The sequence below is a fragment of the Balaenoptera acutorostrata genome, chromosome 13 (genome assembly GCF_949987535.1).
Source record: "Balaenoptera acutorostrata chromosome 13, mBalAcu1.1, whole genome shotgun sequence".
Lineage (NCBI taxonomy): Eukaryota > Metazoa > Chordata > Mammalia > Artiodactyla > Balaenopteridae > Balaenoptera > Balaenoptera acutorostrata.
The window spans coordinates 25,100,224-25,172,312 of NC_080076.1; the positions used below are offsets into that span (position 1 = coordinate 25,100,224).

The 72,089-nt window shown below is 44.4% G+C and overlaps 1 protein-coding gene across 1 annotated transcript; it reads right to left on the reverse strand.

The window, feature by feature from the left end:
* Positions 1-18,397: 18,397 nt before the first annotated feature.
* Positions 18,398-42,588, reverse strand: LIPG (lipase G, endothelial type). Its single transcript, XM_007197226.2, has 10 exons — positions 42,170-42,588; positions 39,051-39,232; positions 37,210-37,389; positions 35,764-35,875; positions 29,624-29,845; positions 27,303-27,545; positions 26,507-26,627; positions 25,331-25,549; positions 22,528-22,632; positions 18,398-20,467 (listed from the first exon to the last, which is right to left on the reverse strand). Exons 1-10 carry the CDS (start codon positions 42,279-42,281, stop codon positions 20,446-20,448), a joined length of 1,518 nt encoding a protein of 505 aa, XP_007197288.2. The 5' UTR covers positions 42,282-42,588; the 3' UTR covers positions 18,398-20,445.
* Between the last annotated feature and the right edge of the window lie 29,501 nt (positions 42,589-72,089).

Here is a 72,089-nt window from a genome sequence, read left to right on the forward strand (position 1 = left end):
AGTTTCTCCATTCAGCTTCACTTGGCCTCCTGCTTTCAAGGGACGAAAAGTCTTCTTTCCCTCTCTCTCTCATGTGTCATCCGTGTCCCTGCCACACTGAGGAGGCAGAAGCCTGCCGGGTGTTTTCTCCTCCTCCCAAAGTCAGGGTGATGTGTGAAGGGGAAGCCCTTCTGAGTGACAGACGTGACTTTGACCATAAGCCAACAGGCATAAGAGGTCAGTGATTATTGCCTTCCTGTTTTCTCCATATCTCACCTCTGGGCCCCACGGGCTGACCCTGAGTCTCTGTCTCCACTCCTTGAAGTTCTTGCATCAGTTGCAAGCTGATTAGGAAATTCTCATCTGTCTTCACTTGGGTTCCCTGGGAGACAGACTGTCTGAGATGGAGGTTTGAGGGCAGGACTTCTACTGGGCAGGGGAGAGGTGAGCTATGATGTCACAAAGGCCCTGGCTGATCCCACCAGGAGCTGTGCAGCTCCTACAGTCCTCCAGAGTTGTCCTGTCTTCAGGCAAGGAGGTCACTAGTTGTGCACTGCCTCTGGGGAGGGGCTGTGACCATAAGACCCTTTGTTGACTGAGGGTAATTCCTGGAGACAGACTCAGACGAGAGCCCTCAACTGCTGACGCTCCCAGCAGCCAGGGGGGTGAGTGCCTCAGTTCTGAAGGGGGCTTCTCATTGGCCCTCCACACATCCACTACACCATCTGAGTGGTATCTTGGCATTTTTTAACGTTCAAAATTTTGTTTAAAAATAAAAATGCCATTGTAAATAAGTAATTGTGTGTTTGCTTAAAGTTGTTCTATCCAAAAAATAAGTTTTGGGAGTTCCCTGGTGGTCTAGTGGTTGGGATTCAGCGCTTTCACTGCTGTGGCCTGAGTGCAAGCCCTGGCTGAGGAATTGAGATCGCATACGCTGTGTGGGGTGGCCAAAATGATAAAAAAAAAAAAAAAAAAAAAGAAGTTTTGTATATTTGGAAAGAGCAAGCTATAGCTCCCTGAAGAAATAATTTTGTTAGCAGAAAACTAAGCTATAAAATACCCAATTTCATGTAAAAAGCATTACAGTTCAAATGAAGAACTGATGAAGATAGGTTGAAAGATCCAACATCAAGAATTCAATTATCCTCAGACACATCTGTAAATACAATGCAATTCCTACCAGAATCTCAGCAGATTGTTGCAGAAATTGACATTCATATGAAAATACAAATGACCTAGAATGGCTAAAACAATTTCAGAAAGAATCAAAATTGGAAAACTATCAGTGCCCAAGTTCAGGACATCATAAAGCCACAGTAATCAAGGAAGAGTGTTATTGACATCAAAATAGACAAATAGATCAATGAAACAGAGAGTTTATAAATAAAGCCACACATATATAGTAAAAAATGGATTTTTGACAAAGGTGCTAAGGCAATTCTGTGGAGAAAGGATAGTCTTTTCAACAAATGCTGAAGGAACAATTAAACGTCTGTGTGAAAAAGAAACGTTGATCAATAACACACAATGTACCAAAAAAATTAATTTAAAATGTCCATAGACCTAAATATAAAACCTAAAATTATAAGACTTCCAGAGAAGACATAAGAGAACATCTTTGTAACCTTGGGTTAGGTAAATATTTCTTACAGATGATACTAAAACCAACATCCATAAAAAACAAATTGATGAATTGTATTTCATCAAAATTTTAAACATCTGCTCTTCCAAAGACACTGTTAGGAGAATGAAAAGACAAACCATAGACTGGAAGAAAATATTTGCAGATCATATATCTGGTTACTTATATCCAGAATACATAAAGAACCCACAAAACTCAGTAATAAGAAAACAAACAACCTCTCCCAAAATGGAGAAAAGATTTGAACAGATACTTCACCAAAGAAGATATATGATATATGAATGGCAAGTGACCATATAAAAAGATGCTCAACATCATTAGTCATTAAGTCAATGCAAATTAAAACACAATGAAATACCACCACACACCTGTTAGAATGACTAAAAATCAAAAGACTGACCATAATAAGCATTGATGAGGACTTAGAACAGCTGGAATTCTCATACATTTCTGACGGGAATGCAAAATGCTACAACTCCTTTGAAAAAAGGTTTGGCAGTTTCTTAAAAAGCTGAACATGCATCTGTCATATTATCCAGCCATTTTACTCCTAGATATAAACCCAAGAAAAATGGAAGCAGATGTCCTTCCAAAGATAGGTACACAAATGTTCATGGCAGCTTTATTTGCAAGACAACTCCAAGTCCATCAACAGGTGCGTGGATACAGGGATGGTGGTACATCCACACAATGAGGTGCTACTCAGCAATAAAAAGGAAGGGACTATTAATCCATGCAGAAACATGGATGAATCTCAAAATAATTATGCTGTGTGAGAGAAGGCGAACAAAAAAGAGAACATACTCTACCTACGTTCCGCTTACAAAATATTCTAAACTAACCTAGAGGGACAGAAAGCAGATCAGTGATTAGCTGAAGAGAGGGCAGTGGGAAGGATTACAAAGGGGCATGAGGAAACTCTTGGAGGTGATTGCCGTGTTCACTATCTTGATTGTGGTGATAAGGTCACAGTTTCATGATGGCTTCACGTATCAGAACATCAAATTATATGATTTATATATGTGCCAAGTATTGTGTGTCCATTAAACCTCAATGTGTAAAACTGTTTAACGAAGAAGAGGAGGAGGGCAAGGGGGAGGAGGAGGAGGAGGGGAAGGAGATGTACTAATTGTTGACTAAAAAAAAAATACACAAGCTAAAAGTTGAGAATGATGTTTTATTTGGTGGACTTTCTGAGGACTTAAGCCCAGCAGACAGCCTCTCTGGTAGCTCAGGACTGCTCCAAAGAGGCAAGGGAGGAGCCAGGATATATAGGAGTTATGCAACAAAACCCAGGCAGTCAGAACATCAAAAGATTACTGTTAATTAAAGAAAACCAGACATCTCAAGTTAATGAATTTAGTGCTTCTCCAGGTATGAGAAGATGCAAGAGTCTGGGCTCATTGAAATCATTCCTTCAATATATACCTTAACTATCTAGGGCCAGTATCCTGTTCTTTCCCATCCTGAGTCCCCTCAGGGTGCACCACTGGGGGTGACTGCAGTGGCTGAGGGCTTGACAGTGGGCAGCTCCATTCTGTCTCTATCCTGAGTTCCCTCCGGACTCTCCACAGGGGCAGCAGTAGTGGCTGCTGGCTTGATGGCCGCAGCATCCTTTGTTTGCTGATCTAGCAGGCAACTTTCTTTTTCTTTTATTCTTCTAATTCATCTTTAATTCTTCAGTTTAAAATCAATGTGAATTTTTAAACTTTTATTGAAATATAGCTGATTTACAATGTTGTGTTTAATTTCTGCTGTACAGCAAAGTGACTCAGTTATACATACATATTCTTTTCCTTTATGGTTTATCACAGGATATTAAATATAGTTCCCTGTGCTATACAGTAGGACCTTGTTGTTTATCCATCCTATATATATATACTAGTTCAGGCAACATTTTTTTTTTTTTTTTTTTTAGAATAATTCTTTTTTTTTTTTTTTTTTTTTTAAATTTTTATTTATTTATTTATTTATTTGGCTGTGTTGGGTCTTTGTTTCTGTGTGAGGGCTTTCTCTAGTTGCGGCAAGTGGGGGCCACTCTTCATCGCGGTGCGCGGGCCTCTCACTGTTGCGGCCTCTCTTGTTGAGGAGCACAGGCTCCAGACGCGCAGGCTCAGTAGTTGTGGCTCACGGGCCCAGTTGCTCCGCGGCATGTGGGATCCTCCCAGACCAGGGCTCGAACCCGTGTCCCCTGCATTGGCAGGCAGACTCTCAACCACTGCGCCACCAGGGAAGCCCCAACATTTTTCATTTACATAATGAAGAAGCTTGCCTTGAGGGAGGCAGACAGAGCAGCAGTGCAGTTGGCTCACCAGGGAAACGAACTTCAGGGTCTGTGAAGTCACATTGCTGAGGGTTTCTTTTTGATTGGCCAAAAAGAAGCCTGTGTAGAGAGTTTGGGGCAGCCTAATCAGAAAGAAGGAAGATGTGTGTGTCTTAAAAAAGGACACAGGACCCACAGTAGGACTGATATCTCCAACAGAATACAGAAAATGAGTTGAGGTCATGATGGAATATGCTCCTTCGCAGTGACCGGTTGAGGCTGTGGCTTCACAACAATCCCACTGAAGTTGTCCTGGGATAACGACCAGGGCAGAAGCAAAAATATGTTTACTTTTAAAGTGTACTCTTAGTTTCTCCATTCCGGGGAGATAATCCCACCCTCTGCTCCCGGCCTCAACGCTTTCAAGTTTGTATGTGACATCTGACTATGATCACCCACTTCCTGTGAAATGATAAACAAAGTTGAGTGTGAATACCTCTGGGCTGAGATAATTAGTGCTGGTCCAGAAAACTCTGCTCCTTGCTGCTACAGCTGACCTCTGGACCTAAACCCTCGCCTGCTTAGACCTGTCCTAGCTTCCAGACTCTTCCCACTGTTACCAACCAGAGTTTTTGGCCTTCCCCAACCAATAGAGGGGAAGACAATTTCTTGTCTCTAGAGGCCAGACAAGAAATTTAGGCGAGGCTTTATTGGGGCCCCTGCTGCAGCGGGGGGAGTGAGAACAAACAACAGGTTCCATTGCTTGCTCCCTCCCCGCTCCCCGAGGGGGGCGAGCTTGTTCTTTATAGGGGGTGAAGGTAGGGATGTGTCCAGGGGTTGGGCCGGAGGCGTAGCTTAGGTGGTTTGCCCACCCCTTAGGTGGTGGTGTGCACAGGGGGCATGCTCAGTACCCTGCTTTTGCTCCCAACACCCTGTTTTTGCTCCAGGCTCTTTGAAAGTGGCAGTTGGGTTTTTTGGTCTCTTTGTATATTTTGGGTCCAGAATTTGCCCCACCTGCTCATGCACGCAGTTATTTTTAGTCCCATATAGTTTCTTTATGTTTCATTGCTCAAGGAGAGGTGTGTCCCGGTGCAAGCACTGCAGCACTGCAGCAAATGGTCCCAGGTCCCAGCCTGTCTCACCACCACAATACATACATGCGCTGATATTACATAAGGAAAGTCAAAGTTACACTGTATTGCTAACCACAGACGTTTAGGAAAACAAATGACTTGAACCCTAGTTTATAGTTGTTTTACTCTTATTCCTTTTATTTGCTTATTAAGCTTTTTTTTTTTTAGGAAAAACCACTCCCAATTTATAGATAAACCCACAGTTAGAAAAGACAGATTTGACACCTCTCTCCCCCTCTCAAGGCAATTACTGCTGCCATGGAAATCATTGGGTAGGAGGTGGATGGAAAAACAAACGCTGGTGCTTAGAGAATCTGCAGCATCAGGAGTGGAGGAATGAAATCAACTGTGGAAACCCAGCAATATTTTAGGGGACTTGATTAGAGGAAAGATTCCCAAAGAGGACTAGCCTATTTGTAAGGCGACCACCCTGACCCAGTGATTTCCTACCCTAACAGGAAATCTTCCTTTTGATGTGCTTGGCTGCCTCAAGGCAAAGATTAATTTGGATTAACAAGCATCTTCTTTTAACAATGTTTATAACTCTGAACTGGTTAGAGGTCTACTAGCCATTGATACATGAGCAGGACTGAGTTCATTTCAAAGCTTCCAACGGATCCCTTGCAGATGTCAGCTACTCTGAATAAACAAGAGCCTGGGTTGAAGGTGTAGAAAGTCAAGTAAGTTTGGAGAATGGAGTGCTTGAGGGGTATGGGAGGGGAAGTGCTCAGAGCAACAAGAGAACATATAATAAGAGCCAGGAAAGGAGGCACCAGAGGAAAAAAGTGGGCAGAAAAGGAACGTGGACCTGACAGCAATAGAGAAACCACTAAGTAAACGATGACGTCCACCCATTGTATGGAAATGTCTGCAGTCATTTAAAAAAATGATCATTAAGCTCTATTGCAACAAGAAAAATACTCCTGTTGTAATATGCAGTGAAGAAAGCAAGAGACATAAGATAGAAACTTCAGACTAACAAATACGAACGTCATCTAGTCCAATATTTTAACTAGGGTTGGCCTTGAGAGAGAGTTGGTCTTCTTTTCCTTCTCTTCCTTCTCACATCCTGATTCCCAAGACTCAGAACCCAAGTGAGTTCCATTACTGTCCTATTTCAGCTACGTGGTGCATGTGGTCCAGCAAATACTGGGAATATAACTACGGTTTATAGCATTGCTCCTACAGAGGAAAGCTGGAACATTCTCAACATTCAATTTAAAAATGAATGTTTATTCATAAATTGGAGACTGCCTATACCTCTTATAGCATTTTGCTAATTTACATTGTTCTTTTAATAACGACTCTCTTCTTTTAAACAAGGCAGAGTTGACCAGATTGTCTGCTTTGTCTCACCACCCCATCTACTCCTGGAGGGGACCCCATCCCCAGCCCCCTCCAGGGCCCTCCCATTCCCCTCTAGCAACCATGGCACCCGTGTTCAGCCTCTGCATGAACTGCGCTGCAAATCCAAGAGCCTTTCTAAGAAATCTGCCTTGAGAAAAGAAACCATTGAAACAGTTTGTACAGTAAATTAGGACTTGCCCTGCTCATGCCTAAAATCATTCCAGATCATTGACAGGAAAACAAGCAAGGAAAGGGCTGTGTCAAAGAATTTAGTTTCTATTTTAATTATTTCAATTTATTTTATTTTGGACCTCAGCTTCAAGGATTTCAGTTATCCATTCTCCTCAGTTCACGTCCTTCCATCATCATGAAAATCTCTCTTGTTTTATTTTTCCCCACCCTCCACTTCATCCCAACTTTCATTTCCTTCCTCACACCCTGGGCACCTACACATTCGATACATAAGCTTACAAAATATATAGTGTTATTCTGAGTGTCTGCATTTTCATTTATATAACATTTTTGTACTATAAACATCATTTTATTGCTTACTTTTTTTTTTTTTTTTTTTTGGCTGTGCTGTGCAGCTTGTGGGATTTTAGTTCCCTGACCAGGGATTGAACCCCAGGCCCTATGGCAGTGAGAATGTGGAGCCCTACCCACTGGACCACCAGGGAATTCCCCATATCTGCCATCTGTCTATTAATTTTGTCTGATTCTTATAGTAGAAGATTAAGGACACAGAATTTGGAACCAGACTAACTGGTCAAACACTGATTCTGCCACTTACTAGCTGTGTAACCCCAGGCAAGACTATAATACATTGCTTTTCAGTATTTGTTAGATTCGGTAGCTGTGTTAGTCTTCTAGAGCTGTCATAACAAGATACCAGAGACTGGGGGGGCTTAAACAACAACAACTTATTTTCTCACAATTCTGGAGTCTAAAAGTTCAAGATCAACGTGGCAGGTTTGGTGTCTCCTGATGTCTCTTTCCTTGGCTTGTAGATGACCACCGTCTCTCTGTGTCCTCACATGGTCTTTTCTCTGTGTGCAAGCAACCCTGATGTCTTTTTGTCCGACTTTGCTCTTCTTATAAGGACACTAGTCATATTCAATTAGGGTCCACACATATGACCTCAGACTCCCCAGGAAAACCTCTGTGACTAGGAAGTTTTCTGAGTATATGAGGTAAAGGAGAATCTTTTATTAGCTTGTCAGTTTCTTTAATATTTGTTGATTTACTCAAATTGTCTACTTCTTTTTGTTCCAATTATGACATTTTATATTTTCTCAGGTTTTACCCAGATTTCAACTTTATTTTTCTTAACATCTATTAGCTTTATACTTTTCTTTTATATTTATACCTTTCATTCAAATGGAATTAATCTTTGTAAATGATGTAAGATAGGGATCTAATCTTATGTTTCCCCTTTAATGAGCCTACTTTCCCAGGCATCATCTATCTAACCATCCATTCCCTGCCCAATGATTAATAGAGCTTGCTTTATCATATATAAATTTCCACATTTACATTAGAAGAATTTTCTTTTTATTTTGTCTTGGTCCTTTCCCAATTCAAATGTTTACAAAACAGAGAAAGTTTTTTTGTTTGTTTGTTTTTTAGTTTTTAAAATTATTAATTTTTAATGAAGTTTTTTTTTCCACTAAGAGAATTTTTTTATTCAAACAGAAAGTCACAAAAATTATAATCATACTCATCAGTTCACTCAGTCCCATGTAATTAATTCTTTTTTTCATCTTAATCTTTTGTTAGCACTTTTATGAATTCATCAGTTTTCCATTAGAGTTCTGAAAATGCTTATTCATTCAGTTCAGCAGTATAGTCAGTTACCAGAAACCTGTACTTGTCAGAGTCTTTTCCATGAATTCCTTGAAGATGAAACCCTTTTATAGCAACATTTTTGCAAAAGCATCAGAGTACACCCAGAACTGTCTGTAAATGACAAAAGACTTAAAAATGACCACGGTTAAAGATTTCATGAAAGTTCATAATAATGCAATTGACAAGGAAATTTAGTTATTTCTGAGATATACATTTTAAATAATAACTAGAATTATGACTTATAACATTATACCAGAACATATAAGATTTTTAGGAATTTCATATAATGTCTGAAACATTCATATTAACATATTTCCATAGAAATAACCCAAAGAAAGTTTAGTATTAGTCTTTTTTTGAATTTCTGAATTTTATTTTATTTATAAAATATATACGGCAGGTTCTTATTAGTCATCAATTTTATACACATCAATGTATACATGTCAATCCCAATCGCCCAGTTCAGCACACCACCATCCCCAAACCCCTGCGGCTTCCCCCCCACTTGGTGTCCACACGTTTGTTCTCTACATCTGTGTCTCAACTTCTGCCCTTCAAACTGGTTCATCTGTACCATTTTTCTAGGTTCTACATACATGTGTTAATATATGATATTTGTTTTTCTCTTTCTGACTTACTTCACTCTGTATGACAGACTCTAGATCCATCCACGTCTCAACAAATGACTCAATTTCGTTCCTTTTTATGGCTGAGTAATATTCCATTGTATATATGTACCACATCTTCTTTATCCATTTGTCTGTCGATGGGCATTTAGGTTACTTCCATGACCTGGCTATTGTAAAGAGTGCTGCAATGAACATTGGGGTGCATGTGTCTTTTTGAAATATGGTTTTCTCTGGGTTTTTGCCCAGTAGTGGGATTGCTGGATCATAGGGTAATTCTATTTTTAGTTTTTTAAGGAACCTCCATACTGTTCTCCATAGTGGCTGTATCAATTTACATTCCCACCAACAGTGCAAGAGGGTTCCCTTTTCTCCACACCCTCTCCAGCATTTGTTGTTTGTAGATTTTCTGATGATGCCCCTTCTAACTGGTGTGAGGTGATACCTCACTGCAGTTTTGATTTGCATTCCTCTAATAATTAGTGATGTTGAGCAGCTTTTCATGTGCCTCTTGGCCATCTGTATGTCTTCTTTGGAGAAATGTCTATTTAGGTCTTCTGCCCATTTTTGGATTGGGTTGTTTGTTTTTTTTTTTGGATTGAGCTGCATGAGCTGTTTATATATTTTGGCGATTAATCCTTTGTCTGTTGATTCATTTGCAAATATTTTCTCCCATTCTGAGGGTTGTCTTTTCATCTTGTTTATGGTTTTCTTGACTGTGCAAAAGCTTTGAAGTTTCATTAGGTCCCATTTGTTTATTTTTGTTTTTATTTCCATTACTCTAGGAGGTGGATCAAAAAAGATCTTGCTGTGATTTATGTCAAAGAGTGTTCTTCCTATGTTTTCCTCTAAGAGTTTTATAGTGTCCGGTCTTATATTTAGGTCTTGAATCCATTTTATTTACTTATTTTATTTATTTTATTTATGAGTTTATTTTTGTGTATGGTGTTAGGGAGTGTTCTAATTTCATTCTTTTCCATGTAGCTGTCCAGTTTTCGCAGAACCACTTATTGAAGAGACTGTCTTTTCTCCATTGTATATCTTTGCCTCCTTTGTGATAGATTAGTTGACCATAGGTGCGTGGGTTTATCTCTGGGCTTTCTATCTTGTTCCATTGATCTATGTTTCTGTTTGTGTGCCAGTACCATATTGTCTTGATTACTGTAGCTTTGTAGTATAGTCTGAAGTCAGGGAGTCTGATTCCTCCAGCTCCATTTTTTTCCCTCAAGACTGCTTTGGCTATTCGGGGTCTTTTGTGTCTCCATACAAATTTTAAGATTTTTTGTTCTAGTTCCGTAAAAAATGCCATTGGTAATTTAATAGGGATTGCACTGAATCTGTAGATTGCTTAGGGTAGTATACTCATTTTCACAATATTGATTCTTCCAATGCAAGAACATGGTATACCTCTCCATCTGTTGGTATCATCTTTAATTTCTTTCATCAGTGTCTTATAGTTTTCTGCATACAGGTCTTTTGTCTCCCTAGGTAGGTTTATGCCTAGGTATTTTATTCTCTTTGTTGCAATGGTAAATGGGAGTGTTTCCTTAATTTCTCTTTCAAATTTTTCATCATTAGTGTATAGGAATGCAAGAGATTTCTGTGCATTAATTTTGTATCCTGCCACTTTACCAAATTCATTGCTTAGCTCTAGTAGTTTTCTGGTGACATTTTTAGGATTCTCTATGTATAGTATCATGCCATCTGCAAACAGTGACAGTTTTACTTCTTCTTTTCCAATTTGTATTCCTTTTATTTCTTTTTCTTCTCTGATTGCCATGGCTTGGACTTCCAAAACTATGTTGAATAATAGTGGTGAGAGTGGAGATCCTTGTCTTGTTCCTGATCTTAGAGGAAATGCTTTCACTTTTTCACCATTGAGAATGATGTTTGCTGTGGGTTTGTCATATACGGCCTTTATTATGTTGAGGTAGGTTCTCTCTATGCCCACTTTCTGGAGAGTTTTTATCATAAATGGGTGTTGAATTTTGTCAAAAGCTTTTACTGCATCAGTTGAGATGATCATATGGGTTTTATTCTTCAATTTGTTAATATGGTGTATCACATTGACTAATTTTTGTATATTGAAGAATCCTTGCATCCCTGGGATAAATCCCACTTGATCATGGTGTATGACCCTTTTAATGTGTTGTTGGATTCTGTTTGCTAGTATTTTGCTGAGGATTTTTGCATCTATATTCATCAGTGATGTTGGTCTGTAATATTCTTTTTTTGTAGTATCTTTGTCTGGTTTTGGTAACAGGGTGATGGTGACCTCATAGAATGAGTTTGGGAGGGTTCCTTCCTCTGCAATTTTTTGGAAGAGTTTGAGAAGGAAGGGTGTCAGGTCTTCTCTAAATGTTTGATAGAGTTCACCTGTGAAGCCATCTGGTCCCGGACTTTTGTTTGTTGGAAGATCTGTAATCACAGTTTCAATTTCATTACTTGTGATTGGTCTGTTCATATTTTCTATTTCTTCTTGGTTCAGTCTTGGAAGGTTATACCTTTCTAAGAATTTGTCCATTTCTTCCAGGTTGTCCATTTTATTAGCATGGAGTTGCTTGTAGTAGTCTCTTAGGATGCTTTGTATTTCTGTGGTGTCTGTTTAACGTCTCCTTTTTCATTTCTAATTTTATTGATTTGAGTCCTCTCCCTCTTTATCTTTTTTTTTTCCATTTCAGAATATTTATTGCATTTTTCTTTGCTCAAAGAGAGTTCTGTACTATCTTTTGTTAAATTTTTTATATCCAGTAGTAATCTTTATTAGCTAACTGACATTTTCACAAAATTTTTATTTAAAAAATGAAAGCATCCGGGCTTCCCTGGTGGCGCAGTGGTTGAGAATCTGCCTGCTAATGCAGGGGACACGGGTTCGAGCCCTGGCCTGGGAAGATCCCACATGCCGCAGAGCGGCTGGGCCCGTGAGCCACAACTGCTGAGCCTGCGCGTCTGGAGCCTGTGCTCCACAACGAGAGAGGCCCGCGCATCGCGATGAAGAGTGGCCCCCGCTTGCCACAACTGGAGAAAGCCCTCGCACAGAAACGAAGACCCAACACAGCCAAAATCAATCAATCAATCAATCAATCAAACATACGCATCTGATTCAAGATCCTCATTAAAAAAAAAAAAAAAAAATGAAAGCATCCAATGTCCTTCAGAGGGGAGCCTATACTTTTAGATCTCATATAGTAATATTTCTCTAAAGAATCTGACTGCTTAGAATTTGCCAATTAGAAGACTAAGTGCTGTTTAAATCTCAGACTGAGAAAATGTCAAGAACATATCCCTTCCACATTGAAATGTTCCTTTAAAATTTGGAGTCCGACATATAGAAGTATACATCTTTTTTTTTTTTAATTAATTAATTTATTTACTTTTGGCTGTGTTGGGTCTTTGTTTCTGTGCGAGGGCTTTCTCTAGTTGCGGCGAGCGGGGGCCACTCTTCATCGCGGTGCACTGGCCTTTCACTGTCGCAGCCTCTCCCGTTGCAGAGCACAAGCTTCAGACGCTCAGGCTAAGTAGTTGTGGCTCATGGGCCTAGCTGCCCCGCGGCACGTGGGATCTTCCCAGACCAGGGCCTGAACCCGTGTTCCCTGCATTGGCAGGCAGATTCTCAACCATTGTGCCACCAGGGAAGCCCAGAAGTATACATATCTTTAATGTAAAAAGTTCCTGCTACTCAAGGTTAAAGACTGCAGTGTTCGGGAGAGTGACAGTATTTGCCCTTCAATTTGATAGACCTTAAGCACATTGTATTTCTACAGAATGCCATCTTTTTTTTTCTCACACACACACACTGTATTTTATTTTTACAAGAGATAAAGAGACTGACACCAAGCATTGTAAATGGATGACTACAACAAAAGCAACAATGATTGCAATTACCAAACACGAAACACACTCATACTATGTCATAATATTGACATTCAGTCCAGTAATCCTCCACTGTAACAGCTCCTTTACTTTGCAGTGAAAATTGATTTGTATATTCTTTGCCTCTGTCCCTCTTTATCTTGATGAGTATGGCTAATGGTTTTTTTTGTTTATCTTTATTTTGTTTATCTTCTCAAAGAACTAGCTTTTAGTTTTATTGATCTTTGCTATTGTTTTCTTTGTTTCTATTTCATTTATTTCTGCTCTGATCTTTATGATTTCTTTCCTTCTGCTAACTTTGGGCTTTGTTTGTTCTTCTTTCTCTAGTTCCTTTAGGTGTAAGGTTAGATTGTTTATTTGAGATTTTTCTTGTTTCTTGAGGTAGGCTTGTATAGCTATAAACTTCCCTCTTAGAACCGCTTTTGCTGCATCCCATAGGTTTTGGATCATCGTGTTTTCATTGTCATTTGTCTCTAGGTATTTTTTTATTTCCTCTTTGATTTCTTCAGTGATCTCTTTGTTATTTAGTAGCCTCCATCTGTTTGCATTTTTTACAGTTTTTTTTCCTGTAATTGATATCTAGTCTCATAGAGTTGTGGTTGGAAAAGATACCTGATATGATTTCAATTTTCATAAATTTACTGAAGCTTGATTTGTGACCCGAGATATGATCTATCCTGGAGAATGTTCCATGAACACTTGAGAAAAACGTGTATTCTGTTGTTTTTGGATGGCGTGTCCTATAAATATCAGTTAAGTCTATCTGGTCTAATGTGTATTTTAAAGCTTTTGTTTCCTTATTTATTTTCATTTTGGATGATCTGTCCTTTGGTGAAAGTGGGGTGTTAAATTCCCCTACTATTATTGTGTTACTGTCAGTTTTCCCTTTTATGGCTGTTAGCATTTGCCTTATGTATTGAGGTGCTCCTATGTTGGGTGCATATATACTTATAATTGTTATATCTTCTTCTTGGATTGATCCCTTGATCATTATGTAGTGTCCTTCCTTGTCTCTTGTAACATTCTTTATTTTAAAATCTATTTTATCTGATATGAGTATTGTTATTCCAGCTCTCTTTTGATTTCCATTTGCATGGAATATCTTTTTCCATCCCCTCACTTTCAGTCTATATATGTCCCTAGGTTTGAAGTGAGTTTCTTGTAGACAGCATATATACAGATCTTGTTTTTGTATCCATTCAGCCAGTCTGTGTCTTTTGGTTGGAGCATTTAATCCAGTTACATTTAAGGTAATTATCGGTATGTATGTTCCTATTACCATTTTCTTAATTGTTTTGGGTTTGTAAGTCTTTTCCTTCTCTTGTGTTTCCTGCCTAGAGAAGTTCCTTTAGCATTTGTTATAAAGCTGGTTTGGTGGTGCTGAATTCTCTTAGCTTTTGCTTGTCTGTAAAGCTTTTAATTTCTCCATCAAGTCTGAATGAGATCCTTGCTAGGTAGAGTAACCTTTGTTGTAGGTTTTTCCCTTTTATCACTTTAAATATGTCCTGCCACTGCCTTCTGGCCTGCAGTGTTTCTGCTGAAAAATCAGCTGTTAACCTTATGGGAATTCCCTTGTATGTTATTTGTTGCTTTTCCCTTGCTGCTGTTAATATTTTTGTTTGTATTTAATTTTTGATAGTTTGATTAACATGTGTCTTGGTGTGTTTCTCCTTGGATTTATCCTGTATGGGACTCTCTGTGCTTCCTGGACTTTATTGACTATTTCTTTTCCCATGTTAGGGAAGTTGTCAACTATAATCTCTTCAAATATTTTCTCAGACCCTTTCCATTTCTCTTCTTCTTCTGGGACCCTATAATTCGAATGTTGGTGCATTTAATGTTGTCCCAGAGGTCTCTGAGACTGTCCTCAATTCTTTTCATTCTTTTTTCTTTATTCTGCTCTGCGGTAGTTATTTCCACTATTTTATCTTCCAGGTCACTTATCCATTCTTCTGCCTCAGTTATTCTGCTATTGATTCCTTCTAAAAAATTTTTAATTTCATTTATTGTGTTGTTCATCACTTGTTTATTTGCTCTTTAGTTCTTCTAGGTCCTTGTTAAATGTTTCTTTTATTCTCTCCATTCAATTTCTGAGACTTTGGATCATCTTTACTATCATTGCTCTGAATTCTTTTTCAGGTAGACTGCCTATTTACTCTTCATTTGTTTGGTCTGGTGAGTTTTTACCTTGCTCCTTCATCTGTTGCATATTTCTCTGCCTTCTCATTTTGTCTAACTTACTGTGTTTGGGGTCTCCTTTTTGCAGGCTGAAGGTTCATAGTTACTGTTATTTTTGGTGTCTCTCCCCAGTGGGTGAGTTTGGTTCAGCGGCTTGTGTAGGCTTCCTGGTGTAGGGAACTGGTGCCTGTGTTCTGGTGGGTGGGCTGGAACTTGTCCTTCTCGTGGGCAGGACTGCATCCAGTGGTGTGTTTTGGAGTGTCTGTGACCCTAGCATGACTTTAGGCAGCTTCTCTGCTAATGGGTGGGGTTGTGTTCCTATCTTGCTAGTTGTTTGGCATGGGGTGTCCAGCACTGGAGCTTGCTGGCCGTTGGGTGGAGCTGGGTCTTAGTGTTGATTCGAAGATCTCTGGGAGAGCTCTTACTAATTGATATTACTTGGGGCCAGGAGGTTTCTGGTGGTCCAGTGTCCTGGACTTGGCCCTCCCACCTCGAGACTCAGACCCAACACCCAGCTGGAGCACCAAGACCCTGCCATCCACGTGGCTCAGAAGAAAAGGAAGAGAGAGAGAGAAAAAAAAGGAACAGACAGAACCCTAGGACAAATGGTAAAAGCAAACTGATACAGACAAAATCAGACAAAGTAGCATACACATACACACTCACAAAAAAGGGAAAAAGAAAAAATATATATGTAAAAAAAGGAAGAGAGCAACCAAACCAATAAACAAATCCACCAATGATAATAAACACTAGATACTAAACTAAGATAAACATGAAACCAGAAACAAATTAGACATAGAAAGCAAACCGCAAGTCTACAGTTGCTCCCAAAGTCCACCGCCGCAAATTTGGGAACATTTGTTGTCTATTCAGGTATTCCACAAATGCAGTGTTCATCAAGTTGATTGTGGGGATTTAATCTGCTACTCCTGAGTCTGCTGGGAGAAATTTCCCTTTCTCTTCTTTGTCCGCACAGCTCCTGGGGTTCAGCTTTGGTTTTGGCCCCGCCTCTGCATGTAGGCCACCCTCAGGTGTCTGTTCACCACCAGACAGGAGGGGGTTAAAGTAGCAGCTGATTAGGGCTCTCTTGCTCTCTCATGCTGGGGAGAGTGAGGGGTAAGGTGGTCATAATTGGAATGAGGGGCGTGCCTGCAGTGGCAGAGGCCGGCGTGACATTGCAACAGCCTGAGGCATGCCATGTGTTCTCCCAGGGAACTTGTCCCTCGATCATGGGACCCTGCCAGTGGCATGCTGCACAGGCTCATGGGGGGTGTGGATAGTGACCTGTGCTTGCACACAGGATTCTTGGTGGCAGCGGCAGCAGCGTTAGCAGTTCATGCCCATCTCTGCAGTCCGAGCTGATAGCCATGGCTCGCACCCATCTCTGGAGCTCACTTAGGCAGTGCTCTGCCTTCTGTGGGCACACTGGGAAGGAATCCCCTCTCCTTGCGCACTGTGAAACAAAGGTCTCTTGCCTCTTCGGCAGGTCCAGACTTTTTCCCAGACTCCCTGCTGGCCAGCTGTGGCGCACTAACCCCCTTGAGGCTGTCTTCACGCTTCCAACCCCAGTCCTCTCCCTGGGGTCTGACCTCCGAAGCCCAAGCCTCAGCTCCCATCTCCCACCCACCCCGGTGGGTGAGCAGACAATCGTCTCAGGCTGGTGGGTGCTGGTCAGCACCTATCCTTTGCACAGGAATCTCTCTGCTTTGCCCTCTGCACCACTGTTGCTGCACTCTCCCTGTTTTGTTTTGGGTTTTTTTACTGTATATTTTTAATAATCACAACAGCCCTGCAAGGTATTGTCTCTGTTTCTCAGATGAGTAAATAGAGGTTCAGAAAGATTGTATTTAGCCTAAAGTTCAAATAATACTGAGTGACATACAAGGACTTCTGACTCCAAATTAATTGCACTTTTCCCAGTCCCCCTCCTGCTTGTTTAAGCAGCAGGTTTCTCTTACCTAATATTATTAATTCATTTACATATCTATTGAACACCTAATATGTTCCAGACACTATTCTAGGTTCTAAGACTGCAATAGAAAACAAGCCAGATAAAAATCTCAGCCCTCTTAGAACTAACATGGCTAAAGGCCCAGGGTTGCGCTGAAAACAGAGGTGAAAACTGAGAAAAGTACATTTGGTAACAGTGGCTGTTCTAGTACCTACTTGGCATCCATCCTTCCAAGGAGTTCAGTGTTTCAGTTTGTTCATATAGTCAAAGGAGGCCCCATGGAAGCACCTTGACTCTAATTTGTAGAGGGGGCACCACTGAACCCCCAAATCAGACAAGACACAATGGAGGCACCCAGACTATACTTCTACCTTTTGGCAATTTCAAAAAGTTCCTTTAGTCGGCCAGAAACAAGGCTTCAGCCCTTTCCTCTGTCACCTGAATTAGGTTAAGAATATATTTCTTACTCTCTAACCCAGTCCCTGCGATGTCCATGATTAAGCCTGGTATTTCAGAATGTCTTGGGTGGAAGTGAAGAACAGCCACTTCCCAACATCATGAAGGCCCCCTGCAGAGAGTTTTCTTCTCATTTTAAAATGTTTTAACATTTAAGACTAGAAATAAAGTCAAATGTATGTACTTCATCAAACTTCATAGTGATAGATCAGTTTAAATTTACTAAAAGTTGACTACAAGATGGAATGATTTAAAGGACAACTTAAAGGGAATAAAAATGAATTCCTGGGACTTCCCTGGTGGTCCAGAGGTTAAGAATCCGCCTTCCAATGCAGGGGACGCGGGTTCAATCCCTGATCAGGGAACTAAGATCCCACGTTCCTCGGGGCAACTAAGCCCGCGCACCACAGCTAGAGAGAAGCCCGGGCGCGACAAGGAAAAGCCCGCATGCCACAACTAAGACCCGACACAGTCAAATAAATAAACAAATATTTAATTGCATTTTCAGCTGGGTCCCTGGGCACCCTGAAGAAAGACAGTATTTTTCAGCTTCTGGTGTGATAATCCGACTGATTTCTGGCCATAGAATGTGGGCAACTCCTCATTGATGTTCTTAAAAGGGAACATTTCCCCCCCTTTCCACCCTCCCATGGGCTAGAAGGGGACCTAATGGGGGACACTTTGGACTGCGGGGGTGAGGGGAACATCTTATGAATGACAGAGCAAAATCTAAGAGCCTGGCTTTATGGAACAGAACCTCAATACCAGTCGAGACTTTAACACAATAGAGAATTCATCTTCTATCTGGTTTAAGTCACTGTTATCTAGATCCCATGGGACCAAACCTATATCTTCACCAACGTTCCCCAATACCTAGCCCTCCTCCCCAGTCCTTCCAAACATCCACCTTCAGGACTTTCTATTGCGATTCGAATAATTTCTCCTCTTGTTCTTCAGTGAAAGGAGTTGTTGTCTGCTTCTTACCAACAATTAGTATCAAATAGAGAATATATCTTATATTAAAGTAACTTTTTGTCAAAACCTAGGCTTAGGCAGGCATAATTCTTTCAAATTTTAAGAACTGAGTTGCTAGACCATGAAGAATTTTGTAGATTTTTATTATTTTACTATTAAAATTTTTAATCTTGAAATTGGTTAATCATAAAGTAAAAACTAACCATATATTTATTTTTATACATTATATACACTTGAGAAATAAATAGTATTCTAAGCATTTAAAAAAGCATCATTATATACAAATAAGGCTTCAAGCCAAATGTATAAATACAGGACCCACTGAGGATTCGATTCCCAAGGCTTCCATTACAAAAGCAGAAGTAACCAGGATGCACAGTCAATAATACAAGCTCTACTTTGGCTAGAATGCAATCACAGATGCAACAGAAAAGGCACACAATTGGATTGAGAAAATACCTTGAATTAATGTATTTGACTGGTTATGTCTTCAGAGGTTTGGCACAGAACGATGACACAACTTTGGCACAATAGAGATGAAAACAATGTCCTTTAAAAACCTAAGTACAGAGAAAATTGCTCTCCCCCTTTCCCACTTGACATCACATCTCCTTCCAAATCAATCTCATCCATAAAAATCCCAACCCCTGGCCCAGTTGTTCTCCCAGTTATATATTAATAAAAGAGTTTCGGGTTTCATGGATGGCTCTGAAAAAAATTCCTTGTTTTTTACATCTGGGGCATATTGGTGGGAAATGGCTATACGAGTCCTGATGAAGTTGCGGAGATGAGCATACCATGGGCATTGCCTCCAGGAAGTCTAGGTCCTCACCTGGTTCCTCTACCAACTTGGTATATAATTCTAGGCCCATGCTGAACCTCACTAAGCTTCGGTTTTGTAAAATAGAGATAATAGGAACTGCCCTGCTCACCTCCTGTTGTGAGTCTCTAATTAAGTGATGCATGTTCAAATCTTTTGAAAGTTATAAAAGGGTTCCTCAGATATCATGTATATTAATTCAAACCAAGATCTAGAATTAGGGGCTTTTTGAAGAAGTTTGGCACAGAAAGGGCACTGGTATTGGAGGAAGATATTTCAAGGAAAAAGCATGGCATTAATTCAATCTTGGCACCAGCTGTGTGTGACAGGTGCTGGTTTCTGTATGAACAGACATGTGTAACATATGTAATAGCTTCCAGCTTCCTACACAGAAGAGATTTTGCCAATCATATTCAGCAATTGGCACCATTCTGTCCCTAACACGTATAACACTCCGCTTGCCACTCTGCTGGTGATCAAAGATGTAACTCTTAAGGGAAATGCACTTTAACTAAGAAGAAATAGGTAGAAATCACTTAAAGCCTCAGGGTCCCCAACTCTTACATCCTGTAGCCCTCCCAGTGCCTCTCATGCCTTTCATATCACGTGCATATTCATGGATCATCTAAGGGAGCCTAGACATCCCAACGCCATTAGGTTTCAAATGAGAAGATGGTCTGCAAAGATTTACTAAGGTGTCTACTGCCACGTGCTAATTAAGTTTCAGTGCTTAATAAACATTTGTCCAAAAAATGAGCAATGGAAAAATAAGAAAGCCAATGATGTGTGCTTTAGAGAAGGAGTTGGGGAGCAGGACCGAATAAAATGTAACCAGTCCACATTACCAGTTACCCATCGAACCCCAAGAACGAGGGTTCTCCACACCTCCCCAGATCTACTCTCCCTCCCCCGGTGAACAAGGTCCCAGGTCTGCCATCCTGACACGAGTCAGCTCCCAGCAGCAAGACCCCTCACTATGACTCAAGTCAGGTCAGGCAGCTGACAGCCTTCCACGCAGAGTCACTCAGAGCCTGTGTTCCTTGTTGGGTGAAGCACAAGCTCATCCAGTCACTGAGAAACCAGCCCGGTGTGCATAGAGGCCAGGGCATCGGCTGTTTGCACACAGATCTGGAGTTAGAGCTATCCTAGAGCAGCAGCGGGAACAGCAGTATGTGGTCTCCTCTGGAGAAAAGTCCCAGCCATCACAGGAGGCACGGTGCTGGGCCCAGCAAGCGGGCTCCTCCCATTGCTCCAGGGTCAAGGCCAAGAAGGGTCTTTCCATCAGGTGGGTCCTCAGCAGTAACGTTCCTCCATGTGCTTGGAAATCAGGGAGTGGGGGGCCTTGCGGGCACCTTCAAGGATGCTCCAGGGTTGGACTGAAAGGAACCACGTGGGAGTGGTGTTCATTAGCTGGCTTTGCAAACATGCAACTCTGTTGACCACAAGACCAAGCTTTCTTCCATACCTATCAGCCTCTTTTATTTGCTTCCCTTCAGAACAAATGGAGACAGTCCTGAATGCTCCTTCCTCCCCCTCCCCCAACAAGCCACAGATTCACTTTGAGAAACACCACACCGGAGCCTGCTCTGGGTTCCCAGTTCCATACATTGCAGTGTTGACATCTGCATATTTAGCAGAATACTCACCCACAGCACGCACATGTGCACACAAGCACACACACACACACACACAAACACAACTTTGGGAAGAACTATAAAGTGCTCCTTTGCTTTGATCTAGAAACACAAGAGAGCCTGCAGTATGGCAGGAAGGGGGCAAGGCAAAGTCAGGACATCTTGATTCTAGTCTCAGCTACACTAACGCACTATTGAGCCTCTTGGAACCTCAGTCTCCTTCTCTGTGAACAGGTGAACGATCTCCATGACAGGAGAGAGAGTACTGAAGGTGTAATATATGTCCAGGGATTCACCACTTCCTGGTGTTAATTTATTACTCGGGCTCCTATTGTTTTCTGTTCCTTTGAGGGCAAAGGAAAGAACTTGTTTTCTCAAAGAGGTATTCTGAGGCGAAGTATAACGTTCTCAACTGTTACAAAGTTCTGGAGCAGAAAAGAAGTATATAAGAATAACAATAAGAATAGGAATCCTTCCTGGGTGTGTCCAATTTACACGGCTATTCTGAGAATCAATGAAGCTAATACATGTGGAAGCACTTGGAAAGGTATAAATTTGAATACAAACATAAAGAATTAAAATTATTACTATAGCAGAAAATCATATCCAGACTAGACTGAGTCACTTAATTAGATGGGCAGTTTTCAGAATCCCACAAGTCCTGTGATCACCGAGCTTGTGGTCACGTTGATGCTCCTGAACAGGAGACAGAGCAGCCAGGATGTAGCCTGGCCCCCCGGGGCTGGCAGACAGTTAATCACAGGGGATCCCAGCATGGGCGCAGCTGCTTGATAATTGATACCCAGATTGAGGAGAGGTGACTTATCTGAGCATGTGGAACCTCCATGCTCAAGAAAGAGCACAGGCTTTAGAGTAAACCAACCTGTTTCAAATCCTTACTCTGCCATCACTAAGTGGGGGACCTGGAAAGAGTGACCAAACCTCCCTGAGTCTCAGGTTCCCCAACTGTTCACAGGGTTACGACACCAGCACCATGAGCTTGATGATCAAAGTAAATGAGATGATGTATGGAAGGCACTAACACAGGGTGGGCACACACTCCGTGCTCGGTGTAAGGCAGCAGCATTATCATCTAGTACCTCTGATGGAACAAGGGGTAGGGGCTGGTGGGGGCCATCTCCCTCCTCCTCAGCAGGCATTTAGACTCAGAGGGTGTGTGACGGAGTCCCCTTTTGGATGCACCCACTGCCTCATACCACGAGATCATCCTTCCTCAATTCTGAGATAATGAGACTTGCACGGGGCAAGGAGGACACTGAAGCAAGAGCACATAAGCATTCCTGCTTCTCAAAAAGGGGGAGAGTTGCCCACTAATATCCATTCATACCAACCTGGGTTCCAGAAAACCTTAAAGGGGGGCTATGCCTTGTGCTTCTCCCTTACCTCCCACCCAACTCCCCACTCCAAACTGGTGCCCAGAAGGAAGTTGGGAGCCCTGGAACTTCCCACGGCCCCAGTCACTACAGAGAGGTTCCATCTAAGATGAGGACATGGGTACCAAGCTTGGGGACTTAGTCACAGAAAGACCTCATTCCAGCAGGACCACGGCTGTGACACCTACAGGATGAAGCAGAGCAAGAGGCAAAGGGACATTCAAACCATCCAACATCCTATCACACTGATTTGTCTATCTCCTTCCAGCAGAAGGTCATCTTCATAAAGGAAGGGACTTTTATCTGTTTTTGTTGACTTCTACGTCCCAAGTGCCAGACGCATGTCCAGCCTACACTAGGGGACCCATCATCATGCATTGCATGAACCTCTGAGAATGTCCTGCTTACCTGGTTTCATTTTTCATTCTCCAGCCATCCCGACACTTGTGAAACCAGAGCTCTTGGCCAGGGGATATGCGAGTGTTCTCAAGATCTTCTGCACAAAAAGTCAATCTAGGAGGAAAAAGAAACCACTGATGTAGCCAAAACTCTAGGGGTAGGTACATGGCTGTGCATCAGCCATATGGTGCTTTCTGGACCTGAGGCAGATGGAATAAGGAGAAAAGAGAAGTTTTTATCATGTGACCCCTGACTCAAGACCCTTCAGAACTCCCCACTGCTGCTACAAGCACACTAAAAGGGTCTCACTTTGATGTCTCCCATGATTCAGCTCATGCAGACTTTAATCACACCCCTTCCACCTTCTTCCTTCTGTCTATCCAAAAGCCTGCCTGCCTACCAAGGCATATCCTCTCTGAAGCCTCCCTGATTGCCCGAGACCTTATTAATCTAACCCTCCATTGACCTTCCAATTTAATAAATAGGCACATCCTTATACAAATGTTGCTTTTGTTATTGTCATTACTTCTTATGGCATGGCGTGAATAATGAAAGCTTTAGCTAATTTTGACACATTATATCTTGCCTTGAATAGCTTGTGGATTCTTGCATCCATGGTGGACTCTAAACTCTTTGAACGGAGGAACTCCAGGTCCCTCCAGCATGGTGTCCAGAAATACCCATTGACAAGCGTAACTGGAACTCAGCTGTGAGTTAACATCAAAGATTCAAGAAGCAGACAACCAAGATCACAGGAAGAATCAGTGACCACTGAAGAATCTAATAACCATTTCAACTGTAACTTACAGCCCAACCATGTGGACTGCCCCAGCTTCAGTGGTGTGTGGACAGCATGACCTCATGACCAATAGACGTGTGGGACACCTGACCGTGACGCTTACCAGCAGGACAAAAGCCACATTCTGAACAGCTTTCAGAGCCTTCGCCAGGAAGCCCAAACAGCCCATAAACACCCGCAACACTCAGAATCAGGAAATACAAATGAAAACAACAGTCGGGGACCAATTCACACTCAACGGAATAGCAAGAATGTCCACCAAAGGTAGGTGAGGAGGAGGGGAATAGGAAGCTCTTACTGTGTGGATAAGATTAAAAATTGGTCCAACCACTTTGGAGAGGGATTTAATAATATCCAGCCCAGTTGGAGAATACATATACTATAACCCAGTGATTCAACATGTCCCAAAGAAGCCCTCACACACGTACACAAGGAAGATGTCCCAGGATGTTCATCTCGGCACTATTTGTAACTGCAAAAAAGTAGCAACAACTTAAATATTCAGCAGAACAATGGTGAAACTATTGTTTGCGCAATGGCAGTTTACATACAGGAGTTGAATGTGAATAGACCAGATCTGTATGCATTGGATAAATCTCATAAACTATGTTGAATGGAGAAAAGCAACTTTTAAAGGAATATGTCCACTCATGTAAACTTCAGAAGCAACCAAAACAATTCTATAGGTTGTTTATGGATACAAACAGAAGTAGTGAAAGTATAAAAATCATGAAGAGGAAAACACACTAACATTAGTTAATGTTGGAAGATCAGTACATTTGGTTTGAAAGGGGAGGAGTCGGACAGGGGAGGGGCACAAGGGGGTTTCAGCTTTATCTGTAATGTTTTACTGTTTAAAATCTTATATCTGAAACCAATATGAAAATGGTTTACATTTATTAAGTCTCAGTGGTTTATTAAATTTGAAATATTTTATAAAAATGATCATCTTTCTGCTACCACACATCTTTCTGGTACAGGCTGCACTTACAAGCACCGAGAGAAGGAAAAAGACACGCAATTATCTAGACCACAGCCTTCATACTAACAGCTCCCCTCAGCTAGCACCCACCCCTGCCACATACACACCAGTGCACAGGTCTTTAGACCAGAATCACTCAGACAAGCAACCTAAGCCTCCACCCCCTGCATGGCCAAGCTGCACCCTAGGTGGTGGATGGAAACGGGATGCATGACTGTAATGGAGAAAATGCCAGAAGAGACAGAAAGAGGGTGGAGTCTTCTTCCCACCATTCCAAGGCTGGCAGTGACCTCCCGGAGGTCTGCTGAAGGATTTGGCCAAGGAAACCCTCCTCTCTTGACAAAGGTCTTCCGGGCTTCCTGGCTCCCACTTAGAAGCTGCTCCAAGAGTCAAGGCGCGTTTTAGTGGCTGATTTAGGGGTGGATTTTTCGTGTTGGGCTTGGTTAACAGACGTGGGGAAACTGCCAGCTGGCATGGCACAGAGGAATCTCTGTTACTTGATGTTAGTGCCCCACCCATGTCCTTGAGTCAGAGCCTCCCAAGGAGAGGTATAATGCTCTGAAAATTGGATGCAAGGGAAGCCAGGACTCCCACAGACCTCATCCATGCAGGCTCCCTAAACTGGATAGTCCGGTTTGCTCTGGACAGGAGCAAGCAAAGGCTTTCGGTTGCATGGACCCCAGAGCAAACAAATTAACAAGGCAGCACTCCTAAAGAGCCCTGTCCAGGAGAAGCCCCCTTCCTCCAGGCCAGCACAGGGCTTGGCAAATGGAACAAGGGCTGGATTCCAGCCCCTGCTTGCCCACCCCTCTCAGCCCAGGGCCTGCGATCAGGGCACAAGCTGCACAACAGTTGACAGAGGTCTTGATCTGGAATTCAGTTTTCCTCGCAAAGGGTTTGCGGTTTTGCCCATGTACTCTGGATACGGAAAGATGGAAGGTGTACGCTTAGCAAAGGAAAGGACGCTGCAGAGACACATGCCTTCTGCTGACCATGGACACAGAACAGGGAAAGGGTCGTGAGGCACTTACTTCCTCTGGGTTTCCCCAGACTTGACCCGGATGCGTCTGATATTCAGCTCTTGCTCGGACCTGCGGGGCTGAGACAGGTAGCTGCGAAGCTCTTTCCACAGGTTGTACCAGGGCTGAGAAGTCCTCTCCCAGGTGAGTTTGATCTTCAGGAGGTCTCCCAAGTCCTCCTCGGTGTAGACCAGGAAGGTGTTGGTGGCATTCAGCCCGATCTGCTCCACTCTGCAAGGGGAGAGGGAAGCTGGTCTCAGTCCCCCCGCCACCTGGAAAACTGCAGCACCGTGGAGGTAGACGCAGTGGCAGCACCTGCCCCACTCGGATTGGAGAGAAATGCACAAGAGGTCCCCCCTACGTCCTCCACGTCCCACCAGCAGGGCCGGGATGAAAACTCAGCTGTGCTCCACACGGGCAGAGAGATAATGTTGCCCACGGCACCCCAAACCATTCCTGAGCATCTCCCCATTTATGCTACTTCCTGGGGGTGGGGGGACAAGACCAGGAAAGAACAGAAATGAGAAAGCGCAAAGAAGCCACATCCCCACTCAACAGTGCCTCTTCCTCTCAGCCCACAGGCATCCGTCTCCCTCGGAACTCCCAGCCCCTCCTGCCTGTCCCTCTCACATGGCACTTGGGAGAGCCTGTCTCACCACATCTGTGTGCATGAGTGTGTGCGTACAAGCCTGTTCCTCCCGCTAGACCCCCAGCCCTGAGAGCGAGTATTCTGATGACATTACTTTACCCTGTTACTTTACTTTGCAAGCCCAGCATTACTCAGCGTGGCGCTTTGCACCTTACAAGTGCTCAATGTATACAGATCACTGTGTGCCCCTCCCACAGATAATTAGAAACATGCCAGGGATGACGTTTATCAAGTTCCAAATTTCCTAAAGCCTCAGGAATCAGGCCTTCTCTGAAATGAAACAGTAGTTTCTGCCCAGCTGATCCAGCAGATTCTCACGCTGCTGATTCATCCCAGGAGCTGCCCTCCCAGAAACGTTCTGAGTCAAGGGCTAGGTGGAGAGTGTGAAGCAGGAGAGGAACCACCCAGCTCCTCCCTGGCATGCAGACTAGCTCCCCTGCACTTGTTCACCTGGCACACAGAGAGCTCCTGCGCTCTCTCTCCTTCTCAAACCAACTCGTTCTCTGTCCTGAACTCAGCAAAGGAAACCCATGACTTACATTTCCAAAGGCAGAATCTGGGAGTCTGCATTGGTGCCGTAAAGGGTGACATAAAAGGTGGGCTCGATTTCTCCCATGTTCTTGTAGCTGAAGACATGGATTTTCATCTGATAATGGTAAACTGCAGAGACAGCAGAACAAAGACATTTGTGAGCCTTGCTTGTCATCTTAGGGCACCCTGACCCAAACTGAGTCACCCAGCACAGTGAGTTTTTAGGGACTCTCATCTTTTTGGTCCAGCCCAGCCTCTAAACTCCCTTTGATCTCATTCTGTCCAATGGCCTAAGAGGTCACTGCAGTCTAGAAGAAGGAGCCCTGAACTTGGGGGTTGGGGGACCTTTGGGGGATGCTGACCTACACACTTTCTAGCTGTGTGACCTTGAATTAAGGACCAAGGTATTAACTTCTTGAGCCTCAACTTCCACCCACAATACCCACAAAACCTTACGGTTTTATAACATGCTATAAAAATGCGAGATATCATTTTGATCCCCTGTTAGTCCTATCACAGATTATTTTGATGATCAAATGAGAAAATAAATATGAAACAGCTTTGAAAAGCTAAATGCAAGATAGATATTTAAGATAGCGATATTGTGATCATAGAGTGATGATTCACATCACAAAAGGAGTCCCCATCATTTATTTTTAAAGATTTACTTTCTAGGGAATACACAATTTATTGTGATTTGCAGTTATTTGATTTAACTGCAGGAATGTGCCCGTCTACAATGTGGTATTTAGAAGGAGGAAAAATGTCCTTCCCCAGGGCAATGCAGGTTTGGATGAAGGTTACCTCTGAAAGGCATGCCTGCCCGGGTTTTTAGGTACATTTTGCTGTTCCTCTTGTTCCTCATTTTCTTGGCATTGTAGCCAATGCTATTACAACGGTTCTTCCGGCAACTGAGGCAGATCCCCTTTTTGAAGCGGTTGGAGTCCGTGCACTGGAATGCGAAGCTCGGCTTGTCCTGATTCACCAGGGAGTCGACAAAGAGGTGTACTGCCCGCTCGTGCTCGCATCTCACCACCTCTGCAATTGCTGGGGGAGAGAGAGACAGAGACCATCAGGGTGAGCTGCTTCTCGGTGATCCGCCCACTCCATCAGTAAGTACTGTACACTTCATCAGAAATAACTGCTTTTCATGTCGCTGTTAGTAAGCTTGTTTGTGTCATCCTTAATGCATGCCCAGTGATATGCTGTGTTTAGAACTGAAAGCCAGTCCTGCCACCGAACTGCTCGCCCTCCGGGTCGGAAGACAGCACTGATACACATGAAGCGATAAAGAGCAAGAGAGTGCATCGGACAGGCACTAAACAGGGTGATGGAGACCAGTTGTGCAGTAAGAGTCACTAAGTCCCGACAGAGTCGTGCGGTCACAGAATGCTGGAAATGGATCAGATGCTAAACATCATCTAGTCCGGGGCTCAGCAAACTGCACCTGGCAGGCTGGCCCCATTTTAGTAAAGTTTTATTGGAACATAGCCACACTCATTCATTTACCTGTTGTCTCTGGCTTGCCTCCACTCTACGGTAGCAGAGTGGAGTTGTTGAAACAGAGACTGTATGGCTTGCAAAGCCAGAAATATTTACTAGCTGACTCTTTAAGAAAATGTTTGCCAGGCTTCCCTGGTGGCGCAGTGGTTGAGAATTCGCCTTCAAATGCAGGGGACACGGGTTTGATCCCTGGTCCGGGAAGATCCCACATGCCACGGAGCAACAGGGCCCATGCGCCACAACTACTGAGACTGTGCTCTAGAGCCAGCGCGCCACAATTACCGAGCCTGCGTGCTGCAACTAGAGAAAGCTCACAAGAGCAGCAACGAAGACCCAAAACAGCCAAAAATAAATAAACAAAATAAATAAATTTATTTTTTAAAAAAACCTTAAAAAGAAAAAGGAAAGAAAATGTTTGCCAACCTCATTCTAGTCCAATACTTTCAGTTGTAGATTATGGACCCAAATGCCCTTAGAGGTGAAGTCATTTGCTCAGGGTCACAGAGTCAGTTGGTTGCAAAGTTAGGAGTATAATTTGGATTTTTGTGACCCGTAGTAATCATTATTTCTTGTAACCAGAGGCTAAAGCCAATAGTTCCAGTAAATCCTTGGACCTTAAGAAAAATTTGGCAAAGCTCCCCTTCCCCTTCCGCATTAACATCACCAGCCTTAAGAAATGCCATCATCTGATCCCCCTGAGGCAGGGCTGAACTCCCCTTGCATGAACCCCCAAGCCCCGCAGGGGCTCCTTGGATGTTATCACCTTGGGAGAGGGCAACTTAAGACTGAGTGACAGAGTGGACATCCCAAGAGCAGAGCATCACAGTGGAGAGAGCCAACTGGGGCCAAGACTTAGAAATGCTGCCAGGATGCAAGGCGGTGAGCAAACGAGAAACCAAGCACAACAGTTTCAGCAGCAAACTCACTTCAGCCCAAGACTGCTGGGAATAGGCTTAGGCATTCAGGAAGATAGATTATAAGTGAATGGAGGAAGAATCTTGATTTTACTTCTTTAAAATGTTACAAAAAATTAAATTATAGTACATCCATGCTAAAGAATATTATACAGCCTTTTACAAGAATAAGGTAAGTAGATATGTGTACTCTGATGTCTAAGAATGCCCATAATATATATTAGGACTGAAAAAGCAAAGTTGCAGAACAATGTGATTTTGAAAAATATCACACACACACACACACACACACACACAAATAAATTTGCAAAGCAATAAGAGTGGAAGGATACACACAACATGTTCATATTGGCTACATCTGGAGAGTGAAAGTAGGAGTAGGTGTGGGAGATGAGGGGGTACTTTTACTTCTTGCTTTAAGCAATTTTGTAATGCTTGATTATTTTCCCAACAAATATGTATTCCTTTTGTTATAAAAAGAAATTAATCAATAATAACTGTGACCTCAAAGCACAAGAAAGCAGAGCGGAGACCACGGGAAGGCTGTTAACAGGCTTGCAGGATGATGAACTGTGGAATAAACAGTGTTGAAGGGCCACTGGGGGGTAGTGGGAATAATGAAACGGGTGTTGTCAGGAGCACTAACAGCTCTGGCTGATTTAGGAGGAGACGCTATAACTGAGTCAAAACAAAAAATAAGGAACTCACTTCCATATGCAATTGACGCCAAGACATCGTTGAGTCCACAGCCCGGCTGGAAGTCACCTCCGTTGGGGTAGATGTCAATGTGACCCACGGGCATCTGAATCCCGATGCTCAAGCCAAAGGAGCGCGTGTAGGTGTGCAGGACATCCACGAAGTCTGCATCGTCAGGGGACAGCCTCTTGTGGATGTCAACCCCTTCAAACATGGGCCCAGCAGGATCCAAACCTACAGCAGAAGGGGGAGCCAAGACCAGCTGTGTCAGGTGCACTAAGGCAGCGAGTCCTGATGGATAGCTAAGTCGGCGAGTGTAAAATGAAGACATCCCCACCCTGGGAATCCTAAAGGGTGTGGTGCCTGCTGCAGAGGAACGTATGCTTTCTCCTGACGCCTTCACCTGTCCTGACAACTCAGCTGACTCAGTAAACTGGCCACGAGGTTCAACTGACACGTGGATTTGAGGAACCGTGCACCGTCAGAACTGAAGCAGTTCTAGAGGCTTCCCTGGTGGCGCAGTGGTTAAGAATCTGCCTGCGAGTGCAAGGAACACAGGTTCGATCCCTGGGCTGAGAAGATCCCACATGCCACGGAGCAACAAAGCCCGTGAGCCACAACTACTGAGCCTGCGCTCTAGAGCCCGTGTGCTGCAACTACTGAGCCCATGCACTGCAACTACTGAAGTCCACGCGCCTAGAGCCTGTGCTCCGAAACAAGAGAAGCCACCGCAATGAGAAGCCTGCGCACTGCGACGAAGAGCAGCCCCCGCTCGCAAAACTAGAGAAAGCCCGCGCACAGCAACGCAGACCCAATGCAGCCAAAAATAAATAAATTAAATTAATTAATTAAAAAGAAAAGAAAGAAGAACTGAAGCAGTTCTAGAAAGAACTTGGGCTGGCTGAAACTAAGCCATTCATTCCATTTATTCTGCCACTGGGAGCCTTCCACAGTCTTAATTTTAGCAGAATTTTTACAGAATAACTAAGCTACCTACATCTTCAAGAGGGAAGACTCAGTCTCCCCAAACTGAGCTATTTGTATTTGGACTTACACTTCCCCTTCCTTTAGTTATGAATCAGGCCCAGGAGTGGAATGGCAAGAGGCGGGTACACCAGGCACACTGAGCAGCCGAATCTCAGGCCTCCAGAATTCCTCTCTTTTGCAGCCACAAGGAGAAAACCTTTTGTCTGCAAACTTTCTGTATCAAACAAACAAACAGCACTGCAGAGAGCACTGGTTCTCACATTTGAAACAGCACAAATGTCTCTGGGTAGCTTCTTACAACTTTGGATTCCACCGTGTAGCTATGAAAAACTCTGGGAGGACGCACAAGCCCCAGGTCACCTGTGTGTATGTGTGTCGGGGGAGAAGGCAGGGAAGGCAACTGCAAAGATAGTGGCAGCAACAGAGACACTTTCACCATCTTGTATAATTGTTTGGGAACCACATGAGTGTAAAACCATTCAAAATAGAATTTGCAAAGCATAAAATGCAGATTCCCTGACCCCCAAGAGATTCTGATTGGTAGGTCTGGTGTAGAGCCCAGAAATAGAGGTTTATTCCCCAGCTGATCCTAAAAATAAGTGGTCTGTGGACCAGATTTTGGAAAAACTTCTCCATGCTTCGGTAGCATTTCGAACATGAAATCTGAATGTCTTGATTCATACAGTTCTTGTGCGATATTAAGGAGTAAGGGCTTGTCAAGGTAATACTAGCTACTATTACCAAGCTTAAGTAATTATGGGAGCCGGATTCATCCCAATCTAGAGCCCTACAGACACAGAGAGAGGACCTGGAGAAAGTTAAGAAAAGATTATGTGCAGCAGAGGAAGGGGGTTTGTTTAGTCTAGAACAGTGGTTCTCAACTAGGAGGGACTTTGCTCCCAAGGGGACACTTGGCAACGTCTGGAGGCATTTTTGGTTGTCACAATTGGGGAAGAGGGAGAAAAGAAGCTGCTAGCATCTAGGGAGTAGAGGCCAGGGACGCTGATAAACATCCTGCAGTGCACAGGTCAGCTCCCACACAAGCCTCATCTGGCCCCAGATATGAATAGTTGCTGAGGTTGAGAAACCTGGACCTAGAAACACCAAGGTAGGGAGGAGGTATGACCAGGAACAGAGCTGTGAAAGCAGGAGATGAGTAATAGAACAGTGTTTCCCAGACCCCAGTGCAGTGGAACAAGGGAGCACATCGTGAGGCTTGAGGGGGGTCATTTGAGGATAAACAAAAGGTAGAACTGTTGTCCAGAGCGGACAGTAAACTTGTGGAACTCACTACGCATGAGAACTGGTAATGATTAAACCTCTGAAGTTGAGAAAAATGTATGAATGACGGAGGCAGAAAGGGAGCCCAGGCTGCCTGGGGGCTCATCTCTAGCCCAGGACCCCAAACAAAGAAAGATGGCACAAAAACAGTGGCTTCCCGGAATAGCCCTCAATGACTCTTTCTAGGGACTGAACGGACACAGTACTGACACAGGTGGCCTCTCCCTGCCTCTCACCATGTCTTCTGGAGAAAAAAAAAGAAAGAAAGAAAGAAGAGGAACATTCTGCTTTGCAGCCAATAAGAGAGGGGCTCTTGTATCGGTGAACAAAAGTCTCCACCAGACGGTCAGTGCCATGGAAACCAAGCTGGGCTGGAGGAATGCAGGCGGCTGACGGGGCTTCTGGAAAGGCCGGCTGGCAGGCAGGCTGAGCCTTCACCTTCCCAGACTGACCCTGCCTGACACATAGCTAGGGCCCACCGACTCTGGGGAAAAGTTTCACAATTTACTTTTTAACTGGGAATGGGAGGGTGAACGCGTCCCCTCCAAAAAAAGAGATGATGGAGAACCACCTCTTCTTCCATTCAGTCAGACTTCCCCCAGAGTGTTCTGTCCAGCAAATGGAATATACACGTGCATGCACACGCACACACACACTGTTGTGCACATGCATACACACAGGGAAACCTCCACCTTCTGGCCTGGCAGGGCAGAGGCTGCTGCGCTGCAACAGCTACTGCATCTCTCCCAGCGGGAGAGCGGCAGCATTGCGCCCTGGTGAGGTGCAGGCTCTGGAATCTGATGACCTGGGTTTGAATCCCAGCTCTGCTACTCAGAGTGTGAGATATCATTAAAGTACATACTGAGTCCTATTTTCCCCATCTGTAAAATGAAGCCCAAGGACCCTTTTGCCTGGATGCTATGTGGCTTACATATGGCATAAAATACCTGTCACACACTGACTACTTGACATTAGGTAGCATCTAGCCCACAGCCTGCAGGGTGGACACTTTGTTCATATTTCTTGAATGAATGAACAGATCTGCTTGCTTATTTATTTATAACTAACAAGACACAAGTTCAATTAGAAATATATGACCTCTTCCCTAGTATGTCACGGAATTCCCTCAGAAGCCTAAGAGGATAAAACTTTAGCAAACCTCAGTCCACAGCTCTCTGGTCCAAGCAAGACCGGGGTTCAGGCACCTCCTGCGGGTTCAGGCACCTCCTGCAGGTCCAGGCTAAGGACCCCTGCTGGCCTCTGTACAGCGGCATCACTGGCCTCTGCCCCACACAAGCTGTAGTCTCTGGTCCTCTTACCAGTCAGGACCACCTGGTTCCCAGACCCATGGGAAGTCTGAGGGGAGAGGAGACGGCACAGGCCTCTCCCATCAGACATGCACAGCAGCGTGCGTCAGGTCAGCCAGATACCCTCTGAGGTGCTGCCTGGCAACTGGACAGAGGCCACTCCTTCCTGTATGTTCACCCCGGTCCCCTGCTCCACAGAGAGAGGCCGCAGAGAAGGGGCTGTGCTCAGGACATGCCGGCCCCAATGCTCTACGCAGACAGCACAGAGCACTGATTAGCATTCCGCCGGCGAAGCCCACATCTCAGCAGCTCCCACCCAGACGGGCAGGGGGAAAGAACTGGAACTCTCCTACTAGCCCGATCTCATTTCAGATTTAGAAAGAGGGAGAGGGAGGATCTGCAGCTTGTCTTTGTTGCCAAGGACACTGGCCCTGGTGCTCTGGCAGGGGCCTTGTGTGTGCTGCAGTTTGAACACAGCTGGCCCAGCTCTGCAACATCTTGTCTCTTGTTGGGGGCTAGGAGGAGGTGCTCAGCCAGTAGAACCCTGAGGGGCTTGAGGCCTAACGGCTTTGCTCCGGCAGTGGGTTAATAAGCAGTCATGTGTGGCCACATTGCCCATTAGACAGTTCAGGCCCCGCATCTTGATAACCAAAAGTAAAGCTCTCAAGCTATGCTGAATCAAACAGTTGGATCTAAAGGAGTGTGTGTGTGTGTGCTCATTAGACTTAAGCCCAGGGACAATGATTTAAGGAGGGCTACTAAACCTCACAAATGTATATATTTTTAAATCTGCCCCACTGGCTTGTGGCTGAAACCAGAAACTCTACCTTTACTAAATCATTCTCTAGCTAAGGACTCCCTTCTACCTGAACCCTGTTTTCAAACGAAAACATTGCCAGGAAGGAAATGATTAACTCTTTCCTTCTGGGTGGCCAGTTAGGCCCTTAGTATGTTGGAGGTGAGGGAGAAGCTGGGAGGGAAAACAAAAGAATGCCAGCAGGAGGATAAAAATTCAGGGCAACAAATTTGCCATTAGGGACTTCCCTGGTGGCACAGTGGTTGCGAATCCGCCTGTCAATGCAGGGGACACAGGTTTGATCCCTGGTCCAGGAAGATTCCATGTGCCACAGAGCAACCAAGCCCGTGCACCACAACTACTGGGCCTGCGCTCTAGAGCCCGTGAGCCACAACTACTGAGCCTGCGTGCTTCAACTACTGAAGCCTGCGCACCTAGAGCCCGTGCTCCGCAACAAGAGAAGCCACCGCAATGAGAAGCCCGTGCACCGCAACGAAGAGTAGCCCCCGCTCACCGCAACTAGAGAAAGCCCGCGTGCAGCAACGAAGACCCAAGGCAGACAAAAATTAATTAATTAATTAATTAATTAAAATATATATATATAATCTTAAAAAAAAAATTTGCCATTAATTTTCTCCTAGAGGAGAGTATGTTTTTTGAGAGGGCCCCCAAATGGGGAAGAGAATCCTTTCCACTTTTCACAATCATTCAATGATTTAAATCAAACTCTCATATCAAAAGGTCACCAATTATTTGCCAAGGGGAAGGGGGGGAGGGAAGGATTAGGAATTTGGGATTAGCAATTGCAAACTATTATATATAGGATGGATAAACAACAAGGTCCTACTGTATAGCACAGTGAACTATATTCAATATCCCATGATAAACCACAATGGAAAAGAATATGAAAAGAATATATATATGTATAACTGAATCACTTTGCTGTATAGCAGAAATTAACAAAACATTATAAATCAACTGCACACTTCAATAAAATTAAAAAAAAAAAAGGTCACCAATTCTGCCTATGGAATGTGTATCTCTCCAAATAAACTCGCTTTCACTTAAAAAAAAAAAGCTCACTAAGATGGAAAATTCAAATTTCTATCGACTACCTGGGTACCAATATCAGACAGAAAGGTCTCTTTAATGACAACATTTAACCACTCATTCTAAACAGGTAATTATCACTAATAAATATGCCAACTAAACATGGGAAAGAGGCTGTTAGTGGATGAAATAGAAACCAGAGGCAGAATTCAAACCACAACCCATCTCTCATTCCTTTCCCTTGAGGTCCTGGCATTATCATGGGCAGAGACTAGAAGTGAGTACCAGAAGCTTGCAGGCCTGGGCTTCACCCCAGTTCTGCCCTTGGGTCTTAGCTCTTTGCCCCTGGGTGTTTCCTCACCTGTTGCACTAGGCCTGGTTTTCAAACTGTGCTCCCTGGTGCTCTGGGACCCGGAAATTCCTCCAGAAAAGGAGGAGGCTCAAATAACAAGGTTAACACTACTGGCAATTACCCAGCTTTGACCAGAACACACCTTCTCTCTGTTTCATACATTGGGGACCTGCACATGTTCAATTTGAAAAAGGGCTCTGAGACTTTTTGGACATTTGAAAAGCCCTGGATTAGATGTTCTCCAGGTTTCTTCCAAGGCTAACCCTCTATGGCTCACTCCTGCTGCCTCTTAGGGAGCACTCTGGTTCAGGAAAGCCTGGTGGGCAGAGCAGCTGAGGGAGCCCCAGGATCAGCCATGAGTGAAGGGAGCAGCACTTACCCGTGATTCTGCCCACCGTGCCTTTCACGAAGTTGCCAGCGTACCCGGCCACGTGAGCTCCAAGGCTGTAGCCAATCAAGTGAACATCCCCGAGAGAAAAATCCTCCTTCCCCTGCAGGAAGTCACAGAGGCGTGTGAGTGAAGAGTGGGGTCCTGAGCCCCCAGGCCACCAACAATTCAACAAGTCAATCACGATGGGGAGACGCGGGAGGGGGGAGGAGGGTGGCAGTGTGGAGCTCAAAGCCACCGGGCTCACCGGAGACTAAGTGCCAGCCACAGCCTGCAGCAGGGTACTCCCTGCCCACCCTCTTAGGCCCACGAGCTGCCAACCTCCTCATCCCAAACCTGCCTGGGACCCCAGAGTTGAAGCATCAGACCCTGACAGGGCACTCAGCAGTGGGGGTGAGGAGGTGGCGATTTGACCCCATGGCTCAGGAATCAAGCTCGACAAAACAACCCAGGTAGAGGACTGAGGACTGTTCAAGAATCCTGACCAGAATTCTGCCAAAATGATTCAGATTCCATGGGCTTCTAAAAGGAAGCTCAGGCTGGAATTGCCCAGATAATAGGGTCACTTAGCCAGTGTACCCCTGCCTCCCATTACGTCCACTGATCTCAGGTAAATCATGAACCTATAAAAAGTAAATTTAAGACCTCAAGATCTGTTTTCCACATTTGATGCAAGGCACTAAGCTACATTGGTTTGAACCAACCCTCCGTACCCTCAGCCCAGCCACCCTTCAGAGGCCAGAGCAGACTTCAGTAGGTATTTAAGATTACAAGCTGGTCCTGGCTTCTGAGGGCATCAGCAATTAATGAACCGAAAGGCAAATTTTCTTCCCACAAGTAAGGTAAAAGGAAAAATCCAGAAATGTGTCAATAATTAGAAAGCTTTCTAAAAGTCCCAGCTTTCAAATATTTCAAGCAATACTTAATTCCGTAAAAATTGGAATCTCAAAGATATTCTCAGACTTCTAAGTTCACTGTAACTGACCTGTCTGACCTGTATTTCTTTTTTTTTTTTACAGTCTAAGATTGTTTAAATAAATTTAATTATTTTATTTTTATTTATTTTTGGCTTTGTTGGGTCTTTGTGTGCGGGCTTTCTCTAGTTGCGGCGAGAGGGGGCTACTCTTCATTGCAGTGCGCAGGCTTCTCATTGCGGTGGCTTCTCTTGTTGCGGAGCACAGGCTCTAGGTGCATGGGCTTCAGTAGTTGTGTCTCATGGGCTCTAGAGTGCAGGCTCAGTAGTTGCGGCCCACGGGCTTAATTGCTCCATGGCATGTGGGATCTTCCCAGACCAGGGCTCAAACCTATGTCCCCTGAATTGGCAGGCAGATTCTTAACCACTGTGCCACCAGGGAAGCCCCTGACCTATATTTCTTAAAAGGGTTCCGGTTCAAGGTCCTGCTCGTAAAAGGAGATGACTCCCTTTGGTCCCGTTACCTGCAGCCAGTTGAGCATCCTGGCAACGCTGTGTCCCACCTCCCTTGTATTATTGACCGCGTCTGTGTAAAGCTGGTGAGCCAGCGGGAGCCAGTCCACCACCACGACGTTGGCTCCTTTCTCTCTTGTCTGCAGGGCTGACACGAGTTTGTACAGCCAGCTTTCAAACATGCCGCTCATCTGCAGAGAAAACAGGACTTTTTAAAAAATTCTTCTTCTGGGTTTCAGAAATCCTAATGAATATGGAATTCAGTTCCATGGCCTTCTCCCCAGCCACTTCCGGAACCTTCACATTGGCTACCCAGGCACCAAACACTTGCACATGAGCCGGGCCAGCCACAGGCAGGATTGCTACATGGGTGATTGTCTTCCATTGTGCTTGACATCTCCAGTTTTTCCCATCAAAGATGTCAGAGCTGGTGTCCTCTGCTGCTGCCCCACTGACCGATAGGCCCCCTATGAGATATAAGTTGGTGGCGATGCTGGCCTGAGGTTAGCCCAAGTCCCTGTCACAATCAGGCAAGTAAGTGGTCTGGTCCATCATTCAAAGGCAGCTGAGAAGGGTTGCCCTGGAGAATTAGCTTCTTTCTCAGAGATGCAGGGAGATTCTGTCTCTTAGGCAAATGCAGAGTTAACAAGTGACCCCTTCCCACAAGCCATCTCTGCCAACCCTCTTGACCCCAGGGTAGGGAAGATCTGTCCCTGGAATCCCAAATTAGAACTCAGAACACACTTTCCCACAGAAACAAAGTATAAATGGTGACTAGGTCCAGTTGTAAACCCATCCACAAGTACATTATTAGATAAACAGATTTTCTGTGCCTGGCCTGGGAACCCTAACGCCATTTACAATCTTGCTTCTATGGGAAACTGCTGTTCCAAGTTCCAAACAGATTATAAAAGAACTTTCTGGAATGCAACCCATTTGTAAGTTGCAGGCAGTTTGTATTTGCATTTTGACAGGGGGCCTTATAAAGGTTCAAATGCATGATTCTAATCATAGGCTGTGGGGTGAGGATGGATGGCAGGCCCTTAATCATCCCTTCAATTACATTAGGTAGGTAGGTGCCTACATACCACCCACCCCCACCAGGCCTGATCCCAACAGTTGGTGATAGACCTAAAGACCCAGAAAGCATGTAACGGATATGAATTTCTCATCATTAAGAGGAGGAATGTCCCCTCCCAATTAGCCCAGGCAGAAACCTGCTCACTTAATAGTGCCATTTTCCTACAGACTGCCATTAGATGAATGAATAAATCCCTCGCTGGTCAAAAGCTTCTGAGGCTGAGTGTTAAAGCCCTTTTTTGTTGAAGTTCGTCATGGGCTTTTCAATGTGAATTGCTCAGCTAGGTCATATAAAGACTCAGTGCCTTTAAGCGGAGCCATCTCTATGCAAACAGGAGGGCACCATGCCAACCAGGGCCAGCCAACCAGGCCAGCTGCCTCCTCACAGACTCTCTGAGTCAGTCAAGTTGCTTCAGTTCAGCTCAGCTCTTACGGAGGGACGGCCCCCGCGACGCAGTGGTTGACCAATGTAATTAAGCGTAATTAGAGGGCCCCTTAAGAGCCAGTGGAGCTGGGCTGCTGCCCTCAGGAGAGCCACTTTCTGAAAGCCCGCTGTGTGCCAGTGTTAAATACCACCCTGCTGGAGTCCAGATTGCCCCCTTAGCAAAGTGCCCATTACATTCTTCACAGCTGTCTGAAATACAAGCAGCCCACAAGAAAAGAGGGGGAGAGAGAGTGGAATCTGGAAGCACCAGTATTCTTTCTAATTGACCAAAACAAAGGAAACCAAATCTCCCGGAAAGCTGTAGAGCTCCCTCCCCCAGAGGCTCACCGTCCATCCATGAATGATGAAAAAGGTTTTGGCTGTCACGTTGAAGCCACAGTCTTCTAAGGACTGGTTGTGGCCAAAGGAGAGGTAGCAACCTTCATGCTCTGGGTCCTCAGAGGTGCGGAGGTTAAATCTCACAGGGGGTTTGGCAGCAGCCGGTACAGCCCTGGATTTGTTGAGCCCATCTGGGGAGAAATAACAGAGCAAGGGTATAACCAGCAGGCCTGGGTGGTGAGAGATCTAGGGTCTGGTTCTAATTCACTCTTGAGCAAATTACTTAACCCCACTGGGTTTCAGTTTCTACATCTGCTGAATGTTTCCTCCTCACCTTCCAGAAGAGTTGCGAAGATGTTATAAAAGGGACATCTCACCAATATTTAAGAGTATTAATTAGTCACTAGGATCCATTACTGTGAATCTGAAATAAGTCTCTCTTGCTTTTCTTTCTTCCTCCCCATCCAAACGAGTTCTCTTTCCTTCCCTCAAGTTACTAGTTTCACAGTATGGGTCCTTAATTCTTTTCCTGAAATGCTTGGGACCAGTTGAGTTTCAGAATTCAGAAATTCTCAGATTTTAGAAAGGTATTATGGCATATATATATATAAAATATATATATATAAAATATATTATTATATATATTATTATATAACACCCTCAGCAGGGTCTGGGGCATTCCCATTCATCAAACACACCAATAATATTTCTGCAGGGAAATACATAACTACTCACACTCGAGGGGAAAAAAAAAAAAAAGATTCTAAATACCCTCTTGTCGGTTCAGGTCAGTTTTTGCTGCCAAATGAGTAAGAGTTCAGGTCAGGTAAGGCCAGTTCTTGCTGCCAAACAAGTTGCCAAACAAATTTTTCAATTTTCAAAGATTTTGGATTTTGGGATTGGAGGTAAAGAGCTGTTGACCTCTTATGCAATGGGCTTCCCTAATGCTCTCATCTCAATTTCAACACTTGCTCCAAAGACCTCATGCATCCTCAGTGCTCCTTGCAGTACCAGACATGTGCCAGACATTCTTCTAGTTTGTTGAATAAATTAAATAAGTTATTGAAGCCATGGAGAAGCTCATAAGAGCAGCAAAACCTCTCTTTTCAGCTCCACTGCACACACACAGTGCCGTCTAGGTGATGGCACTACTACAAAACACAGCCCATGTCACTGATGGTCCCTATGGCCTTTTAACACTAGGCACTGTCATCACCACACTATTTCAGAAGGTCATAAATGAGCCTCATCTAGCATTCTTCCAACCATCCAGGATACCATCCCTTGATAACAGGCTAGGAAATTAGAAAATCAAACTGTCCAGTCACCCAGAAATCAAGTGAAAAGGTACCAAATGACCATCCCAGGAGCTTCATTTATCCCAGAGTTAAAAAACAAATGGAGTCATGGAAAGAGAGACCAGAGTGGTGGACAGGTTTGGTGAAGCGGACAAGGGGGAGGACAGCAATGCACCAGATGTAAAAAGGATAAGGTTCCAGAAAATGCCACTAAATATGCATGAGCAGAACTTTGTCATTAAAGTCATGAACAAAAGCCTCAACTGACAGAAATTTGAACCACGGACATAACTCATTCAATATCTCCCAATTTCCACCCAGATAGCCACTCACAGAGACCAGGTGGGAAGTCCAGGAAAAAAGGAAAGGGAGTCTGCTGGCTTCCTGGCACCGACTTGTGGATAAACTCACAAACTGACATAAAAGGTTCACCTTAGCAGCTGGCTCTCTCTGCCACCACAGTTCTCTAGCTCATTTCTACTACTTCCAGCCTGAGTCACTTCAGCCTCTGGGACTTCATGATCGTCCTTCATCCGGATGTCCTCAGGCTCATTCTCTTACCTCCTTCAGTTCCTTGCTCAGGGGTCAGCCCCTCAGAGATGGAAGCCTGGTCACAGACTAACACTGCACCACCATCTCCCACCAGCCCTCTGTACTTTCCTCCTCTGCTTTATTTTTTTCCATAACACTGAGCACTATTTATATATTTTAATTAGTTGACTAGCTGTTTTCCCACCACTGAAATGTAAGATCCATGGGGGTAGGGGTTTACACCCATTTTGTTCACTGCTCTATCCCTCACTCCAAGAAGCATGCCTAGCAAATAAATACTTTTTTGAATGAATGAAATGGTCCCCAAATACTCAGAATCCCAGAACATAGACTTTGGAAGGAATGTTAGCATTTTACAGGAGAGGAGCTAGAGATGCAACCTACCCTGGTTCAACTGCACTAGAGTTGGGAACATGTTAAATAAAACAAGTTTTTTTCCATTCATTCCAATTAACCTCCTGCATGCACATAAGCCACATGGACCAACATCATTGGACCCAACCTCAGCAGAATAGTAGAAGATGAAATAATAGTGTGTGGTTCAGAGGTTTCCCGCTCTCCTTTGCTTAGCTAATTGACTTGGTACTCCCGCTGGGTGACCCTACCCTCGCTCCTCCAGGGCAGGTTCCTCCAGGAGAAAAGACTGCCACGCAGAACTCAGAAGAAAAGCTGGCAGCTGGGAGGAGGAGGAGGAGGAGGAGAGGTAGCAAGAGGCAGAGCGAGGGCTGGAAAGACTTGGGGAAGAGGAGGCCGGCAACCTGGGGAATAAGCCCAGCAGCTTCTCTGCACAAATGACTCACCTAGTACTCCTGGCAAGCACTACTCAAACCAGAGCCAGCTACCCTGATACCTTAACTTTCAAGACACCTACGCCGAGATTAAAAGGAAGGGCACCAGGTGATAGAGCTCTAACAACCTTCTTGCCTCGAAAGCCCCAGGTTCAAAGAGGAGGGCAAGGTTAAATAGCTGCTGGCAGCCAACTCTGCTGACTGGACAGCAGCGAGAGGAGAACCGTATCACGACAAGGGGGTGGGGCGAGAGCGAGCGCGGGCGAGCGCACCGGCAGCCTGCGGGCTCTTGGATGCCTGGCTGGGGATGTCCTCGTCAGAAGCGCCGAGGAACAAGTGATCTCCAAGGCTGATTAGGAGGAGTAAATGGACAGCGCAGGGGGTAAGGAAGGAGAATGTCGCAGGATCGAGGAAGAAGGGTGGGGAAGACAGAGGGGAACTGGCACAGAAAAGAAGTTGTGGGGTGTTAATAAAAACAAGGACACGTTACCTTGCAGCCGACCCTCTGGACCAAGGGTTGCGGGACCTCCCGCGGCAAAGCAACAGTAAGCGCTCCAGAGGCAGAGCAGAAGACTGGAGTTTCTCATCCTTCCCGGCCACATCCCCTTCCCCCAAACGGGGCTTTTAGAAAGACCACAGGAAAAAAAAAAAAAAAAAAAAAAACCGCCTCTCGAACGATGTTTCCAGCAGTCCGAGCCCGTAAGACTCGAAGTGGGAAGGCTTCTCTCGACCAGAGAGAGTGGTGGCCTTAGACAGCTGCAGGTGGAGAAGGTGGAAAATGAAATCTTGGCTAAACTGAGCCACGGGGTGGTGAGGGGAGTGCGAAGATGCTCCAACCAGAGCCAGATCTGCTCTCACCCGTGCCGCTCGCCCGGGAAGCCAGGGCTCGCCACTGTCACACCGCGAGCTCCCAGGCGAGGTAGTTTTTTAAAGTATTGGAGTCATCTGACCCATCGCCAGATGGTGATTTGCATAATTTATTCCCGTCCCCGGACTCTGATTGGTCACACCTTCGCTGACGCCCGAACCAAAGACTCCCCAAAGTATGAATGAAAGCGCCGCACACCCACCGCGTGGACACTCCGCACGCGCCGCCTTGTCTCCTCCCCAGTCAGCTTCGCGGGCAGCCGCGCTCTCGCCGCCCCACTTTTTCCTAGTGTCCACTCCCGGACCCTAGATTCTCCGCTCGCCCCTTCAGCCCCAGGAGGGTCATTGCCCCAAAGCCCTGTTCCCGCCGCGCTTGCGATCTCTGGAGAAGGAAGGTTGTCCTCTCCAAGGCGCAAAGCCATCCCCGCGCCCGAAATGATCTCTCCTCGCCCCGGGCCAAGGGTACGGATGGAGGAAAGCCACCTGGTCACCCTCTGATCCTTCTTTTCTCCCTTTCCTCCTGCGCTCCTGCCTAGCGAGGCCCGCGACAGGTGCAGACGGCGTGATCAGACAATAACCCGGCAGAGCGGAGGGGCTGCGGGCTGTGGCCTGGGCGTCAGGATCGCTCAGACCCCTCTCGGAGTCCTCGCTCAGCCACTAGCTGCAAAACTCGCGGCAAGCCACCCAGCTTCTCCAAGGCCTTTCCTTCGTCCCCAGTACGCGGGTGGTAACAGTTCCTGTCGCTTAGGGATGTTGGGGAAATTTAAAAACCTACTATAGTACAGTAGGCCACGTGGTAGGCGCTCTCACACCTGCGGGTGGAGGACTAGAGGGATGCCAGGCGACACTCCCCAAAGGAAACAGTGAGCCACGCTTGGGGATCTCGGGCGCATAACCAGCGCCAAGAGTCGGCTGACGCGCGCAACTACTTACTGAGGGGAATTAGGCAGCTTCTTCCTCTCCCTCCTCATTTTGTCCTCCTCTCCTTCCCTTTCTTGCGCGTGTCCCTGCTCCTCCCACGGGTGCCGGCTCCATCTCCGCCGGGGGGACCCCGGGACCGAGGGCGGCGAGCGCCCCGACCTTGGCGGGGAGCCCGGGGCTCTAGGCCGGCTGCGGCCGGGACAGCTAGGGAGCGGCTGCGCCTCAACAGCCCTCGGGAACGCCGAGGAGGCGGGAGAGATAAAAAACGCCGCGGCGGGGCCGAGCACCGCCATCCCGCCTCCTTCCAGCCAGAACTGGCTCTCCCAGACTACACCTTTGACTGCGAGTAACCCCGCCGTCGCCAGAACCGGTCCCGCTCCTGCCTGGGGAGGAAAACTGCCCGAGCAGCCCCGCTCCCCTTCCTCCCTGGTGTCGGGGGCCCCTCCTGGAAGATCTGTGTGGGGAAACCAGTCTGGAGGAGCAGGTCCTGTTCCAACCTATCCTCGTTACTTTTGTTACTCCAGCTGCCAGCAAAGCACGCTTTGTCCCTCCTGTGTGTTATAATTCATTAACAAGAGGCAGGCCGGCTTTATTTTTTCAGTGTAAAACTCAATGTATTTTATGGGATGGTAAATGGCACCCCCAGATATGTTTTTTCCCTCCTCTTACCACTCTACTTCTTCACTGGCAAACTATACAGACATAAGTCAGGTATCGTCTCCATTTTACAGATGGGAAAACTGAGTCTCGGGAACAGGCTGCCGGTCTGAAGCAAGTCTGAGAACCAGATCTCTCTCTTCTGCTCTCAGTTTGATTTAGCCAGTTGACCTCTAAATATGAGCCTTTGGGAGCCATGTCTCCATCTCTTCAGTGGTCCAGTCAGTAGGTAACCTGTGAGTCAAAAATCCCCTTATCTGGGGACTTCCCTGGTAGCACAGTGGTTAAGAATCCGCCTGCCAATGCAGCGGCCACGGGTTGGAGCCCAGTCCCGGAAGATCCCACAGTGCCCCGGAGCAACTAAGCCCTGCGTGCTACAGCTATTGAGCCTGCGCTCTAGAACCTGCAAGCCACAAGTACTGAGCCCGCGGGCCTAGAGCCCATGCTGCACAACAAGAGAAGCCACCACAATGAGAAGCCCGCGCACCTCAAGGAAGAGTAGTCCCTGCTCCCTGCAGAAAGCCGGTGCGCAGCAATGAAGACCCAATGCAACCAAAAAAAAAAAAAAACCCTCTCTGTTCTGAGTTACTCAAATCACAGTCCCTAGAACCTTAACTGGACAGTGTGGAGGGTGTGTCTTGGGGACCTCTGTCACAAGTGAGATCCCCTAGGAGAGCTTAGGTACTCCTACAAAGTTGGTTATCCTACCCGAAAAAAACGTAGATTCAACAAGGTCAACACCCATCTTTTTTACGTTTTATTGCTGGTTGGTTAGAGTGCCCTCCTGTGTCTTTATATTAAAACATCATGTGAGAACTTCCACAGGACATCACGAAATTATAATCACAGTATTAAAGTAATGTATAACATCAACTGTCTGTTATGCAAAGCATAACATATGTATAAAATATGCAAAACATATTTTCCAGAAGAACCATGAGGAGATTTGGGGAGCCTCCAGTGTGGAGGAAGTCCCTGCCTGGGGAGTTTCAACAGAAACTTCTGTTTGTGTCACAGTCAAAATGTCAGGGTCTCAAGTAACTCTAGCAAAGGTTCTGGTCATTCTTTTAGGCAGTTTGTCATCTGAAGACACCTGCCTATGTTAGAGGAATGAATCTCCCTCTCATGAGAGGAGCCCACTTTCCACTTCAGAAGCCTCCCTTGCAGCTAGAGTTCTTGGTTTAAACTCAGCCAATCAAACCCTGAGGTGAAAGCAAGCGAGCCTGAAAGCACACAGCCACTCCACTCCGCCAGCGGGGCAGCAGCAGCCAGCTCTAGTTTTGGGGGGCAGCAGTGGCATCACCCCCAGACCAGTCTGCAGTGGGACTTGGGCAATGCAGTCTGCCTGAGTATACTTTCCAAGCCTGGTTCTTTTGCCCTGCAGATATTCTGATTGCTACCTAATATGTTTTTAATGAGTTCCTCTTCTGCATAAATGAGCCAAAGACTGTGTTGCTTATAACTAAGAAGGTGATTTAATCACCCGATGCTTATTGAATGGCTACTGGAGTAAAACACTGAGCACCCCAAGGAATGTTCAGGAGGCCATCCATGCTCTCACAGACATGATGTTGAAAGTGTGGTATGTAGGAGTTATCAGACATCTGGACCAATGCTGTCCAATAGAAATATAATACAAACCACATGTCTTAGCTATAGCTGCCATAACAAAATATCATAGACTGGGTGGCTCAAACAACAAAAATTTATTTTCTCACAGTTTTCAGGGCTAAATGTCTGAGATTAGGATGCCAGCATGGTCAGGTTCTGATGAGAACCCTCTTCCTGTTTTGTAGATAGCTTCACTGTGTCCTCACATGGCGGGGAAAGGGAGAGCAAGCTCTCTGGTGTCTCTTCTTATAAAGGCACTAATCCCATCATTAGGGCCCCACCCTCAGGACCTCATCCAAACCTAATGGTCTTCCAAAGACTCCATCTCCAAATACCATCACATTTCAGGGTTAAGGCTTCAACATATGGATGGCAGTGAGGGAAGGGATTGTTGAAACACAATTCAGTCTAAGCACCAAATATGTGATTTTACCTTTTCTAGTAGCCACATAAAAAAGGTAAAAAGAAACATGTGAAACTAATTTTCGAATAGTTTTTTGTTTAATGCAATATATCCAAAATATTATTACTTCTACATGTAATCAAAAAATTACTGAGACTATTTACATTCTTGTTTTGAAATCTGGTGTGTTTTTACACTTACAGCACATGTCAAATTGGATTAGCCACATATAAAGTGGTCAATAGCCACATGGAGCTAGTGGCTACCCTATTAGACAGCATACACAGATTTAGAGTGTTAAACCTAAAACAAATCTGAGAGATCACTTAGCACAACCATCTCACTTTACAAATCGTGAGCCTAAGACCCAACCAGATTGACTCACTTGCTCAAGGTCACACAGCTGGTAAAAAAGCAAAGATGGAACACAAATCCAAGTTTCTGATTCCAAGACTTCCTCTCCCTGTTTGAAGACAGAGAAGATGATGGAGAGCTGAGAGGACCAGACTTAGTGGAAAGTCTAGAATAAAAATCATACCACTGGTTCCAATAAAGAAGGAAAAAACTAGCACAAACTGGACCCCTTCAAATATTTATTAAACCTCTGTCATAGGCCCAGCATTATGCTAAATGCTATAAGCAACTTAAAAAGAAATGGAAAATATAATTAAATGCACAGCGTACTCAAACTCCACTTTCCAAGGTCAGAGAAGAGAGAAATATAAGTGAATCAAACTGATAGAAAAGACTATTAGGTGGAGATGGGACTTAAAAAGACTTTAAAGAATGAAAAGGCCTTAAGTCCCAACTCTTGACTGGCACTTGGATCCCCCTGAGTGATGTACTGACCACAAAGTTTGGAAAGGGAGTGCCAAACCTCCATCAAGGGGGTAGCATTCCTCTGCTTACCTGGCTGTTAGTTCTGGGTGACAAGCAGCAGTTAAAGTAGCCAGACTCTTCTCTTGATAAATACAGAGACCTGAAGTCTCCAACTCCTGAAGCTTATATCACTCAGAAGCAACATTTCCTCCAAAAGGAATAAGCTAGAGAAGCATTTCCCCATGTGGGCCTGGGATGTTAATAGGTGTTACATGGAATAAATATGAGAACACTGAGTTAAACAAGCTACAACAGGCTTCTTCACTGCAGGACTTCTCAGGAACTTTATTATACTTTAACCCTTCAGTAGCTTCAGGTTCGAGATTAAGACCCTTCAAATGGCCAACAACACCCTCCATGGACTGGCCCAGGCGAGAGGCACCACTCTGTCTCCCACCACCCTCCTCTCCTCTCTTTGCCTTCCTGCTACCCTGGCCTTGTCTTAGCTCCTTTATCTGCTCTGTCGAATCTGGTACCCACGGCCCCCTGAGCACTTGAAATGTGGCAAGTCTAAACTAAGTGTAAAATGCATACCAGATTGCAAAGGCTTAAAACCAAAAAATATATTAAAAATACTGCACTCATAATTTTTATGTTGATTAAATGTAGAAATGACAATATCATGGATACACTGAGTTGGGTAAAATATATTACTAAAATTAAATTCACCTTTTTCTTTTTACATTTTTAATGATTGCTGGAGAATTTTTCATTACATATGTGGCTCATATTATATTTCTAGTGAATGTTCTAAAGCATCAAGATTTGGCTTTTGACCTAGTTAATGCTAACTCTTATCAAATTTCAGATATCTGCTTGTGTCCCTTCTTCAGAGAAACTTTTCCTGACCCCTGGCCTAGGTTTCCTATAAGAATGCTGCTTTCTTTTATAGAACTTACCTAGATCTTTAATTAGACATTATTTGTTTGGCTATTTGATTAATGTCTCTCTCCCTGTTGGTGTATAAGCTCCATGAAAGCAGCAACTGGATTTGGTTTTGCTTATTATTCTTTTTCCCAGAGCCCAGCATAAAACCTGGTGCATAGAAGGCTCATCAAATATTTGTTGAATGATTACATAAATGAAGTGTGTGATGAATCTCCAAGAAAGGGACAAAGTATTCAGCTTTTGCTAAATTAAGTTAACCACAGAACCCTCACCCCACAAAGGGTTTAGTGAAGGATCAGAATTCCCCAGGAACACAGTTTGGGAAGCACTGGATTAGGGGTTGTAACTACAGAGAGAGAGTTAACTGAGCCCCATTTTAAATCTCCATCTGCAATATGACCTCAGCTCGCCTATGTGCTGAAGGTAGCTCTGGGTAGGTTTGTTTTGTTTTGTTTTATGTTTCCCTTCCTCTGCAAACCACAAGCTCCAATTCCTTGAATTCTTCCACTTAGAAGACATCTAAAGGAAGCTGAGTTATTCTTTATTCTTAATAAAGAGATTTTTATGCAAATTCAGACATGCAGTTCATGAATAATTGTATGTTTTTCTCCTGCATCTATACAAGCATGGAAGAGGTGAAATATTGAGTTTAACCAGGACTTGGGGTCGTTTAAAAGAATTTACCTAAGAAAGGAGTCAGGCCTGACACATTTCTTTTGGAAAAGATAGCATGATAATGGGCTACATGATCAATTGACCCAGAGGATAAGACCCAGGGAAAGGTTGTCAAGTCACACTCATACCTCCCAAACAAACAACCAGAGTGGTTCAGCTCACATGCTATTTTAACTCGCAATGTTAAAACATGTCTTCTGCAACTAGCCCTGCACACAAAAGCTAAATGACCGCTATGGGATCAGCCAAGAACTTGAGGATTCTGAGCAGCCTGGAGACCAGCACCTCCCCCGGAGAGGACGAGAGGGAGGATGGCAGCCAGCCCTGCTCGGAGGAAGCACAGCTGAGCAAACCCCGCCGCTCCACCTGCCAGACCCTTTCACTCGTCCATCACTTCCACACCACAGAACAGAGAGAGGAAAAGCCGAGGCAAAGGGGCTCATTGCCAAATTGAGAAGCATTTAAAGTGTTTCCAGTGACAGACTGGAGGGGTGGATCACCAAACTAAGTCCATTGTTAAATGCTCTGGGCCTTTCCAAAGCTCTGTGGGGAAAAACAACAAGAACAAAAACATTTAAACCTGATTCCAAATGGTCCATTCTCTAGCAAAATATGTTACAAAGAACTGACCTCAGAATATCTAAATAGACCAGTAGGGACTTCTCTAGTGGTCCAGTGGGTAAGACTCCATGCTCCCAATGCAGGGGGCTCAGGTTCGATCCCTGGTCGAGGAACTAGATCCCTCATGCTGCAGCTAAGAAGTCCACATGCCGCAACTAAAAAATCCCACGTGCCACAATAAAGATCCCACGTGCTGCAACTAAAACCTAGCGCAGCCAAAATAAATAAATAAAAATTTTTTAAAATAAAAAAATAGACCAATAACCACAAGAAAAGATTGAGAGTGACCAATCATCCTATCCACACAGACCTCCAAAATGCCAGATGGATATGGTTCCCCAGGCAAATTCCCTCAAACTAACCCTTGATTAAATCCCACTTTTCACCTATTTCTGTACCTACACCTACAAACAAGCTTGCTAAATTAAATTAATAACTACTAATCTCAAGTGGTCTTTTAATTCTGCCTAGCCATCAACCCTATTTCTCTAGACTCCTCCTACTCCTTCTCCTAGATGACGCTCTCACACCTTCTTCTCTCCCCTCAGACCTCCAACATCTCTCCCATCCTTACTCTGAGCTGATGACCTGACCTCCCATTTTACTGGAAAAATAAAATCAATCAGAAGAGAACATCCACAAGCCACCACTGTCACACCCCCAACTATGTGCATCTGTACCCGTGTCCTCAGCCTCCCTGCCAGTTACTAAAGATAAGTTGTCTGTGTTTCTAAACACCCCCCATGCCCACACACACATTGACGCACCAGATCCCATCCCCTCTCACCCAAGGACATCACTCCAACAATTTCTCCCTCTCTATTGGATCATTTCCATCAACATACCAACACAAGTTACAAATTCTCCACCTTAAAAAAAATTCCAGTGACTCTACTTCCCTCCCCAGACTCACCCTATTTCTCTGCTGCCCTTTACAGTGAAATTTCTTTACAGAGTTCTCTATGCTCCCTGATTCCAAGCCCTCTCCTCCCATTTCCTCTCGAGCTCCAACTCCTCCCCACAGCCCTGCCCACCAAGGTCACCCCACACAGCCAGCTGTATCCTCAGTCCTCCTCTCGCTCCATCACAGTCACTGCCTCCTCCTTGAACTCATCTGGTTTTCCTTCTCGCTCACTGGTCCCTCCTCCCCAGTTTCCTTTGCTGACTGACTTCTCATTGTTGGAGCACCCCAGGGTTCATCTATGGACCTCTTCTTTTCTGTTCATCTAAAATCACTCGCTTGATAATCTCATCTACTCTCATGCCTTCAAAGCCATCTATACGTGATTCTCCAGTGTACACCTCTAGCCTGAACCTCCTTTCTGAAATCCAAACTTCTTTATCACCTTAGATGCCTAAAAGGCATCTCAAACCTACCATGTTCAAAACTGAATCCCTGGACTTCCCTGATGGCGCAGTGGTTAAGAATCCACCTGCCAATGCCGGGGACGCGGGTTTGAGCCCTGATCCAGGAGGATCCCACATGCCACGGAGCAACTAAGCCTGTGCACCACCACTACTGAGCCCGTGCTCTAGAGTCCGCGAGCCACAACTACTGAGCCCACGTGCTGCAACTCCTGAAGCCCGTGTGCCTAGAGCCCGTGCTCCGCAACAAGAGAAGCCACCGCAATGAGAAGCCCGCGCACTGCAACAAAGAGTAGCCTCCGCTCGTCGCAACTAGAGAAAGCCCACACAGTAACAAAGACCCAAAGCAGCCAAACATAAAATAAATAAAAATTGTAAAATAAATAAATAAATGGGGAAAATGTTTTAAAAAAAAAAAAAAGAAAAGAAACCAAATCCCTGATCTTCCCCCAAAATCTACTCCTGCCTCTGTCTTCCCAGTCTCAATAAATGGAAAACTAACTGTTCCAGTCACGCAGGCCAAAAACTGGAGTCAGCTCTGACTCCCTTTTTCCATATCCCACAGCCAATATCCAGGAAATCCCTGTGGCTTCTCCTTCAAGATCCATCCAGAATCTGACCACTGCTTACCACCTCCATTTTTCCCACCACAGTGCAAACCACCATCATCTTTCATCTGAAATAAACCACCTGAAATACCCTCCTCCTATGAGTCCCTAATTCATTCACTGTAAAGACTAGTAACATAGAGTAACGTACCAGGCTCTGCAAGGTCTCCCCTTGACCTCTCTGATATTAATTCATACTCCCCTCCCCTGGCCCACCCCCTCCTCATTCTGGTCTTCTGACTGTTCTTTCAACACACCTGGCATGCTCCCACCTCAGAGCTTTTACATTTGCTGTTCCCTCTTCTGATCCCCAGGTATTTTCAGAGCACAGTTTCTCATCTCCTTCAGATTTTTGCCCACATGTCACTGGCGCTTCCTGACACCCACCTGAAAATTGCAAAGCTCCTCCTATCTCCCTCCCCTGCTTTATTTTTCTCCATAACACTTACCACCATCTGACACATATATCTTAGCTACTTATTTATTTACAATGTGCCTTCCCCCACTAGGATGAAAGGGATTTTTGTGCATTTTGACCATTTCTGTATTCCCAGCCCCAGGACTTAATAAATACTTGTTGACTAAATGCATGAACAAATTCTGAAACTAATTAAACTTTTTCAGAACCAGACAAAAAATAAAAGCTTCCAAATGTTTTCTACAAATTCAGGATAACACTGATACCAAATCTGACAAAGACTGAAATGAAGAAAAAAAAAAGAAAGAAAGAAAGAAAAACTATAAACTGATTTTATTTCAAATATTTTAAGTAAAATTTTAGCAAATAAAACTCAACAGTACAGATTTCCCTGATGGCACAGTGGTTAAGAATCCACCTGCCAATGCAGGGGACACGGGTTCGATCCCTGGTTTGGTAAGATCCCACATGCCGCAGAGCAACTAAGCCCGTGCACCACAGCTACTGAGCCCTCGCTCTAGAGCCCGTGAGCCAGAACTACTGAGCCCGCGCACCACAACTACCGAAGCCTGCACACTCTAGGGCTTGCGTGCCACAACTACTGAGCCTGCATGCTGCAACTACTGAAGCCCGCACACCTAGAGCCCGTGCTCCACGGCAAGAGAAGCCACAGCAAATGAGAAGCCTGCGCACCGCAATGAAGGGTAGCCCCGGCTCGCCGCAACTAGAGAAAGCCCGCGTGCAGCAACAAAGACCCAACGCAGCCGAAATTAAAAATAAATAAATAAATAAATTGCATTAAAAGGACAATATGTCATGACCAATTGAGGTACATTCAACCTAGAAATATAAACATGGCTCAGTACAAGGAAATCTATAACTCGCCACATATATACATCAAAGGTGGAGAAAAAAATTATTTCAACAGATGCTTGAAAAAATTAGAAATAAGATAATCTAGTGGGGCTTCCCTGGTGGCGCAGTGGTTGAGAATCTGCCTGCTAATGCAAGGGACACGGGTTCGAGCCCTGGTCTGGAAAGATCCCACATGCCGCGGAGCAACTAGGCCCGTGTGCCACAACTACTGAGCCTGCGCGTCTGGAGCCTGTGCTCCGCAACAAGAGAGGCCGCAACAGTGAGAGGCCCACGCACCGCGATGAAGAGTGGCCCCCACTTGCCGCAACTGGAGAAAGCCCTCGCACAGAAACGAAGACCCAACACGGCCAAAAATAAAAATTAATTAATTAATTTTACAAAAAGTTTAATTGACTGAACAAACCCCATTTAAAAAAAAAAAAAGATAATCTAGTAACAAGGGTGATTACATACTTACTATACAAAAATCTCTACTTTTCCAATATCATAGGGAAGGGTTTTTTGTTTTGTTTTGTGATGGGTAAGAAGTGGATTTATTTAGAGAGAAACACACTCCGCAGAGTGTGGGCCATCTTAGAAGGCTAGAGCGGCCTCATAGGGAAGGGTTTATTAAGCAGGATATAAACACAGAAGATAAAAGAAAGACATAATAATCTTGACTACACAAAATTTTTTAAAAACTTGTCTGCAGTAAAAAAAAAGAGTTTAAACAAATTCAAAAGACAATTTAAACTGTGTTATAAAATATTTGTTACATACAAGAACTTGTTTTATTAAGTTTCAATAAAATTTTACCAAAAAAAAAAAGACAATTCAATATGTCACTTTCATGCAAATTACAAAAAGGATTTCCCTCCTTAAGATGCTTTACTTTTGGAAAAAGCTATCATGCTATACTAATTTTGTTAGGACAAGACACTTCATTGCCATCTGCCAGAAAAGTGGCATAACAAATATTGAAATCTATGATTTCTATGATGTGAATAACATCTGCTAGGTTGGACAGCATACAACCCACACAACCATTAAAAACATCTATAGTCTAGACTTAGATCATTGAAAACAGTATTATTCACTTATATGAACATCCACCAGGATTAAAAGTTTGTGTGGGATACAACTAAAAAAAATTTTTCTTTTTTTGCAGAATTATAAGCATTATTCGTCTCTTCCCAAATTCCAGTAATACCCTCTAATCACTGAAACAATCATAAACACTGCCAGTTTTCCAAAATGTCCCCAGGAGATGGCACTCCTCTTGGAGAGCAATGGTCCAGATTGATTGGAAGGCATAAAGGAAGACTTTAACTCTTCATTTTATGCTTTTCAATACAGCTTGAATTTTTCACCATGTGCATGCATAAGAAGTGAATAATTAAATATAAAACTGTAAATAAACTAAATTACTACTCTAGAGAGGAACTAAGTATTAGGGATGAAAGAGTGATTCCAATAAAAGACATGCAATATTTATCCCAGTACATAATAGTAACAGAGGTCTGAGGTCCACCAAGGTCTCAGCAGTAACTAGTTGAAAGAACTGGGTCCAGAAAGCCAAGAGCTTGAATCTCCCCGAAGAAAAACATCACCAACCACCCCCACTGAGTTTTGCATCTCTAAATAGATGGATGGCATAGAGTGCAGTAGTGTTCAGACTTGTTCAGATGAGAAAGCACCTGAAATGCTTTTTGCTGATGCTTTTTGCTTAAGAGCATTAAATGTTAAAATATTTCATTCCATCACATAAACTATGATCTCACATAAAACTATTTGTTTAGCTAAAGTGCGTTGCTTTAAAATGTCAGTTTAATTAAGTTTACACACTACAAAATAAAGTGAAAACACAATTACAAATACAGATGAAAAACCAGCTTTCAAAGCATTATTAGCCAGTTCCGAGTTTTTCCGTTACTACTCCTTTGTTACTTATTTGTGTTCTTTTATCTGTTGGAAGCACGCAAGTAGTAGAAAGCACAAAAACTTTAAGAAAAATTATGTCTTTTCTGTAAGCCTAAAATGAGTTCAAAATAAAGCTTTTTAAAATGGTAAAATTGAAATAAAGACTGTGGTTTAGTTAAGGGTATTGTACCAGTGTTGAGCCCTAGTTTTGATCATTGTACTGTGCTTATGTAGGATGTCAACATTAGGAGAAGCTGGGTAAGGGATATGGAGGTCTCTGGACTATTGTTAACAGCTTTTCTATAAAGTAAAAATTAAGGGGCTTCCCTGGTGGCACAGTGGTTAAGAATCCACCTGCCAATGCAGGGGACATGGGTTTGATCCCGAGTCCAGGAAGATCCCACATGCCGCGGAGCAACTAAGCCCGCGAGCCACAACTACTGAAGCCTGTGGACCTAGAGCCCGTGCTCCGCAACAAAAACCCAATGCAGCCATAAATAAATAAATAAATAAAATTAGTCCAAATAAAGTTTTTAAAATTATGGGAGAAAACTTGAATTTGAGAATATTATTTTTGTCAATTTTTTCTGCAAATTGGGAGAAGGCAGTTATTCCATTTAAGTTAAGAATGTTTTATCTCTTCTTGAAACGCACCAGAGGCAGCATAGTTTGGAAAACACAGGCTGGGGTTGGGGGAAGCAACCTGAAATCTCAGCTTGCAAAAACCCCGTAAGTGATTTTAATCCACAATTTTAATCCACACCCTCAGCAAGAACCACTGGAGAAGTACTGTCTAAGGTCTCTTTCCAATCCCTTTGCCTTGTCCACTTGGCAAATTCCTGTTCATCCTTAAAGGTCTAAGTCAGAAATCACCTCCTCCATGAAACCCTCCTTGCCAGGAAGACAACCAACTAGAATTCTGGAGACGCTGTTCCCAGGTGAGGTGAATTTACGCTGTAAACAAAAAGGAGCCAACTGTCTCAATGGTAGACCATAGTGGATGTAATGAGTCATGACCCAAATGCCCCCTGCAGGTCCAAGGCAGGCACCCACCCCCAGCTAATGGGAGTGTCAGCTGCTGAGCATTCATAGCTGAGTCTCTCCCTGGGTTTGCTCTTGGCTTAAGGGAATTGCCTGCCCAAAGTCACTCTCCCTTCCCCCAAGGCAGCTGGTATATAATGTCTAGTCAACTGTGGAGTAGAAAGGCCAGGTTCCCTTTGCCCCAGTTCAACACAGCTCTGCAGGACTGACTGTGATACCTCTGTAGCATCACAGTTCAACTCCTCCCTCTGCCCTCTTGTGCTGTCCTGGACCCCTCAAAGGTAAGATCCCAAGAGCACTTCCCTAATAAGCCACCTGCACAAAAAATTCTGCTTCAAAGTTCATTTTCTGGGGAATCCATCCTAAGACAATCACAACTGCCAATACCTTGGAATTATCCAATTTACTTAAAGAAATTTATCCTTCATTTTGCTGTACAAATTCATATACCCACAGTATAATTTATTGCAGCATGTTTGCAATAGCAACATATTATAAACAAAGTCCATTGACAGAGAACGTAAATCATGGCTGTGGTGGAATAATATGCAGCTGTATAAAAGAATAAGGAAGCACTTTATGTCATGATATGACCAATCTTCAATTTATAAATTTAAGTAAAAAAGCAAGGTATAGAAGAGTGTGTAGAGTATGCCATAATTTTGTTTAAAAAACAAAAAGAAAATATATATGTACATGTTTATATATTCATAGAATATTTCTGGAAGGATTTAGAAGAAACTAGAAACATTAGTTGACTCTGGGAAGGACATGTGAGTGGCTGGAGGAAGGGGTGGAAATAACTTTTTGAGGTTTTTTTTTTTTTTAATCCCATAGCTTTTTTGAACCTTTTGAATTTTGAACCACATGAATACCTTATTCAAAACTAAATAGATGAGGGACTTCCCTGGTAGCGCAGTGGTTCAGAATCCGCCTGCCAATGCAGGCGACACGGGTTTGAGCCCTGGTCCAGGAGGATCCCACATGCCATGGAGCAACTAAGCCCATGCGCCACAACAATTGAACCTGTGCTCTAGAGCCCACGAACCACAATTACTGAGCCCACATGCCACAACTACTGAAGCCCGAGCGCCAAGAGGCTGTGCTCCGCAACAAGAGAAACCACCACAATGAGAAGCCCGTGAACTGCAACAAAGAGTATCCCCCGATTGCCACAACTAGAGAAAGCCCATGCACAGCAACGAAGACCCAACACAGCCATAAATAAATAAATAAATAAATAAATAATTTTTTTAAACTAAATAGATGAAAGTAAAGCAAAAGAAAATAAATGTTGAGGACTGAAAAGAGGCCTTGGGCTTGGAGAACAGTAACTATGGAGGGTCCTCAGGAAAGAGGCTTCAACATAGTCATGGAAATAGAGTCTTCCTCAGTGCTCTGATCCCACCTTCACAGGTGGATCTGAGGCAAATAAAGCCCCTTCACCGGCTGGCAGTGGCAACCTAGAACCTTAATCAAATTTCTCTCCTTTCAGCATCTGGTCTGAGAAATACTAAAGGATCAAGTAGGAGCCTAAGAGGGAAGCCGAAAAGATGCACAGAATGGCAGAGGGGCCTTGTTAGGATCCAAGTGAGCCAAAACCAGCTATGGGAGATAAAGAAAAGATGCACAGGGAATTCCCGGGCTGTCCAGTGGTTAGGGCTCCGTGCTTCCACTGCAGGGGTACAGGTTCAATCCCTGGTCGGGGAACTAAGATCCCACAAGCCGAGCAGCATGGCAAAAAAAAAAAAAAAAAAAGATGCACAAAGCAGCAGGGGATAGTGAGGAACAATTCCTGAAGGATGAAAAACATCAAAAACAGAGAAAGTAGCTGAGTCACAATAACGGTGATGACACGAGGCTAAGGGCCGAGGTCCATGAACTATGCTCTTAAGGTTGCCAGACCTCGGAATTCCCTGGTGGCCCAGTGGTTAGGACTCCACGCTTTCACTGCCGAGGGCCTGGATTCAATCCCTGGTCGGGGAGCTAAGATCCCACTAGCCCTGGGGTGCGGCCAAAAAAAACCAATGAAAGGTTGCCAGACCTGTCTTAGACGGGAGGGTGACAAAGTGCGGTCCTCAGACCAGCAACCTCAGCATCACCTGAGAACTTGTTAGAAATGCGCATTCTCTGGCCCTGCTCCAGTCCGACTGAGTCAAAAACTCTGGAGGTGGGGCCCAGCAATCTGTGTTTTCACGAGCTTTCCAGATGACTCTGATGCACCTTAGAACCACTGCCGTAGACCTTAGAACCCAAGGCCCAGCTGTACTAGGTCTCCTCTGTCTGGATGATTCCTGCTTGTGTGTGTCTTTACAACAAACCCCACTGCTAAAGCTAGCATAAGCTCTCTAGCAGAAGATATTGTTTCCTGCACCAAAAGTGCCTAATACAACCTTACCCCACTGGGCAAGCGAACTCCTACTCTTATTTGGAGACTCTGCTCAAGGGCCACCTCCTCCAAGAAGCCTTCCTTGCAGATCTCTCCCAGCCTAAGTTAAGTGTCGCTCCGCTATGCTCCTGTAGCCACCCCCTAACCTCTGGCATAACACTTATCACCATGTCCTGTACTCAAGGACCTATTTGTACATTTCCCACTAGGGTGGGACTATGTCTTCATTATATCTCCAGCCTGGATACTCAATTAATATTAGTTCTTAATAGCTATTATTATTAAGCACTCAATAAATAAACAAATGTATATATGGAATGATTATTATTTTCCATGGATTACAGCAGCTTCCTTAAACAATGCCTAACTCCTCACTTGTGAGATTTACCAGGAGGGCAAGCTTGCTGAGCCAAGTGATAATTGTTACTAATGGGCTGTGACAACCCAAGCTGAATTAACCCTTTGTTTCTATGCAGGGAATTCCAAGTAGTTGGCAGATAATCACTGGGCAGAAGCAACAGAACATGGCCAGGAGGTGTGCCTCGCTGACTGGGTCTGTGTTTGAGACGCAGATAAAAGGTCCCTTCTTTCAAGGATCCTGTCTAACAGGGAGGCAGACACATAACAGATCATTTTAACACGAACTATCAGTTCTACAAAGCTGATACAACAATAGGATAATCAAGGGAAAGGAAGAGGAAAGAAAATAAGAAAGTACTCAATATATGCATAACATATATGAGTGAGCTAACACTATGAGTGGGTAAATGAGGGAAAATATGCATAGCTCACACTGTCCTCATTTCTATAACTGGTCACAAGGCTATAGTGGATATTTATGACTTTCTTCTCCCACTACCGCATTCCACGTTCCTTCTGCCCTCAGCCATTATCTTAACTGCTTCCATTCTTTACTTGGTGAGGCGACCCAAATCTTCATTCCTGAAAAGGCTGAATCCTCACTGGGCTTGCCTTTCTTAGTGGCTGTATTTTGACATTAGCTTCTATTATTGGACGTGGAAGTCCTAAGAGTCACCCAGAGAATGCCCAGAGTTCCAGACATAGTCCTCTTTGCCCCAACGGAGTGGCAGTAACTGAATTTCCCCAGGTAATTGGGGTCAGTCACGCCTGCAGTACTTCATAAGCAAGTGGCACTCTCATCTTCCAATTCAATGCAACCATTCTGGAGTCTCCCATTGGAACCATTCCTCTCTTAGGAACTAAGACCTCCAAACCATCAGATCCCAAAGGTGCAAGAACCACAGACAAAAATTCTGTGAATGGGTTAAGTATAATAATTAGGGGGGCCACTGATTCCTAGACCCTATGTTCCATATGTGGGGAAAGCAGCACCATGTTTTGGTCACTGATTCATCCTGTAAGCCAAAACCTCAGCATTTCAGATTGTTAATCCCAATTAGCGCTGTATCTAAATCTTCTATTCTATCACTCAGGCCAAAAGGGGCCACAGGGTAAGAACAGTGATTTCCATGGGCTTGAGCCCATTGTTAGTTGTTGAAATCAGTTCCTTGGTCAGAAGTAATGTTGTTTGGATACATTATGTGTATAAAGCATTCTATAAATTCATAGATGGTGACAGTGCTACGTGTCAAGACTGGAGAAGGCAAATCCATATTCAGAATACTATCTATCCCGGTGGGAACAAAACATTATCCCCTTCCTAATGAAAGAGACCCAATGTAATCAATCTGCCACCATGTGCCTGGCTGACCTGCCCACCCCAGGGAAAACTGCTCCACTCGGGGCTTAGCTGATCTCGGGTGGCCTTGGCCTGCAGCAGCTTGAAGTAGGGTTTCGGTTCCCGGCCAGTGAATGAGGTCGGGTGGCGGTGAGAGCACCGAATCCCAGCCACTAGACCAGGGTCAGTGACAAGGCCCTGGCCCTACGGCTTTGCAGAAAAAGAATTCCCACAAAGACGGAAAGTAGTGAAACAAGTGAAGTATTTATTAGGAGAAAAAAAGAGTATAGTACGTGTGGATAGACACACAGGTGGACTCAGAGAGACAGTCGCGCCCTCATGGTAGTTTGAATCACTTTTACGGGACATTTCTTCCGGGTTTCCTTTGGCCAGTCATTTTGATTTGCCTGGTTCAAAGTCTGTACTTGGTATATCTCAGACCTTTCCATGTGTGCGCACAAACCTCTTAGCCAAGATGGATTCTACCGAAGAGGGCTATGGGTAGTTAACATCACTTAGCATCACTCCCCCACCCTTTTTTAAAAAATTTATTTATTTGGTTGCGCCAGGTCTTAGTTGCGGCTTGATGGCTCCTTAGTTGCAGCTCGTGAACTCTTAGTTGTGGCATGCATGTGGCATCTAGTTCCCTGACGAGGGATTGAACCTGGGCTCCCTGCATTGGGAGCGTGGAGTCTTTTTTTTTTTTTGAATTTTTGAATTTTATTCTATTTATTTTTTTATACAGCAGGTTCTTATTAGTCATCAATTTTATACACATCAGTGTATACATGTCAATCCCAATCACCCAATTCATCACACCACCATCCCCACCTCCCTGCGGCTTTCCCTGCTTGGTGTCCATACGATTGTTCTCTACATCTGTGTCTCAGCTTCTGCCCTGCAAACTGGTTCATCTGTACCATTTTTCTAGGTTCCACATACATGCATTAATATATGATATTTGTTTTTCTCTTTCTGACTTACTTTACTCTGTATGACAGTCTCTAGATCCATCCACATCTCAGCAAATGACCCAATTTCATTCCTTTTTATAGCTGAGTAATATTCCATTGTACATATGTACCACAACTTCTTTATCCATTCGTCTGTTGATGGGCATTTAGGTTGGGGAGTGCGGAGTCTTAACCACTGCACCACCAGGGAAGTCCCAGCATCACTCCCCTTTTGACCTCCAAGGAGCCTTTCTGCACATGTGTACTGGGGAGGTCTCCTGACTTCGAGAATGAGAAATATGTGGTCTCTTATCTTCTATCTGGGCAGGGCCCAGCCTCTGCTATTCGCATCTAGGAGTATCTGTCCACAGGAGCGAATTCCAACCATTTGCCCTGGGGGCCCATCTACCTCCTGCCTCATAGCAACGGCCCCTGCTGTTGGCAGGTTAGGCTCTCAGTAAAAGCAGTATCCATATTAGTTTTGGTGAAGGGAAGACCTTCTCAGGAGTCTGAGCACCAACTTAGCAGAGCCTGTTCTCCAATCATGAGGTCCCAGAAGGAGCTGGGAAACGCCCCTTTCTCAGAAGCCTCCATGGGGCCCCTCCTCTGATATTCTAATCCCGATACCTCAACCTCTTCTGCTTGTCTCCCATCCCTACCTGCTTTCTGTGGGTACAATCTCTGTATTACTGCCATGTTCCATTTTTGCTCTTTCAGCCAATCGCCAGTGAACCATGGAAAAAAGGAAGAAGCCAGGGTGTTCATCCCCCTCCCTCTCTGTCTCTGGCAGCTTCTCCAGGGGAGGCATGTCTCCACCGCGGCTCCAACTGCTATCTGTCAGACCCCCTGTGGTTCCAGTCTCCCTTGGGAGATCCTGGCCCCTGGCTGTGATAACACTACTTCCTCCCTTTGACCGTCTGACCTCAGAGCTGTCAGGAGACGTTTCCTCCTTCTGTTGCTTCTCTGGATGCCTCATCAGCCCTTATTTGGCACCTCAGCTCCTCCATCACCTGTGCAACCAAGACCCAGCATTAAATTCCTCCTGTTTCACAGACTTCAGTGGTTTCTCTTAAGCTGGTTAACCCTTAACTAATATAGTTATATTTGATTGCTTTGGATTTTGAAAGCACATTCATAAATTCATTACACCGCCACCTTTGTTTGCCTGGAAAAATCTTATTTCGTACCTCAAGTTTCAGCTTGAAAATTCTTTCCTTTCTAAAGACTTTCCTATCTCCCACTTCTCCCCACCTCATCTCACCCTTGCCCCTGAATTCATTGCTCTGCCCCTGGACTCGCTCAGCACTTGGATTCTATCACTTCTTCCATATTATTGTTCCCGTGTCTGTCTTTGACTAGGTTGGGGATTTCTTGATGGCAGAAACTAAATTTTATGCACCTACTTATATGTCTGAAAGATGATAGGTATGTAATAAACGTTTACAGAATGAACGAGGAAGTAACAGTAACTTCCTCTACTTAAAACAAGAACAAGGGGCTTGGGAGAGGGATGAGAGAGGAGCTTTCGTTTGATGGGGTCAGAGTTTCCTTTTGGGAAGATGAAAAAGTTCTGGAGACGGAAGGTGGTGATGATTGTACAACAATGTGAACGTACTTAATGACACTGAACTGCACACTGAAAAATGGTTAAAATCATAGATTTTACACCATGTCTATTTTATCACAATTTTAAAAACTAAACTAACAACTAAAATGCCCTTTATTCTCACCTATAAGATAGAGTTCTGCACCCTATTTTTGAGATCAACCTCCAGGATCAGGACCTTGGGAATATTCCCACAAGGAAGGAAGCAAGTCCATGGAATTTCACTGCAGCCTTACTTAAAACAGTGACAGCAAGGGGGAAGGAAGGACAACTCAAATGTCCAGTAGGAAAATGGGTAAATACATTGTGCCATACTATGAAATACTCTATAACATTGAAAATGAATCAATGAGAACTTCATTGATCAGCACAGATCAATCTTAAGTGAAAAACAAAGGCTGCAAATTTTATCTACAGTATGATTTAGTAAATCTTAAAAAGAAACAAAACAATATAACATATTGTTTATGGCCACATTCATATACGTAGTAAAAGTATAAAAACATGCAATTTCAGGTGAGTGATTAACCTGAAGGGAGAGAGCAAGAAGGGATGAGAGTCTCAGCCTTTAATATTTTATTTCCTACAAAAGGAGAGAATTCTGAAGCAAGCAGGCAAAATATCACACGTTTGTTCAAGTGAGCGGGATATATGGAGGTCAATTCTATTTTTCTGTACTTTGCTGTATTCTTGAAATATTTCAAAATTTAAGAATCTAAAATTAAATTAAGTTGATAAAATAAAAGTCAGATTCCCTTGTGATACATACTTTGACTAACCGAATCCCTAATACACAACAATTTGCAAACCCAGGCATGTGCCTGCTTACTGAAGCACCAGGCAGTGCCAGAAGATTTCAGTAAGAGGAAATAATTGCAATAGGATGATTTGGGCAACAAAAGCCTCACACCACACCACATGATGTGCACATGCATGGGTGGGCACACACACACACACACACACACACACACACACAGACAAAACAACCAGCTGTAGAGCGCTAAATGAAAAATCTAGAGTGCCCACAGTAGGACAGCAACAGAGTAGAAATGGAATGTCCTCTCTTTTTTATTAAGAAAAGAACCAATGAGGTCACCGCTTGAAAGCAAAATTTCTGCTAATGACAGCCAGTGAAAGTAAGCCTGTTACCCAGAGGCTGGTAAAAATGCAGGAAGAGCAGTGAAGAATGCTGATTTCTCATCATCTGGCCTAAGAGGGCCTCCGGGGAGAGCCAGGCTCTCTCAAGGAGGGTGAGCCAGGAAGCGGGGGAGCCGGTGGCCACCTGCCCAAGATTCCAGCAACTCACAGAGGGAATTTTGCCAAGGCCTCTAGTGCACGGAATCCTTAAAAAGCTTCCAGACCAACTGCCCACCTACTGCAGAAATCTCTTTTACAGCACCCTGTCAAACCTCTGCTTAAACACTTCCAGGGTTGGGGCCCCACTCTTTTTTGAGGCAGCCAATTCCATTATTGGACCATTTTGGTTGTTGGAAGAATCTTATAGTTTTGAACAGAAATAATCAGAACTAAAGCAGGAGGCGTAATAGTACAATCACAGTGTGTAGAATGTGTGTGGGTTATCTCTGTGTGTGTGTGGTGGGAGGTGGTTTGGGAGATCACACACCAAAATATAAAATGTTAACACTCTTGGGGACTTCCCTGGTGGTCCAGTGGTTAGGACTCCCCATTTTCACTGCTGTGGCCTGGGTTCAATCCCTGGTCGGGGAACTAAGATCCCACAAGCCACGCCACATGGCCAAAAAAATAAAATAAATTATTAACACTCTGATTAAACTCTCCAAGCATTGGAATTACTTGCTGATTTTTATTTTATTTATTTATTTGTCTGTATTTTCTAAAATGAACAAGTTTCACTTTGGTAAAGTGGGAAGAGATAATATTACATATATTTTAAGTTTGGTGGGGAGATACAGTTCTCACCGAGGTGAAATAAGCCCTTTCCTGTCTTGTGTCCATTGGTCCTGGTTCTGTTGGATCTACTCTCAGGGAGGCAAATGGATCCAGGCTGGGCCAGCTGGAAAGAGGCCAGGTCAAAACTTCCAGTGTGGCTGGTTCACACACTGGACCCATGCCATCCAGTCTGAAGAGAATGAAGCTTTCCGGAAGCTCTGGTAAATTTAAGCATGTTCACACTTGAGATCAGTGAGTTGGGAAAACCAGTTTCCTCTCAGGAAAGGAGGCTGTACTCAGCCCTCACCTTCCAGAAATGCAATGATTTTAAAGTTAGTCCAGCTAAAGACAGGTTAATGGAGGAACGTTTTGGTCTGAGCACTCCTGGAGAAGAAGATAATAATGCCTGGCCTTCGTACAGCGCGTTGAGAGAAAACGTTTCTCAGGCATCGTCTTAATTGACCCTAACCCAGAATACCTTCCTCCCCTACCACCACAACCAACACATATTGTATCCAAAATATTGTGTGTCTATGGATATGTCCACTTTCCTGGGATGAAGGGCCCAAGCTTTTGTCAGATTCTCCAAGGAGTTTGTTTACCCCAGAAGATTTAGGACCACGGGGATGATGGATGCAGCCCAGAGCTGGTTTTTCAGAGGGCCAGCTCTGATTCCTCATCCATTATAAGAAGAGTTGGGCTCATGATTTCTGCAACCTTTTCCAGCTCCGACTTCACACTGTCCAGTCCCTTGGGAGCCAGAACTTATTCCCAGAGCCTGGAGGTAACCCCATCTTCGCTGTCTATCAGGGCCTCCCACGGGACCGCTTTGGAGCAATAAGGACGTCTGCCTGCCTGGTGACAGGATCTGCAGCCAACAAAACCCTCTGTCAGGCAGGAGGATTGTGCAGCCTGTCTGGCTGCAATTTATTCTGCTCTGTCACTTTGACTTCAGCCAAGTGCCAGGAGAAATTTGAATCTGAATGCTGCTGCCTCTGAAATAAGCTTAGAAAAATATGCAGGCTCTCTTCAACAGAGAGCAAGCCTGGCTGAATCTGAAGAACCCTGTTTGGGGTGGGATAAAGACACACAGGCAGACACTGTCCAATTGAGCCGAGTCTCAGGAAACCAGACGGAAATTAACTTCTTACTGGAAGGAGAGCTTGAGCCTGCAGGAAAGGCAGCGGCTTTACTTAGAAAGGTTGATGAAGGCAGGGCGTGACCTGGAGGGATGGGTTTATGTCGGAAAACCTTTACTGAGCTCACCTGAAGGATGCACTGGAGAAATCCCGGGGGTTAGTAGGGAAAGGGCTACTTCAAATGTAAGGATGTGTAAGGATATTCGTTGCAACATGGTTTGCAATAGCAGCAGATGGAGACAACCTACATGTGCATCTCTAGGAGACCGGGTAAATGCACTATGGAATACTATCTGGCCATTAGAAAGAATGCTGTAGGTCAATGCAGGCTGGTATAGAAAAACTCCTACTTTTCTTGTTAAGTGAAGAAAAAAACCAAGGTATAGCCTGTGAGGTGTGTACAGTACGTAACTCTTCATGGGAATATGCTTCTATACTTATATAATATCTCTGAAAGAATTCCCAAGAAACAGGTTAAGAGTGGAAAGCAGACTCACTCTTTACTAGATACTTTTCTAGACCTTTCAAATTGTTTACCATGTGCCTGTATCCCTGCTTGAAAATATAAATAAATAAATAAATTTTAAAAGAAAAAAAAAAAGAAGCAGCAACCACTTCCCTTCAAAATCAGCTCTGCCATGGAATCGTCTTCCCTTCCCAGGAGTAGTGGTTAATTTTATGTGTCAGCTGGCTGGGCCAAGGTACCCAGAGACTTGGTTATTCTAGATGTTTCTGTGAAGGTATTTTTTAGATGAGATTAGCATTTAAATCAGTAGACTTTGGGATTTCTCCAGTCGTCCAGTGGCTAAGACTCTGCGGTCCCAACACAGGGGGCCCGGGTTTGATCCCTGGTCAGGGAACTAGATTCTACGTGCCACAACTGAAGATCCCACATGCCACAACTAAGACCCAGTGCAGCCAAATAAATAAATAAATATTTTTTAAATAAATAAATAAACCAGTAGACTTTGAGTAAAACAGATGACCTTCCATAATGTGGGTGGGCCTCATCCAAACAGGTGAAGACCCTAAGAGGAAAAAAGACCGAGGTCCCTGGAAGAAGAGTCAATTCTGCCAGCAGATTGCCTTTGGACTCAAACTGCAACTTTTCCCTCGGTCACCAGCCTGTTGGCCCATGCAGCAGATTTTGGACTTGTCAGCTTTCACAATCACATGAACCAATTCTTTAAAATAAACCTCTCTCTCTCTCTCTCTCTCTCTCTCTCCATATATATATATATCCATAGGCTCTGTATTCATGGATTCAACTAACCACAGATCAAAAATATTTGAGGGACTTCCCTGGCAGTCCACTGGTTAAGACTCTGCGGTTCTGATGCAGGGGCCACAGGTTCAATCCCTGGTTGGGGAATAAGATCCCACATGCCGAACGGCGCAGCCAAAAGATTAAAAAAAATTTTTTTTGAAAAAGAAAAATCCAAAAGAGTTCCAAAAAGCAAAAACTGAAATTTGCCATGTGTCAGCAACTACTTACATAACATTTATATTTAATTTACCACTATTTACATAACATTTACTTTGGGTTTTTAAAAAATTTTTATTGGAGTATAATTGATCTACAATGTCGTGTTAGTTTCAGGTGTACAACATATACTTTGTATTAGGTATTATAAGTAATCTACAGATGACTTAAAGTATACAGGAGAATATGTGTAGGTTGTATGCAAATACCACATCATTTTGTATAAGGGACCTGAGCATCCTCCAATTTTGGTATCCACAGGGGTCCTGGAACAAATCCCATGTGCATACTGAGGGACCACTGTATGGTAGGTTCTTTTTCTCTGAAGGACCCTGACTTGAGGGTCTGAGGGGATCTGTGAGCCCAGACTCCTGGAAAGGCAGAGGTGAGGGGACCTTTGTTGCCTGCTGGGGAAAGGGCCAGTGTGAGAATCACTTGATGGGGGATGGCCACTGACCTCACTCTAGGAGGAAGGCAGCCTAGCCCGTCCTCCATCAGCATGTGGGGCAAACACTGCTGTGATCCTCCCACGGACACTTTGGATACTCCCTGAGCATTAACTGATTGGTTCCTTTGTGTCCTCCTGGGCCTTCCTCACGATGTGGCTTTCTTTTCTTTTTCCTGCCCCACTCGCCAAGTCTTTTCTCTTCCATGTCTTCCTTGTGAGCAAGGTTACACCAACAAGGCAAAAATAAAGATGTTGCCAGGTTGCAGTTTCCTCCCCACTGTGATCCTATTTGCCTCAGTTCAGTTTCTGGTTTTGGCCTCTGAGGCCAGCAAATTCTGCTGAGCAGAAAAGACAGTCAATCAGCCAGTTACTTTGTCTCAGAAGAACTAAGAAATAAGTTTAACCATTTTCCCCCAGCTTTTGTTGTTTGACCAAATAAGACCAGGCAGTTCAAGTCAAGATGATTGAAAATGACATGTATAGTTACTCTCTTTTTTTCTCCTTTCCCAACTCATGACACACTGTGTTATTCATTCCAACTGTGTTATTCAGTCTTCATTCCACCATGAAAGGGGCATAAAATGATCTCAAACCTAAGGTCCTTGCATTGGGTGGTCCCTTTAAAATGTCTCCTTCCATGGATCCCAGCTTCAATTAAGCAGTCAATCCACAAAGACTAAACCAGTTATGATTAAGGCATCACATTAGGCATTGAAAGGATTCAAAGGAGCAGAAAAAGAGCTTATGTACCAGAGGAGCAGATAAAGCACACACATAAATAGATCATAAATTAGCTAAGCAGTATAGGGCTAAATAAATGACAAATGAGATCAGTCACTGTGGGCTAGAAGGCTCTGAAGGCTCTGGCCTGGGCACCGATGATGGACAGAAGTCAAGAAATAATCCTGTTCTAACTTCCATGATGTCATTTAATTCCTACAGCTGCCCAGCAGGGGAGGTGGTTCCAGCAGGCCTTCCCTCTGTCCAGGTGGGTTCCGTTTGAGTAAATAAATATTTCCTGCCACATATCAGGAATGAATGTTCAAAGAGGCCAAGATCTTTGAGCAATATTACCCCGCACATCAGTGCTAGAATCAGGGCTGGAGCAAGATTCCCCAGCACCCTCCTTGGTGCTCTGTTGACCAAATAAGAAAGATAGACAAGGCTGTCCAAGCAAGAGAGAGCATCAACAGACACAAAGGCCCAGAGACAAGGGGAGCGTGAACAAGCCAGGCTGGCTGGCACAGGGGGAAGAAAGCAGAGAAAGTGGGGGTCCACTCCCATTCCGCCTGGGGCACACAGATACACACACGCACACATACACACACACACACACACACACACACTCCCTGTTTTCCTCAAATTATACTTCTGCCTGAGAGAGTATGAACAAGCAAAGAATTAATCATGCATCAGCTGAATCAGGATTCTAAAGGATAGCTTTGACCGATAGGCCCTTGTCTGCCATAGGAATCCAGCTACAAATCCTTTCAGCAGGATTAACATGATATAAAAGCTTCCACACCTGGGTCTTGCTGACTTTCTCTCAGACACTCACAGACGAAGTAGTAGCAATTCTATTCAACAAAATAAATAAATAAACTAAAAGAGCTTTATTATCTATGCAAAATTATGCACATTGTCCCAAAACTGATAAACTTTGGCACAATTACAGTTACACACAAAAGAATTATCAGCGAGACAAGGAATTTGCACAAGGGGCAGTAAATAGTGGGGTGAGGTGTTTACTTCAGCTCATTGGTCTGGAGCTTCCAAATGGACAAGACTCTGCCATCAGGTGACCAGCTTGGATACACTGTAACTGGAAACTGTTACAACCCCAGCTGATGTGGGCAGGAAAGAATTGAGTGTGACCTGCCAAGAGACATGGACGGTGGCCTCCACTTTCTCTCCCCTGGTGGGTCAGTCTCCTTATCTGCACAGTCAGGATAATAAAACTCAAAGAAAAGTTCCCATGAAGCACTCAGAGGGCACTTCCACGTGGGAACAACCATTGACATCATCTTGACTTTTACTCCCAGGCAGACTGTCAGTGTGAGAAGGGGGACCCATCTGGGGGCCTCTTCAGCAGAACTTCAGTCCTGGATGGGTTCACAAGCAGAGTGAAACTTAACTTCCTCCAGGATATTTCCTCCACCTGGCTGCTGGACTCTGCAGCTTCCACCTTTGATAACCTCTAAGAAATACAGACTCTCTACTTCTGAGATCTTAAACCCTCCCCAGCAGATCCCCATCCAGTGGTGGAATCCCCTCCGGTGCCCTGGACAAGGTTCATCCTGCCATGGATGCTGGTTGGACCCAGGTGATGAAGGGAACAGGCCACTTCAGAAGGTAGCCTGCTCATTCTATTTAGGTCACTGTAAATGTTAGAAGTCCTTTATTTGAGGTTAAATCTATTCCTGATAATGCCCAGTATTGATTTTAGTTCTATCTATGCCCTCATCCATGTGGTGACCCAAGTTCCAGAAGACTGTCAGTATGAATCTCACCTCTGAGTCTTCTCTGATCCGGGCCAAACACCCCCAAGTTACCTTAGTGTAACCCAATGAGTATGAGCTTTAAATCTGACAGGCCATGTTTGGAATCCCTTCTCTACTACTTTTTACCTGAGCGCCCTTGGGCAAGTTCTAATATGCTAATCTTCCTTTTCCTCACTTGTATAATGAGAATAGAAATGTCCTCTTCAGAGATGGTAGAGCAGACAGACTCTAAGATGGTCCCTATGATACCCACTCCTGGTCTCGAGCCCTTGTGTAATCTCCTCTTCCAAGTATGGGCAAGACTTGTGACAAGATTTCAACCCATAGAATACAGCAAAGGTGACAGGATATCACTGCCATCATTATGTTACATAAGATTCTAACATCCATTTTGCTAACAGACACTATCCTTGTTGGCTTTGGTGAAGTAAGCAACCATGTTGGTTAGGTCCACATGGCAAGGACCTGGCAGCCTCTGGCCAACAACTAACTAGGACGTGGTGATGGCCTCTGGCTAATAGCCAAGGGGAAGTTGAGGCCCTCAGTCTGACAGCCAATAAAGACCTGAATCTTGGACTGATCTTGGACCATGTGTCTTGGAAGCAGATCCTTTCCCAGTCAAGCCTTCAGATGAGAACCGAACCGTTGAGTGCAATCTTGCAGAGAATACAACTTTGCCCAGACTCCTGACAAACGGAAACTGTAAGATAACACATATGTGTTGTTTTAAGTCACTAAGTTTGTGGTTATGCAGCACTAGAAAATGAGTATGCTGAGATAATGCAAGCAAAATTCTCAGCCAATGCTTGGCAAATGGTAAGTAACTTCAGTCGTTGGTAGGTTTTTTTTTTTTCATCTTACTGCTCCTCATATGACATTTCAGCAGCACCTCGATCCACTGGTCTACTATCCTCAGAGCTTTTCCAGTTTGTCACTAATCTTCAAAACCTATTTGTGACCGAGAACCCTTCTGTTAAAGAACTGCTTTTCCAGATCACTATTAAAATGCACTTGTGTTACTACCTGGGACGGGCCCTTCAGGAAAACAGTATTATCGTCACATGCGTGAGCTGCCACCCTGGGAAGCAAACACAGGGCTCCAAGGGAAAGTTCACAGGTTTGCTTTTGATGGGCAAGGTGGTTTGGAGCAGGGAGCAGTACCTGAGAAAGTTAAATCTGTAAACTGCCGTGACTTGGAGGGCTTCAGAGAAGAATGGCATCTAAATAGGTGGCAGAAGGCAGAGGACTAAAGAAAGGGGGGCCAACTTACCCCACGGACCCTGTTTAAGGAAGCAGCATCAGGACCTTAACATCCCAAGCTACAGCACCTGGAGGGCTCAGTAACGGTGACACCCTCATCATCCCCAGAACTCACGGCTCCGGCGCTGTGCTCAGCCTACTTAGACCTCGACTGTATTACTGCTTGTATCCCAGGGTATTTCCCTTAATTAGGTCTGAGCCAGCCGAAGGGGCTTAGAGACAGGGACCACATCTTTTTTATCTTTGAATCTTCCTCATCTAGCACATTACTCACACATTGTAGGTGCTAATTCAATTTTAATGAACTGAACTAAGTGGGGAAGAAAGCTCAGTAACTAGCCTTTAGAGAACTTTGCTGGGAAAAGAGGGAAGAAAGGGCCAGTAAAAAGGAGTTGAGGGAAGAGAAAGAGGAGTTGGAGGTGTCTAAAGGCAGAGTGGGAGCCCCAGGGATGCTGAGAGTGGGAGCCCTGGGAAGGAATGGGGGAGGTGGAGGGACTGTGAAGCAAGGAAGCAGGCGGAGGGTCTCCTGGAGTAGGAGGCAAAGCCATCCTCCACAAAACAGAAACAAATGCACGGACATAGAGAACAGACTTGCGGTTGCCAAGTGTGGGGGAGGGCAGCTGGCGGTGGACTGGGAGTTTGGGATTAGCAGATGTAAACTATTATATATAGAATAGGTTAAACAACAAGGTCCTATTGTATAGCACAGGGAACTACATTCCATATCCCGTGATAAACCATAATGGAAAAGAAAAAGAAATAAAGTAGAAGTGAACGATTGAAAAAAAAAAAAAAAGGAAGCCTTCCTCCAGGAGTGAGGGGGCATCTGGGGCCCAGGAGCGACGGACTCGCTGCAGTGACAATGGCTTCCACGGTTCCCAGAACAGGAGCACCACCTAGGCACAGCCACTGGTACTTGTCAGAACTATGTCTCAATTTTTTTTAATCCCCCCCAAAAATGTGGCCACTAGAGAAATCACCCCTGAAGGTAGGTGGGAATGAAAGGGCATTCAGCAGCCAGGGGCCAACAGTGGAAAATCTTTTCCCCCAAAGAAATAAATAAAAACCTTTCTGGCTTCCCTGGTGGCGCAGTGGTTAAGAATCTGCCTGCCAATGCAGGGGACATGGGTTTGAGCCCTGGTCCGGGAGGATCCCACGTGCCGCAGAGCAACTAGGCCTGTGTGCCACAACTACTGAGCCTGAGCTCTAGAGCCCGCGAGCCACAACTACTGAAGCCCGTGCGCCTGGAGCCCGTGCTCCGCAGTGCATGGGGTCGCCGCGGTGAGACACCC

Bases quoted from the DNA above. Each gene is read 5' to 3' on its own strand.
- LIPG (XM_007197226.2), bottom strand. From the start codon at position 42,281: ATGTGGCCGGGAAGGATGAGAAACTCCAGTCTTCTGCTCTGCCTCTGG. The intron at 37,390-39,050 runs GTGAGCCTCTGG...TTTTCTCTGCAG, and splicing joins TCATCATTCATGGATGGACG to ATGAGCGGCATGTTTGAAAG. The intron at 26,628-27,302 runs GTAACCTTCATC...CTGTCTCTGCAG, and splicing joins GGCAGGCATGCCTTTCAGAG to TTTACCATTATCAGATGAAA.